Source organism: Peromyscus leucopus, chromosome 2, assembly GCF_004664715.2.
Source record: "Peromyscus leucopus breed LL Stock chromosome 2, UCI_PerLeu_2.1, whole genome shotgun sequence".
NCBI classification, from domain to species: domain Eukaryota; kingdom Metazoa; phylum Chordata; class Mammalia; order Rodentia; family Cricetidae; genus Peromyscus; species Peromyscus leucopus.
In genome coordinates this window covers 147,871,635-147,936,994 of record NC_051064.1, presented here as the reverse complement: position 1 = coordinate 147,936,994, position 65,360 = coordinate 147,871,635, and the positions used below count along the sequence as shown (strand labels likewise).

The following is a 65,360-nucleotide window of genomic DNA, read 5'->3' as shown; positions in this document are numbered from 1 at the left end:
CGCAGCAGACAGCCCCACAGCAAGATGCGCAGGAACGCAAGCCCAGGACTGGACAGGTTGGCCAGCCATGCTTCCTACCCGGGACATGGACCAAGAAGGAGCTGGCAGGAGCTACCCCAGCTCTGTCATCCAGAGCAGACTTGGTCTGTTGTCCCCTTCTTGTGATAAAATACAATGATACAATGTGCGGGCATGCACACCGGGCATACACACCCTTGAGCTGGGGGTGGAACCCCAAGCCTTGAACGTGGCAGGCAAACAGTAGAACCCCCAGTTCGCTGTTGACGTGTTTGTTTTGCTCTTTTTCAAGAGTCTCACCATGCAGCTCACATTGACGCTGAACTTGTGTGTCTCAGACTCACAGACTCACAGACTCACAGTCTTGTCAGGCAGGATGATTCAAGCCTGTCATCCCAGCGACTCAGGGGGCTGAGGTAGGCAAACCACAAGGCTTGCCTAGGCTACACAGTGAGTCCACGACCATGCTGGGCAACTGAGCTAGACCCTGTCCTAAGATCTGGGGATATAGCTCAGTGGTAGAGAGTGCTTGCCTAGCATGTGGAGGTCCCGCAAAACTCTCCTCAAATGCTAGGGTTATAGGAATGGCTCACCAACCTCTCTCTGTCCCTGTTGACCGAGGGGCTTGTGCAAACTGAAGAAACACTGAGCGCCATCCCTAGCCTTCCTCCCTACATTGACTTAAGCATTTTTTTTTTTTTTTGGAGCTGAGGATCGAACCCAGGGCCTTGCTCTACCACTGAGCTAAATCTCCAACCCAACCTAAGCATTTATTGATTGATTAGTTTATTTAGTGTGAGTGTGAGGGCACTGCTACGCTATGAGTGTGGAGCTGGGAGCACACCTTGCCCCAACCAATTTTTTTTGTTTGTTTTTTTGTTTTTTTGAGACAGGGTTTCCTCTGTGTAGCTTTGCATCTTTCCTAGAACTCACTTGGTAGCCCAGGCTGGCCTCGAACTCACAGAGATCCACCTGGCTCTGCCTCTGGAGTGCTGGGATTAAAGGCGTGTGCCACTACCACCCGGCTTGTCAGCCACCATGTGGTTGCTGGGACTTGAACTCAGGACCTTGGAAAGAACAGCCAGTGCTCTTAACCTCTGAGCCATCTCTCCAGCCCTAATTCTTTGTGTTAAGATGGGCTGCTAAGTGCTGGTGGCTTGTGCTTGTAGTTCTAGCACTCAGAAGGTATGCTTTCTCAATCATGAGAATTGCTTTGAGTTCAAAGCCAGCGGCAGCCTGTGCTACAGCAGGACGTCCTGTCTCCAAGAAGAGGGGCAACTGTGAAGAATTCTGTGGAAGACGTAATGATTTTGCACCATTAGTGCAAATGGGGCCGGAAAGATGGCTTAAAATGCTTGTCACTAAACCTGATGACTTTGAGTCCAATCCCCAGAACCCACCGGATAGAAAGCAGGAGAGAACCAACTCCTGCTGGTTATCTTCTGACCTCCATGTATATCGATCCCCACTCAAACAATGAATACAAATATTTTTTAAAGGAATGTTAAAAAAAAAAAAAAAAAAAAAAAAAAAAAAAAAAAAAAAAAAAAAACAACCCCAAACTGTCATTCACTTATTGGTCCCATTTAAGGCGACTCTGTTCTGTTCAAGTTTCTTGCTTACTCCTCTGCAACCCTGTCAAGGTCACCTAAATGCCACCTAGATCTCAGCAGGGGTCTGGCGGCTCTCCCGTTCTGCAGTGCATTCAGACTGCCGAAGTACAAGCTCTCACTTGAGCCGAAACCGGAAGTGACCAGGACGAGAGCATCCAGCTCAGACACTGCAGTCTAGAAAGTGTGTTTTATCATACAGAAGCAAGACACTCTGACTCAGGCAAACGGGCCAATTTCTAGAGAATCGCAGTAGTTCACCTCCACTCAGCTGAAGATCATCAAGGTGTGGGGAAGACAAGGGACCATTTGAGAAGAAACAGGGACCTCTCTGGATGTGAAAGGGAGCTGAGACTCCCAACACAAGCTCCCAAAGACTGAAAGACAGATCCTTGAGGCAGAGGTTGATGGGATAAAAATGATACCAAAGCCCGGGTGGATTCCTGTGGTGCCGTCCAGGTCTGCGCTTGTCTGTCTTTGGTGCTGTTCGGCGAGCCTGGGTTAGACTGAGCCCTGGAGGGGAATCACCAGAAGCTGAGTTCAGAACCTGCTATCGCCACCCTATAGAAAGATAGACCTTCCTTGGGAATATTGCTAAATTTCCAGTAATTGCTGATACAGAAATGACAGGTTGGATCGGCTCTAAGAAATGAGAACAGGCTGTGAAATCCCCACAAATAAGCACTCTGCAAAATTGCACTAAAAAATTATTGCAAAAATAAGAGTGGTGTGGACTCAGAAGATGACACAGATACCAAACTGTTCCGGACAATTCTATGCACACTTCCTGTTCTTATTAATTGGATGAAAATTTTGAAACAATCGTCTGCTTCAACTCACCCGACCATGGGAAACTGAAAACCCCTTTCTTGTAAACCGCTTTGCCGGGCTGGGAGCCGCGGCTCCATTTCCTTCCCATGTCCTTGGGAGCCACCTGCTGGACAAAGTCTGAATTACAGCACTAATAACCAGACAGAGAGCCGCCAGACCCAAGCGGCCCTGATTTTCCAGAATCGCAGAGGAGGAACTATAAAAGCAGCAGAATGGCTTCTCCCCTTGGCGCATTGCCCGGTGACAGTTGTAAACCAGGGGTGCTGCAGAGGCGCTCAAAGGGAGTGAGGCAGAATTGTCTCGTATCCACCGGGCTTTGCCCACGGCCCTTAGGGTCCCAGGCCTGAGTCCCCTCCAGGTCCTTAATGTCTTTACCTTGCCCTATTTCACCATTGGGGCACCTGGTGGGTCCAGCGCTGATGATCTCATTTTTACTCCATATGCCAGGCTGGAACATGTCCTAGGAGATCCCAGGTCAGCCCTGAGCCCTCTGTGTCCTTGGGAAAGTCAGCTCTCCTCTGGGTCTTACTATCTCCAGCTCCAAGCTCAGCTCGGGGCTTGGGTGAGTGATACCCAGAGATCTTCTGGATATTTTGTCTATAGCGTGTCTGCAAAGTTACTGTGCTTTGGGCCTCAGTGCATAAAAGGGGTGACAAGCCCGATTCTTTATCGGATCTGCAGAGAGACAGCGGGACACTGCTGACCACAATGGGGACAAAGCAACACTGGGGTGGGGGAGGGATGCACAGAGGACAGGATGCACTGTTCGGGCCTTGGATCCCACTAGCAGCTTGGTGACCCCTCCTGACTCGCAGCATCTGCACGCTGCTGCCTCTTCACCAGGTAACCTCTCCCAGCATCCCATGGCCGGCTAGCAGGCGACTTCTTGGGACCCTCCCCTAGTCCCTGGAGCGACCACTTGGCTCTGCCTGAAGGGTGCAGCTCTTCTGGAGTAGCCATCTCACCCTGTGTCCTTGGCAGGGAGACACAGCCGCAATGCTGTGCTGTCCTGGGCTGAACAGGAGGGCTCCTGGTGTCAGTTCTTGGGACAGCCACAAGCCTGAGCAGTCCCTAAACCTGATGGCATCAGCAGGGGTAGAGCAGGGTCTGCCGGCCCTGTTCCTCTGGCTATCCCAGCACCTTCTCCCCAACTCCCCTCCTCCCCCAGTGCAATGCAGGCCTCAAGGGCAACCTGTGAGGTGGAGACACTCAGCCCAGAGCAGGAGAAGGCAGCCACAGAGCAGCGGGTCTTTCAGCACTAAGTTCAGGGTTCAGGACAGTGAGAGGCCCCAATCTCTAAAAGTGTCTCACAACTGTGAGCAACCCCACAAAAGCCAGCCGTCCCGTGTGCAGGATGCTATGACTTCCCACATTGGCTGGGAGACCAGACTTTCACCAGGAATGGGCTCCTGGGTGACAATTTTATGCCATTTGCCCCATTGAAAACTTTTCCCACCATCTGCTACTCTGGGTAGAAGATACTGCCTGGACCTCCGAGGTCTCCCTCTCTGTTTCTAGTCCCTTGGTTCCTGCCACTTATGCCCATTCCATTACCCAAGAGGACCAGCAGCTACTGGACCCCACCCACATTCACGGGGTTGCTTTCCCTCTGCGGGGGAAGCTGGACTTCACACCCAAGTTCAACCTTCTGCAAACGACTTCATGCCACAGGGCCAGCGATCCTCTTTCCCCAGCCCTTCCAAGCCTTTCTCACCACAGACTATCCCCAGAAATGCCAAAGGAGAACAGTTAAGGATAGGGTCCCAGTAGGTCCCTTCACCTCACCTATCAGATGCCTGAGTTGGAAACCCCGTTCTTACCCCCCAAAAAGAAGGCAACCTTGTCTTCCAAGCAGGTGTCTCAAAGCAGAAGATCCCAAACCGGTGGCCGGACACAGCTTCCCTGGTATGGTCCCAATCCCTCCTAACCCTTAGGAGGGTCTGTCTTGTTCTCGAATGGAGTTACCTCAAAGCACGCTCAGCACTTGGGTGTGCAGTCCCAAAGCAGCTGTGGAATCAGTCGGTCCGAGGATGCGCAAAAGCCACTGAAGTTAACAGCCACCAGGCGCAGAACTGCTCATTTATCATCCTCCCGTCGCCGGGGAGGGTTGCCTCCTGCCCCCAGCCCTCGACTCTAGTGAAGTATTGTCTTCCAGAAAAGGTGGTCTAAATAAAGCCAGGGACTCACTCGCTGCACCAATCAGCGCCGCCGTCCGGTCGGGTCTACCCGGCGCGGGCTGCGCGCAGCCGCCAAGAGGTGGCCGTCGGGACGCGGGTGCGGGCAGAGCGCTGCGCCCGCCCTGAGCAGTGGTGCAGGGTCTCTGCATCGCCGCCGCCGCTGCAGCCCCGCAGCCGTCAGCACTGCTGACTTGGCCCAGGAGGAGAGGGAGGGGGGAGGGCCTGCAGCAGCCTGGGCTCCAACTGCCCCTGCGCAAGGAGCTTGGGAGAGTCTAGAAGGGCTTGGCTGGCCAAGGCTGGGGTAGAAAGCTGGAGAAAAGGGCCCTGAGTCAGCGCTGGTGCAGTTGAGGTGTCCCAGGAGCCTGTACACAGGATGGATGGCTCCCTCTGACCTGGGACCAGAGTGCACAGCTTTCAGCATCCTACTGAACCCCCCACCTGATTCAGGGAAACTGCTAGTCTCATTTCCCCTCATTAGCATTGCTGTACTATAATTCACTGTTCTGAGGACTCTGGATCATGCAGAGAGAGAGAGAGAGAGGGAGAGAGACTGAGAGACAAACAGAGACACAGACAGAGACAGAGAGAGACACACAGAGAGACACAGAGAGAGGCAGAGAGATGCAGAGACACACAGAGAGAGATACAGACAGAGAGAAACAGAATGAGAGTCAGAGGGACACACAGAGACAGAGAGACACACACACACAGAGAGAGAGGCAGAGAGACAAAGAGTCACAAGGAAGAGAGACAGAGAGAGACACATACACACAGAGAGACACAGAGAGAGACCTTTCCAGTTCTACTCAGTCCCCACCTGAACACTGGGTGAAGCACTGGACCCTGAGATCTGAGACAGCCCCCAAGCCAGTCGGTCCCTCAAAGGGGTTTCCGGGTGGTGTGGAGGTTGTCACCACCTGCACTGTCTGAGAAACCTGGGAGACCCAGAGCTCCGGGGACCAGTTCTCCTCTCAGCAGTGGCTCCCTTGTCCTGCTGCTGAGAGATAAAGGTGCCCCAAGATGCAGGAGCTGAGTAGCCCCCAGCCTTGTCTGTCTCTGAAGATGCTGTGTCACCTCGGCTGTGTCTTCCCTTCAAGCAGGCTGGTGTGGTCACTTCAGCCCTGACACTGTCTGTCCAAGGCAAGGCCCTCTTGCAGTGAGACATTTAGAGAAGCTAGGTGGCTGCCCCATTGTTCATTTCACACCGGCAGTAAGTACTGTTCGGGTTCACGGGCCCTAGCCGCATCAGAATGCTGGGCACCTGCTCCCACTCAGAACTTCTGTCTCATCTGATGTCCCTTTAGGAGGCCACCGGACCCACCGGTGGCATTTGCTCTGCAGCTGATACCTGCAGGCTTCTCCCTTGGCTAATTACCCATAGAAAGGGCACTCATTTGTCATCCATGCTGCGGAAAGGCACAGATTGGAGAACTGTTTGCCTGGGCATACCTGCTCCATTCTCTTGCCGCACTAACCCCCCTCCACCATGGCGCCTGCCATTGGTGAGAGGTCACAGAGATGTTCATCTCACTGATGAGGGGAAATGATCAGTCCAGAGCCAAATGACACGCCCCAACAGCTTCTGGGGCTGTGGGGCGGAGCCAGGATGAGCTAGAATTGGACCTAGTGATATACAAGTGAGGTCCATCTTAGGTACCACAGGATGCTGACCTCAAAAGACCCTGGTGTGGGGGACTCTGATGACATGTGCAGATGTACAGGGCTAGCTCAAAAACAATTGGACCAAAGATATCAGCCTGAAGAATTCAAGTTGTTGATCAATGGACTAAAAGCCCATTACTTTGGAACATACAGGGAACACATTTTGAAAAATGGATCAAGAAAGTGGTCTGTGGAGAGAACAAGGAGTGTACGCAAAGCCCATAGGCAGTTGCCTTCAACCCCCTGATGCTTTTCCAGGCAAGATAAGTATGCAGTCCAACACCCCATAAAATATTTGTCTAGAGGTGCACGTTTCCCTGAAGACTGCAGTGTGTGGTGTGAGCAGGGTGCCTGCCAGCAGCCCCCTGCAGAGGCAGACCCAGAACATCATGCAGGTACCCGTGGAGGTCACTCCCCTCCACCAGCTCAGCAGTTAATGCCCGATTGCTGAGCCTGCCTGGATAATTTATATCTAAGAGGTTTGCTGCATAGCTTTTGAACTGAAGTTTGATGAGACCTAGGATTTTTCCTCTTGGTCAAAAAAGAGGAATCGCAAGGAACTGAGTCCTTCAGTGCCGGACAGATGTCATCGGTTGGCACTTTGTGACATCACCCCCAATGCAGACCTGGATCCAAGTACTATGTGTCTGGGATGCCACACCAGCAGTACCGGCCTGGAACTCTGCCAGCTGGCACCTCCGCTTTGGGGTGGCGCTCTGGCTGGGCGCACAGAAGTCTGGGTACCAGAGACACAGCTCGGGTGCCTCAGGGTGCTTGGACCTTCCCCAGAAAGAGCCTATAACCAGAATGCATTTCATCCCATTTTCTGTGCAGGTGAGTCCATCTCGGCGAACTCTTCATGGGGCCCCCTCCCCCACTCCCCAACACCCACCATTCAGCACTCGCTGCCAACCAAAGGGGTTTTATCCTTTCTTTCACACATAAGCCTCTGCCCCAGGAACAGCAAATCATTCTGTTTGAGTTTCCCTCCAACGCTTCTCTCGGTAAATTCGGGAAAAATAAAACCGGCCCCCTCTGCGAACAGGCCATGAAGGCTGCCTCTGCGTCCCCGAGGTGCAAGCGGGGCTGGAAAAAAAAAAAATCACAACAGCTCGGACCAGCCTGCTCCAGCCCTACTGCACATGTCTTAAAGAGCCAGCGAGCCGCACTAATGCACGAGGCAGCAGAAGACACGCACCCAGGCAGGACTGAGCCCAAACTCATCAGGAAGTCCACAGGGTCCCCGCCCCCAGCGTGTGAGAAAGAAACTAACCGCTTTGGGTTTGCCTGGGGCTGAGTGCATCCCAGGTCAAGGTACCCGACGAGCCGACCCGTCCGAGAGTGGGCACCCCTTTTTCTCCCCCCACCCCACCTCCAGCCACCTCCTCCCACTGCAGCCACTGCTGAGGTTCTGCAGTCACTTGAAGGAGAAAGATTTCGCAGTACGGCATTCTTAAAGCTGCAGTGTCCAAATTCTCCTTCAAACCCCAGCTGTCCCCGACATCAGATTACTTACCCGGGTCCTCTGCAGAGGGTGGGTGGGCAAGGGGACGAGGCTGTTGAGGGGAAGCTTGGAGCAGCCCCGCAGGCGGGGATCAGACGCCCAGACTCTGGCAAGGGTAAAGAGAGAGGAGACTGTACCGAGAGCCTCCGCAGTTAAACCAGGTTGCTGGGACTGCAGCGGAGACTGCAATGGAGTAGTTTTTTTTTTTTTTTTTTTAATCATAAACCCCCATCATGATTTCCTCCACAAACTTACATTTTCTGCAGCTAATTAAAACACAAGATGCACACGTGAAACCCACATGAGAAAGAACACCCCCTGCTTTTTCACCCCAAAGAATTTAAATAGCATTTAAAATTATTTTTAAATTGACTCCCGCGAGCAACTGACTCAGCTTTCTCTATGCTGCTCGGCTGGCAAGTCATGCAGGAAAGAGCCTGGATGGAGTTCACTGGAGCCAGAGTTCCTGCAAAGTGCAGGGAGAGAGGACTCCCAGCTCCTTAGGGGAGAAGGCTTTGTGAAAGCCCAGAGGGACAGAGATGAGCCGGTATAACTACCACCCTGCAACAGACACCCATGCCCGAAAGTTACCTCTCTCTCCGGCTCAGCTGCCGGCTGCTGAGCTGTCCGGATGGCTGGCAAGTTGCAGACTGCTACTGCTGCTGCTGGAGAGGCAGGACCCAAAATCCAAGTGTCAGCTGGGTGCGGGGAGTAAAGTGCTGCAGGCGGGGCTGGCCTCCCTGTCCCTCCCCAGTTTAATTTAAACCCCTGACACTGCAGGATGCCCACTCCCGTAGGCATCTCCAGAGCCTTCTCCTCCCCACTGCCAGGGCCGGCCCTTTTGTTCTACTAGGTTTGCTCACCTGGAGATGATGAAGATGAAGAGGAGGGAGGAGGGGAAGGTGAGGGGCTCTTTGGAATCTTGAAGCTTGAATTTTCAGAAAGGGTGGGACTGGTTTCGGAACTGCAGCTTGATGGCCAGAGCTGAGGCAGGGGAGACATCCGCTGGGCTTCAGACAGGTGCTTTCTCCTGGAGGGCTCGAGGCAGAGCAGTGAGAAAGAGGAAGCCTCCTCTCTGCCCACCAGCAAATTCTCAACAGTTTGGGAAGCACCTGTTTTTGCATTTCTGCTAAAAAGAAAAATTTCAAAACACGAAACGTAGACAGTCCACTAAGTGTTAGTTTTATCCTGAGGTGTCTTCAGGTCCTAAAGTTTGTGCTCCCACCTCTGTGTGAGCGAATATCATCTAAGATTGAGGCAGGGGTTTAATTGAGAAAGTTCCAGGAGAGAACGCACTTTAAATGCAGATATAGTTAAATAGCTCATTCCGCTATAACCCACAGGGGATTGCTCAGAACAGACACACCGAGAGACGGCAGAGGGTGAGGGGGATGTAGGTATTCTCAGGCTTTGAATGTATTATAAACTCAAGAGAAAGGACAGTGTATGAGAAAGGACAGTGAAGGAGAAAGTGCACATGTGTGTCTGTCTGTCTGTGTGCCTGTGCACACATGCACACACATGCATACATGCAGGAAGGTAGAGTAAAACTCCCCCTTTAAATGGCCTGCTCAGTAGGAACAATTGCACCAACTCTGTATCTGCTTCAGTCCCAAGGTGAGAGACCAGGAGGGGCTCCTCTGCAGCCCGCAGCCTGCCGGGACACAGCCATCCTGGTGCAGTGCACCATGGCCAACCCGCATCACCTTGCAGCTTGCAGGCTTTGTACACCATGAGCTGTGCTGGAGGATACAGCCCAGGACCACCCACAACCAGACTGCCCCACCCTCTTCTGCCTCAGTGCACTCCTTCCTGATTGAGGGAAGCTGCCGAGACCCCTGAGATGTCATAGCAGAAGGGACCCAGAAAGCACATAGCCAAATCTTTCCCCTTTGTGGATAGGAAATGTGAGGCTTGAGAATTGACAGGATGCCTACAAGGTCACTTGGCCAGTGACTTGCAGCCTGAATCAGACCCTGTGTCTTCGGGTTCTTGGTTCTGTAAAATTCTTGCTGCTCCAATCATCAGACCCTTGAATGAGCGATCTGCCTTGGCTGTGACCTCAGATGACCTTGACGTTCACCTCTGCTATGCTATGCAGATTTCTCCTGCAAGTGATGTGATCAATGACATGCAAAGAGTCCAAGAAGTCCATCTCTCTGAAAGCAGCAAAGATTCGAGTGGCCAGATGCATGGTGATCCAAAGCCATGTTTCTTTAGTTCCCATCACATGTGAAATGCACAATGTTGTCTACATTTGTTTCTAAAACTGAGTACAGACATGCATACAGCAACAGAAATGTATGACCCGTAGGTGCTGTGGATATGCATCAGTTGTAGAGTGCTTGCCTGACATACAAAAATGTATGATCTCCCATTGCAAGAAGCTAAATTCTGAAATGGAGGGGTGGACGGGGTAGCTTCGTTCAGAGGTCTTGAGTAGACTGAGATCCAGCCTCTCTCCAGCCCAGGGGCCCTCTCCAGCTCGTAGACATAGTCCTCCTGCCTTATCTTCCCTCAGCCTCAAGACAGCGTTTCTCTGTGTAGCCCTGCTCTGTAGACCAGGCTGGCCTTGAACTCACAGAGGTATCTGTCTGCCTCTGCCTCCCAAACGTTGGGATTAAAGGTGTGCGCCACCACCGCCCCCTCCCGCTTATCTGTATCAGTATCACACCCTCTTGTCTGAGCCCCGCCCCTTTCCTTTTATAATAGGAGTTTAAGGCTATCCTAATCCAAGATGATCTCATCTCTAGGTCCCTCACTTTTTTAAAAAAAGTTTTTATTATTTTTATGTGTATGTGCATATCCTTGCATGAGTTTACTTGTACCATGTGCATGCAAGCGCCCCTAGAGGTCAGAAGAGGGAGTCAGATCCCCTGGACCTAGAGCTACAGGCAGATGTGAGCCACCAAGTAGAATCCAGGAACAGAACCCAGTTTCTCTACAAGAGCAGTGAATGATTTTAACCACTGAGCCATCTCTCTGGCCCTTCTCGGTCCTCAATTTAATTATATCTGCAAAGATGCATTTCCCCAGCCAGGACACACTCACGGGTTCTAGCTAGACCTCTCTGCATGAATTTTCTCAGAGAACAGCTGCGGGAGAAGGGATATACCTACCCCGTCACCGTCTTCAGGAGGCAGTGACAGTGGCCCCTTTGGTTAAAGCAGGTGTGGCCCTCCTGTGCTTTGGGGTGTTGACTCCTTTGATTTCTTCAACTGTCTACACAGGTGTTACCATCACCCCACTTTACAGAAAAGGGAACCAAGGCACAAAGAGGTTTGGGTCACACAGGTAATAACAGCAGGCTTGAAGCCATAGGGTTTTACCCACACTTCTGCTTCACCAGGCCCAAGTGCAAATGCTCCTGTCTCTGTTTTTTTTTTTTTTTTTTTTTTTTTTTTTTTTCAAGACAGGGTTTCTCTGTGTAGCTTTGGAGCCTTTCCTGGAACTCACTCTGTAGCCCAGGCTGGCCTCCAACTCACAGAGATCCGCCTGGCTCTGCCTCCCGAGTGCTGGGATTAAAGGCATGCACCACCACCACCCTGCCTCCTGTCTGTTTATGCCATTGCTTTTCAGCTTGCTGTGATGCCCATCTTTCATGGGACATTTTGGGATGTATGCTCTGTGCTGGCCTCACATATGGCTTATTCCTCTGCTGTCCTCAGTGGGCATGGCTTCCGATGCTTTTTTCTATATAGGTCACCACACAGTGCCCAAGGTCATGCTACGACTGAGAATGGAGGAGCACTGTCACTCACACCGAACTTGGTCAGCTGTTATTAAAAAAACCCAGAATCCCACGTGGATGTGTTAACAAAACACTGACTGGGTGGTACTGAACCAGAGGGGACAAACCACGGTGGCCTCTTCTCCTCTTCTTCCTCCTCCCCTTTTCCTCCTCTTCCTCCTCTTTCTCTTCCTCCTTCTGTTCCTCATCTCCCTTTTTCCTCTTCCTTTTCTTCTTCTGGCCCTCATCTTCCTCCTCCCCTCCCCCTCCCTCTTTTGTAATGCTGGCAGAGGAACACAGACGGGGCTTCTCACAACCTAAGCAAGCAGCCTACCACCTGAGCGGTAGCTCCAGCCCCAGTCACTCACTTTGAAATGAAAATGAACAGAAACTTAGTGTCCGTGGCGGTCATTTGGACAGTAGTAAGCTGTACTAGATTTCTCCCTGAGAGCTGCACCTGGTCGCTCCAAATCTTTGAGCTTTACCACAAACACGATTCAGTCAACTTGGACCCCGAGAGGCTGGCAAACCACGTGTGCTATTTCACTCCTGCTTGGGGGTCTAGGGCGGCAGGACGGAAGGCGTGTGCACGCAGGGGCTCAAGGCAGCTGTGGCCAAGCTCCACGTGTGGGGCTGGCAGGCACCCATCCTGCTGTCGCTTCTGTTTTCAGTAACCTTGGGGAAAAAACAGGTTAAAGCTGGAGGAAGTTCTAGTGGGAGGTCACGCTCAAATCACACTCAGGGTTCATGGCTGGGCTCTTCCTTTTAAGGATGAAGCAGGCCCTCACTCTCCAGTAGCCTGGGCTAGTGCCATCGGAAGTCAAGAGTGTCCCTAGATTTGGGAGATTCTCTTGTCATTAAATCATAAAAAGTCCCCTGGCCTGTGGATTACCCCATGTCTGGATTGGGAGTGGAAAAAAATAAAATGGATCACAGCTTTCCCTTCCTGGCGAGTAAAGCCTCGGATGACCTCAACATCCTTAACTTTCCCCACCAACACAAAACCACAGCCACCAATCAGGAAGGGGATACAAGGTGGTCATTCAGCAGACGATGAAGGTTGTCTCATTCTGGGTCTCTTATATCATTTACGTTGATGCCCTCATATGGAGATCCTTCTGCTCCTAGGACACCCAGATGACAAAGCCAAATGCACCACATCCTTGGTGAGACCCCCTCCTACCTAACCACGTGTTCCTGTGTCCCCGGCCATGGATGGCTCTTGATGTGTTTAAACAGAACCAGGCATGTCCAAGGAGCATGCAGGCCAGCTTGCACCCACGTCTCTGGGGCTCCTCGTTTGCTCATTGTTCATACTAAGAATGTGCCATGTGCAGAGCAGAGGAGAAATACAGTTCTGCCCACAAAGAGTCTCTGCTGCTGTCTCCCTCAGTCCAACCCAGCTAGGTTTAGCTTGCACTTCCTCGTGGGTTAAACTGTTTCGCTTGGTGGTTAACTGGCTTCTGGGAGCATCCTCCCCAAGAGAGCTTGTGTCTACCAGAAGAACAAAGACACTTTAACTACAAAAGGAATGCTGGGTGCATCTTCAGGCCCCAGTAGCCAAATGGAAGCTATTTTTATCACAAGGCAGCCTTCCAGGGCCCTTGAGTACCTCCTTGGGCATGTGCCTGTATTTCTTCATCTGCACCAAAACGTCCCCTGAACCTGCCTTTGCTGATAGGTTATCTCACTGTCTCCCTCCACGGGAAAAGTTATGGGATGGTTGTTTCATCCCTGCCGAGCCCCCAGCAATAGCCAGGAGCACAACAGGACCCATTGGGTTTGTGAATAAGTGGAGAAGCCGTCTTCTGGTCTTCTCTATGGGCCTGAGTCAAACTGCTCACTTCCAGGCCAATCTGTGTCCCCCACACACTTGCAAAATTCTCACATTGCGAGTGAAAGTGCTTCTTACAACCCCATGTTACAGCTGCTGGTCACAGACACAGAGGTAGCCCCTGCCCTGTCCTGATGCACAAGCTGGGAGCTCTGTTTCCTGCAGCCTGAACTCTGCAATCCACCTTCCTCCAGAATGGGCCCTCGGCTTAGAACAAAGGCATGCCAAAGCCAAAGGCTACAAGGTGTAGCCTTCACACTCTCAGCTGACAGTTTCTGTACACACACACACACACACACACACACACACACACACACACACACACCTCTTTCCATATCTCTGCTCCTCATGCCTTTTGCCATAGTCCCTGCAGCCTGCCATCGGCTGCTGTCCTGGGTTCCCTGGCTCCCTGGCTCATGCATGGTTCTGTCTTTTCTCAGTGGGATGGTACCCTTGTGTAGACAGAGGCTGTGCAGATTCTTTCCCAGGAAACTGTCTAGTCTGAGAGAGATGCCCCTCAACAAACAACAATGACAACCATAGACTTTTCATGGCTGCTTCCCTGCTGGCCAGCTGCTGGCTTCCCACCACCTCTCTCGATGCCTGTCTGTCTGTTCCTGCTGCTATATCAGCGCATCACAGGCGGGACGGTGGAAACAGCAGAAATCTCTCCTTCTCACAGTTCTGGGGTTTGGCAGTTCCAGAGGAAGGTGTTGGTGGGGCTGTTTCCTCCTGTTGGCCTGAAGGTAAAAATCTCCCCAAGTGCTCTGGTGGCTGTCCCTCTGTCTGCCCTAGTCTCTTTGTTCAAGACTGTGTAAGAAAGCAGTGGGGAGATCAGAGCCTATCCTAAGGATCCCATTTGAACAAATATGTCTCCTGAAAGACGGTCTTTCCCTGTCTGCAGATTGGTCACATGTAGAGGAACTTAAGGTTAGGGCCCCTGTGGGTGAACAGGAACTAATTTCTCTTCCACTTAAAATACCCGGTTGAGGGGCCGGTGAGATGGCTCAGCAATAAAGAGGCGCTTGCAAGCCGGGCGGTGGTGGCGCACGCCTTTAATCCCAGCACTTGGGAGGCAGAGCCAGGAGGATCTCTGTGAGTTCAAGGCCAGCCTGGAGTACCAAGCGAGTTCCAGGAAAGGCGCAAAGCTACACAGAGAAACCCTGTCTCGAAAAACCAAAAAAAAAAAAAAAAAAAAAAAAAAAAAAAAGAGGCGCTTGCAGCCTCATCCCCTGGGACCCACAGAATGTGGAAGGAGAGAACCCACTCCTGCAGGCTGCTCTCCGCCTTCCAGACATGTATCCTCAGCGCATGTGCAGTTCCTGATTATTGGTCCCCAAATAAACACGAAAATTCATTTTTTTTAAACTAAAAAAAAAAAAATATTGTAGAGGTCAAAATGTTTTAACAGTCCTAGGTAGCTATGGTGGCTCCTTTGCGTCACCAGAGACCCTGGCTCCTCCCCGCTTCTCTCTGCCGTCCTTAGCCTGAGACTCCACTCTTAGAGAGGCTGGCAGCCATCTGTCCAATCAACATCTCAAACAAGAAGAGGCAAGAAAAAGAAAACTATGGACAAAAGTCAAATCCTCCTCATGATTCCACTCGATCAATTTTGTTCGCACTCTGGTGGGCAAAACTTAGGCACGTGGTCATATCCAGCTGCAAAAGAAGCTCGGGAATACAGTGGCCCAACTATGAGCATTGCCACACAGAATGGAAACAAGGCTCTGTCACTAGGGAGACGGGGAAGGAGCATTGGGTGGGTGGGTGAGGAACCCCAGTCTCCAGGGGAGGGGTATCAGGACTGTTTTGTTGTTGTTGTTGTTGTTTGGTTTTAACTCAGGCTCTTGGAATGTGCCTGCTTTTGTCTGCTGACTTCTGCACATCACCGTTCTCAGGCACCAAGGGCACAATCACAAAGAGCAGAAGAGTAATAATAATAATAAAAAAAAAAAGCGGATTGAATTTTTTATAACTCGAATCTAATTAAAAGGCTGTTTTTAAAGAGAAGAGCGAGCTCCTGGAAGAGTAAGATTCCTGGTCTCTGTGGACCGCCTCCTCCAGCCTGATCCTAGGAAAAAGAGCTGGCATGGGACCGGGACTAAGGTGGCATGGCTGTCAGTGCTGCACCCGCTCACCCAGAGATGTGTGTGTCCCAGCCTTCGTAACGAGGGCAGGTGAGGAGACCACACGCGTGCTGTGGAGCCCAGAGGCAGGAGGGTGCTGGGGGGGGGGGGAACCTTCAGTATTGCTGGAGGAGAAAGCTTTGGGGCTTGGGGGTGGAGCCTCGCAGTGAATCTGGCTCTTAGTGGTGTCCTTGAGCAGTGCCCTTCCTGGGTTCCATCCCCAGCATGGAATAAACCTGGGGTGGTGGCATATGCCCATAATTCCAGCTTTGGGGAGGAGAGGGCAGGGGAATAAGAAGCTCAAGGTCATCCTTGGCTATATAGTGAGTTTGAGGCCAGCCTGGGCTACATGAGATTCTGTCTGCAAAGGAAAGAAAGAAGAAGGGAAGGGAAGGGAAGGGAAGGGGAGGGGGGAAGGGAGGAGAGGGGAGGGGAGGGAAGGGAGGGGAAGGGGAAGGGGAAGGGGTGAGTGAGGAAGGGAGGAAGAAAGGAAGAAAGAACCCCAACCTAGGCTGAGATCGCTGAAACACTTCCTCCTCTGAACCCGCTCAATAAGCTCACAGGCTGCTTCTCTTCTGACTTGGAGAATTAAGCCCTCCCTGGGTGAGGTCCTATCTGAATCCACTTCTCTGTACTAAGTTCCAGGACACGACCAAGCCAGCTGGCTTCAGGCTCTGCCACTTGATAGAGCTAAGGAGTGCAGGCATTTGGAGCGATCACGCTATCTGCAGAGAGCAGGTAGAGGTGAGGCGGAGAGTGCAAACAGCATCCCTCCTTAGTACCCCGTGCTAATTGTGCTGGCTGCAATGGCGAAATGAGCCCCTGGGAGACATTTCTAAAGCCTTTGCCTGTGGCTGCCACACTGAACAAGTGGAACTCACTGGGTGTAAAAGAAAACAGCCACGTTTTCCCTGGTCCGAAAAAATGGCTCCTGTGCCCCTTGAGAGGTGGCTAAGGCTAGGCCCTGGAATTCTTGGCCCCTTCCCCAGTCCCACAAAGGAACTGCAACCCAAAGTCATGCCCCCCCTGCTGGGGGGTGGTGGCTATTAGTTTAGTGTCTTCCCACCGGTGTCCCCTCCTCCTGGTGGCACTTCTGCCTCCTACTGCGGCCGGGACACAGGAACAGACAACAAACAGGTGTCTAAAGCGTCTCACTTAGGATGCACTGGAGGGACATCAAGGCTCTTTGACAGGACATCCCAGTTTCTCCTCCCTCCCTTCCTCCCTTTCCTCCTCCTCCTGGTCCAAGTGAGCCTAGGACTGTTTGATATTTCTTTGTGGTAGTTATTGCTATCACGGTGCCAGAGGCCTTTATGAATTTTGGATGTTAATTTTTCATCAGAGATGCTGTTTCCAAACATCTCCAATTCTGTCTGTTCATTTTTTTTACAAAATCTTTTGTGCTGGGTGTGGCAGTGTATGCCTTTAATCCCAGATGCAAACAGATCTCTGTAAATGTGAGAACAGCCTGGTCTACACAGTGAGTTCCAAGCTAGGCAGAGTTATGAGCTGTTAAAAAAATCATGCGTGCGTGCGTGCGTGCGTGCGTGCGTGCGTGCGTGCGTGCGTGTGTGTGTGTGTGTGTGTGTGTGTGTTATGCGTGTGTGTTGGGTATGTATGTATGTGTGTGTGTTATGTGTGTGTGTGTGTTATGCGTGTGTGTTGGGTATGTATGTATGTGTGTGTGTTATGTGTGTGTGTTGGGTGTGTGTTGGGTGTGTATGTATGTGTGTTGTGTGTATGTATGTGTGTGTTTTTTTGTTTTTTTTTTGTTTTTTTTTTTGTTTTTTTTGTTTTGGGTTGTATGTATGTGTGTGTGTTATGTGTGTGTGTTGGGTGTGTATGTATGTGTGTGTATATGTGTTTGTGTGTTATGTGTGTGGGTGTGTATGTATGTGTGTGTGTTATGTGTGTGTGTTGGGTGTGTATGTATGTGTGTGTGTATATGTGTTTGTGTGTTTGTGTGTTGGGTGTGTATGTATGTGTGTTGTGTGTATGTGTGTGTGTGTGTGTGTGTTGTGTGCACCATGGCATGTGTGTAGAGGTCAGAGGACAAATCCAGCTGTCGGTCCTCACCTTTCACTTTGCTTGAGGCAGGGCTGGTGTTTGTTGCTGTGCCCTGGACCAGCTCCTCATACCACAGCAGGCGTGCTAGGATTACAGACCCATGCTATGTCCTAAGCTGCTTTACCTGAGTTCTGGGGCCCTGGACCCCAAACTTACTCAGCAAATACTTTACCCACTAAGCCATCTCCCCAGCTCTTTCACTCTCCTGATCTCCCCAAAAACACAACCAAGTGAGAGATTTTTTATACGTGAAAAACAGAAGTTTATCTGACAAAGATCCACCTTGCTAACAACTCTGCTCTGTTAACTAATTCACTCATGTAATCCAACAAACAGGGATAAGAAGAGCCTTTGGGGGGCACTAGGTAAAGCAGAGCCACCAGACACCTTACCTGCAAAGTCTTTACAGTCTGGCTGACAGGAGAAGGCTGCAACCCATTGCTATTATATTTTTGACTGTAAACAGCGAAGCTTGAAGGTGCCACATGGTCACCTCTAACATGTGCATTTGTCAGTTGATGTGACGGGAATGCTCCAGTGTCAAAAAACCCACCTGAGCCCTTCTTCATCTGCCCCAAACCACACAATCCAATTTCTCACCAAGAATCAATATTCCACCCACACGGCAGATGCCGAGTGACATCTAGATCAGCAAGCACTGACGCCAGGTGTTATGACATCCCCGGCTCATTGAGTCTCTTACCAGGTCAAGGTCATTTTCTAGAGGACTCTGCTCTAGTTAGCTTTTCTGTTGCTGTGATAAACACCATGGCAGAGTGACTCAAGGAAAGGAGGGCTCTAATTGGTTTACTCTTCTAGGTCACAGTCCATCACTGAGGGAAGTCAGGGCAGCAGCTGAAGCCGAGCTGAAGCCCAGCTGAAGCGGAAACCAAGCAAGAATGCTGCTTATTGCCCGCCTCATGCTCAGCTCAGCTGGATTTCTTACACAGCCGGGGCCAACTTGCTTAGGGATGGTGCCTCCCCCAGTGGGCTGGGCCCTCCCACAGCAGCTGTCAATCAAGACATTCTCTCTGATCTGAGCAGTTCTTTCATTAAGGTTCTCTCTTCCCAGGAGACTCCAGATTGTGTCAATGGACAGTAAAACCTGACCAGTACAGAATTCCTTATAGCTCTCGGTCATCTGTCCTTCCTTGCAAGGAAGCTGAGCCATCAAAGCCAGAGGACATTTTTTTTTTTTTTAAATTATTGAGCACTTATTTCATGTCATATGGGGACTCTATTTTCCTAATTTTGATTTAAAAAGGAGAATAACAGCTAGGTGGGGTGGTATATACCTGTAATTGCAGCTCCTTCAGAAACTGACATTCACACATTCGAATCTGGCTTGGGCTACATAGTGAGATCCTGCCTCTAAATAAATAAGCAAACAAATAAGAATGACATGCTCAGGTGTGGTACATATCTGTAATCCCAGGATTGTGGGAGGTTTGAGGCCAGCCTGGGCTATATAACTATACTGTGTCTTAAAATAATTGTTATAGGCATATATATATATATAATTAAATTCAATAAAATGAGATTTAATAAAACAAAAAATTAGGAAGCAATTATTTCCACAGTCAGGAGAGTCTGCTGTATGTGTGCTTCTAAATTATTCACTTTACATATGTAGGTGTTCTGGCTGCAGGCATATCTGTCCATGGAGGCCAGAAGAGGGCACTGGATCCTCTGGAACTGGAGTTACAGATGGTTGTGAGCCACCATGTGGGTGCTGGGAATTGAACCCAGGTCCTTTGAAAAAGCAGCCAGTGCTCTTAATCACTGAGCCATCTCTCCAGTCCCCTTAGAAGAAACTTAAAACAAAGTCAAAAACATGGCCAGGGGACTCACTTGCAGGCTTTGGCTTTGGGTTCTCCTCTTTCCTGATAGATGTCTGTCTATCAGTCAGTCCTGCTAATTTCTTCTCGCTAGGGCCATGCCACAGAACCCGGGAGTCCTGTGTGTACTGTGTGTTTCTGGTGTTCTCATATCTGAAGCCCTGCTGACACAGAAGGCCCTGAACCTCAGGTCAAGTTAGTTAGCAGAAGCTGCCAAGAGTTTGCCTGGGAGCTTTTTATATGCAAACTGGGCAGCCTGGAGCCCCACACTGCACTCCTTTCCAAGATCATCAGATCATCGTGATGTCTCTGCCGTCATCACCGAGCTCAGACAGCAGGGGGCAGGCCATGCTACACAAGCATGTGTGTTGGAAGCTTGTGGTGATGTTGGGAGGGAGGTGGGGCCTGCAGGTGCTTGGCCTCTGCCCTCAGAGGGGATTAAGGCAGTTCTCATGGGCTCCTGGTCATTCTTGCTAAGGCAGTTTGTTGTAAAAGGGGAAGTCTGTCCCATGCATTTTCTAACTTCTTGTCTCTCTGGGATCTGTCCCCTGAACACATGATTCTGTTATAATGCTGGCTACCATTTGGTGCTGCCAAAGGAATGCCATGTTCTCTCTCTCTCTCTCTCTCTCTCTCTCTCTTTTTTTTTTTTTTTTTGGCTTTTCGAGACAGAGTTTCTATGTGTAGCTTTGCGCCTTTCCTGGAACTCACTTTAGCCCAGGCTGGCCTCAAACTCACAGAGAATCCGCCTGCCTCTGCCTCCCAAGTGCTGGGATTAAAGGCGTGCGCCACCATCACCCGGCTGGAATGCCAAGTTCTAGATCCTTTGAAAACTATGAACTAACTGGGTATGGGAGACCCCAGCATTTGGGAGGTGGAAGCAGGTGGATCTCTGTGAGTTCAAGTCCAGCTTGGTCTACAAAGTGAGTTCTGGGACAGACAGAACTGTTTCACAGAGAAACCCTGTCCTAAAAAACAAAAACAGAAACAAACGAATGACCCCCCCCCCCAACAACACTATGAACTAAATAAGTCTGTTCTCATTATAAAGGACAGGTCACAAGTTCATTACCGTGGCAGGAAATGGACTAAAGGGGCTTTTCTGCCTAGAGCACCTGTCCGTTCACAGACCTGCTTACCCTGAGCTGTTATTCCTCATCGCAGAGACCGGGCACACTGTGCTCCTGCTTGCTTTACCTCCTGAGCAACCCAGACACTTCCGGGTGCGGTGTCCTCCTTCCTCCTGTTGGGGACTTTGAAAACAATAAGCCATCTTTGCATGTCAGTTGTCTCTGGACCTGTTTTCCCTGCTGTGCTGGAATATGAAGAATCTCCAGCAGCCCTCCTTGTCAATTCTGGAGATCAAAACCCAGGCCTCATACATGCTAGGCAAGTACTCTACTATGGAGTAGTACATCTCTAGCCCCAAACTTAGTTTTGCTTATTTGTTTGTTAGAGAGAGGGTCTCTCTATGCAGTTTTGGCTGGCCTGGAACTCACTATGTAGGCCAGGCTGGCCCCAAACTCTGAGAGGCCCCTGCCTCTGCCTCCTCAGGTGCTAGGATTAAAGGCGTGTGCCACCATGCCCAACCAATGCACCTTGGAGCTGTGCAGCTAGCCTGAATCGCCTACTATGAGTTCTACCCAACATGCTTCTCTGTAATCCAAGAGCCTAAAACATCTTGCTTCTTCTTATTATTTATTTGTGATACAGGATCCCACAAAGCACAGACTGACCTCAGGTAGCCAAAGATGACAGTGAACTTCTGGTCTCCCTGCAGCCACCTTCCCAGTGCTGGCTTTACAGGTATGTGCCACCACACCTGGCTTATGAGGTACTGAGGAGTCAAACCCAGGGCTTCCTGCATGCTAGGCCAACACTCCAGCAATTGAACTACATCCCTAGCCCTTATTCATTCACTTGTTTTGAGACAGAGCCTGAGCTCTGTCTTACTCCAGGTTCACATTGTAGCCCAGGCTGGCCTTGAACTCTGCATTCTCCTATCTCCACCAAGTCCCAGCTACGAAAGACTTCTAACATGAAAACCAGTTGAGCCTTTCTCTCACTTAAAATCCCACAGAGCCTTCTGTTGGCAACTGGTTCAGTCCCACGTGTCTCAGTGTGGTTTCCCAGGTCCTGTGCATCTCGGACCCTGCCCTCAGGAAGCCTCTGCTCAGGGACCAGATGGTGCTAGCCACCTTTTGGCTCTTTGTGGGGCCAAGCTGATCCTAGCTTGGGCCTTTGTATGTGTTCTTCCCGGGACATTTTCCCCCAGCTTTTGTTCGCCAGCCCCTGTCCTTCAATGTCACCTCCGGATCTCATCTCGAAGCACCCAGTGAGACCCAACCCATTACTCAGTCGTATTTCCTTCCTGGCACAGGCCACACTCTGATTCCCTGTTTGATTTCTGTCTGTTCCTCATGCAGACAGAGAACAGACTGCAGGCTGCTTGAGAACAGGGCCCTTGCCTATGCCCCGAGCCTGCAGAGCTTGGCAGGCGCTACTGGCCGAATGGATGAGGGGTGCCTTACCTGCATTTCCAGCACCAGAGGAATGCAAGGAGCCTTTGAGTGTGGACCTGTCTCCCGCTGTGACCCTGTAGCCACTTGGGAACTGCTGGCTCACCAGAGACTTCCAAACTCTTGGCCCCGGACCAGGCCACTGCAGTGGCAGGCTGGGGAAAGGCAGACAGAGCCTGCTTCCTGGAGAAGCCGCTGTCGCATGAGGTCCTGCTGACCATCACATTTCCCCTACAAGGATGCCTTGTCCTTCCCGCAGGACCCTAGGCTTGCCAGCTGCTTGGCCATAGCTGGGCTGTGCCTTCTCTTGGCCCGCGGGCTACGCTGCAGCTCTTGCTGGTGCAGTGATGTCTGGAGCAGCGCCAGCACTTTCATCCTCCTGTGGCGTCTGCCAGCTGAGAGCTCGTCCTGCTCCCCCCTTGAAGCTCAAGGCAAGGGGTGGCAGTCTTGAGGGCAGGTGCTTCTCTTTTCTAATCCAAGGTCCCGCCCTGGCTCGCACTAAGGCCAACTGCTCCTGATCTCTCTCTCTCCGCTTTTCCCTTTGCCCCCCACTCCTAGGAAGCCTCAAATGAAGTTTAGGAGTCTACCCCCTCCGTCTGGCTCCAGCAAGAGTCGCATTGCTCTCGTGCCCCTTCTGTCCAAACGTATTGCAGTGCTCCTCAGACAAACATCCTCCCAGTCATCTCGGCCATGTGCAGAGCGAAGGGACCCCCGCTCCCCAGCACCTGGGCTTGGTGTCTGTGGCCCTCACTCTGTGGACAGTTGTCATGAGGGTCTTTTATTTGTCAGGTACTGGTTTCCTGGGTCAGTCGCACGGGGTGGGATAAGCGTTTTGGTCACGCGTGCGTTGTGTGTCTGTGAGCAAGTGTAGAGGTTTACCATGTGAGTCCTGAGACAGGCAGATGTCCACATGCCACAGAAGTTAACTAAGAATGATCTGAAATGTATGTTGGGCTAGGGGGTAGCTCGGTGTTAGATTGCTTTTGTCATAGGCTCAACGTCCTGGGTTTTATACTCAGTAATGAAAAAGACAAAAACAGCAAACAAACCTAAATATAGAAGCCTTAAGGATTTACTTCTAGGACAGACTGCAAAGCACACATTTCCCTGGCAAGACTGTGGTGTGGCTCAGTGGTGTGGCTCTGTGGTGTGGCTCAGTGATTTGGCTCAGTGGTGTGGCTCTATGGTGTGGCTCTGTGGTGTGGCTCTGTGGTGTGGCTCAGTGATTTGACTCTGTGGTGTGGCTCAGTGATTTGGCTCTGTGGTGTGGCTCAGTGATTTGGCTCTGTGGTGTGGCTTGGTGGTGTGGCTCTGTGCTGTGGCTCAGTGATTTGGCTCTGTGGTGTGGCTCTGTGGTGTGGCTCTGTGGTGTGGCTTGGTGGTGTGGCTCTGTGCTGTGGCTCAGTGATTTGGCTCTGTGGTGTGGCTCTGGTGGTGTGTGGCTCTGTGGTGTGGCTCTGTGGTGTGGCTCAGTGATTTGGCTCTGTGGTGTGGCTCTGTGGTGTGGCTCTGTGGTGTGGCTCTGTGGTGTGGCTCTGTGGTCTGTGGCTCTGTGGTGTGGTGTGGCTCTGTGGTGTGGCTCTGTGGTGTGGCTCTAGTGGTGTGGCTCTGTGGTGTGGCTCTGTTGTGTGTGGCTCTGTGGTGTGGCTCGTGTGGGTGTGGCTCTGTGGTGTGGCTCTGTGGTGTGGCTCTGTGGTGTGGCTCAGTGATTTGGCTCTGTGGTGTGGCTCTGTGGTGTGGCTCTGTGGTGTGGCTCAGTGATTGGTGTGGCTCTGTGGTGTGGACTCTGTGGTGTGGCTCTGATGGGTGGCTGTGGGCTCAGTGTGGCTCTGTGGTGTGGCTCTGTAGTGTGGCTCTGTGGTGTGGCTCTGTGGTGTGGCTCTGTGGTCGTGGCTCAGTGATTTGGCTCTGTGGTGTGGCTCAGTGGTGTGGCTCTGTGGTGTGGCTCTGTGGTGTGGCTCTGTGGTGTGGCTCTGTGGTGTGGCTCTGTGGTGTAGGCTCAGTGATTTGGCTCTGTGGCGTGGCTCAGTGATTTGGCTCTGTGGTGTGCTCTGTGGCAGAATACTTGCTCTGGATTTCATCCACAGTACCATACACAGAAAAATCTTTATGACATTGGGTTAGCCAATATGCCTTCTTAGAGAGGACATTAAGAGCAAAGACAGCAAAAGCAAAAATAGATAAACTGGACATCATCAGAATTAAAAGCTTTCATGTCTTAAAGGACATCATCAGGAAAATGAAGAGAGAGCTAACAAAATGAGGGAGAAGATTTGTAATCAGGGCTGGGGGGTGGTGCAGCTCAGTTGATACAGAGCTTCCCTAGCGTTCACAAGGCCCTGGGTTCAGTCTCCAGTCTTCATAAACTAGACCTGATGGTGCACATCTATAATCCCAGTATTCAGAGATGGAGGCAGGAGGATCAGAAGTTCAAAGTCATCCTCAGCTACATAGTAAGTTGGGGCCAGCCTGGGCTATATGAGGCCCTGTGTGCTGGTTGGCTTTTTTTGTCAACTTGGTACAAGCTAGAGTCATTTGGAAAGAAGGACCCTCAAATGTAAAAATGCCTCCATCTGATTGGCCTGTAGGCAAGTCTGTGGGAACATTTTCTTGATTCATGATTGATGTGGGAGGGCCCAGCTCACTGTAGGTGGTGCTTACTGTCTCTGGACAGGTTGTCCCGTCTCCGGGCAGGTTGTCCTGAGTTGTATAAAAAAAAAAAAAATCAGGCTGAGCAAGGCCTGGAGAAGCCAGTGAGAGGCTTCTCTTCATGGTTTCCGATTCAGTTCCTGCCTCCAGGTTCCTGCTCTGAGTTTCTGCCAACTTTCTCAGTCTTGGACTAGAAGATGTACGCTAAAATAATCCTCCTCCTCCCAAAGTTGTTTTTGGTCACGGTCTTTATCAGAGCAGTAGAAGGCAAACTAAGACACCAGGTCTCAACAAAACAAAACAAAACAAAAAATGAACAACAACAAGAAAAACCAAAAAACCAAAACCCAAATAACTTAGCGGATGAGGAATTTGTACTGGGAGTGTTTTGAGAACTGGGACTGGAGAGACGGCCCAGCAGTTCAGGTTTCATGCGGCTCCTCTAGAGGACCTGAGCTCCATTCCTGGCACCCACACCAGATGGCTCACACTAACCTGTAACTTTAGCTCCATGGGATCTAAAGCGTCTGGCTTCTCCTCAAGCACCCACACACAGACACACAAGACCAAAATGGGCGAAGAACCTAACCAGACATTTCCCCAGAAAACAGCGATGATAAATCAGACAGGCAGTGGTCATCAGCATCATCAGGTGCTAGAGAAAATGCAAATAAAAATGACAAGCAGACCCCCTTCGCAGCCTCGAGAATGGCTACAATCAAGAGCCAGACAACCACAAGTGTTGGTGCATTTCAGGTTCAAGCCCACCCCCACAGTGACACACTTCCTCCAACAAGGCCACACCCACTCCAACAAAGCCACACCTCCTAATAGTGCCACTTCCTAAGAGATTATGGGGGCCGATTACATCCAAACCACCACAGTTGGGAACCAAACTCCAGTCTACTTCAGGAGTGAGCACAAGCTCCCTTGACCACTGAACCATTTCTTCAGTCCCCAATAAAAAATGTTTAATTGCTTGCGTGTGCCTTGTTTTGTTGATGCCATCACGGTTACATGGATATCTGGATTATTTCTACTTTTTGGCTCTTGAAAATTATGCAGTTATGAACATGTATATGCATGTTTTAATGTGAATACAAACTTTTGCTTTCCTTGGCTGTGTATACTCATGGCGGAACAGCAAGGTCACAGGGTAGTTCTGTGTTTGACCTTTGAAGACCTGCTCCACTGTTTTCCAAAATGGGGTGTGTGTCGTCGCTGAGGGGGTGGGCTTTGAGGTTTGCTTTGCTCAGGATACTGCTCCGAGTCTCAGTCGACTTCCTGTTCCCTGAAAGATGTAGGGCTCTCAGCTGTTACTCCAGTACCACATCTGCCTTCACATGACCATGCTTCCAGCCATGATGATAATGGTCTGAACCTCTGAAACTGTAAGCGAGCCACCCCAATTAAATTTTTTCCTTTATAAGAGTTTCCATGGTCATGGTGTCTCTTCACAACACTAAAAAACCTAACTAAGACATCAGCACACACATTGGTGGCCCACACAGCCTGTGACTCCAGTTCCAGGGGGTCCTATGCTCTCTTCTAGCCTCTTCAGGCACTGAACACACATGTATATACACATATACACACATACGTAAAAATAATCTTAAAAATACTTTTGGGGGCCTGGCAGTGGTGGCGCACGCCTTTAATCCCAGCACTCAGGAGGCAGAGGCAGGCAGATCTCTGAGAGTTCGAGAGTGAGTTCTAGGACAGGCTCCAACAGCTACACAGAGAAACCCTGTCTCACAAAACAAAAAAACAAAAACAAAAACTTTGGGGGGACTAGAGAGATGGCCCAGTGGTTAAGAGCACTGTCTGCTTTTTTAGAGAATCCAGGTTTGATTCCCAACACCACATGGCTCACAACCATCTGTAACTCCAGTCCCAGGGGTTCTGATGGCCTCTTCTAGCCTCTAAGGGCACCAAGCATGCATGTGGTGCACAGACATCAAACAGGCAAAACACCCATGCACATAAAACTAATAATTAAAAAATGTATTTGGGGCCAGGCATGGTGGCATACAACTTTAATCCCATTACTTGAAGAGGCAGAGGCAGGCAGATCTCTGTGAGTTCAAGGCCAGCCTGGTCTACACAGAGAGTTCCAACCCCCCCCCATATGGAGTCTAAAATGAGAAATATTATAATTTGGAATTATCATGTGTCCCTCCCCAGTCTAATATCACGGGCTCTTAAAGCAAACACCCTGTCCTGGCTGAGTCAGAATCTGCAACTCGATAAGAGCAAGAGAAATTCTCAACTCTCAACTTTCATCCAAGCCTTGAAGATAAGGGGCTCCAGGCAAGGAACTTTCAAGCTAAGAACAGTCCTCAGTAAAAGTCAGAGGGACACTAGGAATTCCTTAGATCACAGGCATTGAGCTGTGCCATGAGCAGAAGACGGATGAAGCAAGACAGAGCCAGAAAATGGCTTCTCTACACCAGAGCTCAGCCTTGACCCTAAAGCCCGGCCAGACCAGAGCCAGCGAGCAGCAAGATGACAGATCTAGGCTGTTTAGATGTGGTACCCTATTATGGCAGCGGAAGAGAATGAAATAATCGCTACTTTAAAACATAACGAGTAATTTGGAGGTTTCTCATCTGAGAATGAAAATGTCTACCCATGGCTGAAAAACATAAGACACCTGTTCCCTCCCTCCCCTGCGAGAAGCAAGGAGCCAGCAAGCAGAGCCGACTTGGGGCATGGTGCCTGAAAATAGAAACTGCAACGTGATTTTCTTTCTAACCCCGTAGACATCTCTGTGAGTCATTCATCTCCCCGGGTTTCACTTTCCATGTCTGCAAGGCAGGCTGAATTAGCCCGACCTCTGCTTACCCAGTGTGCTGTGTGATGACTAGGAAGCAAAGTCTCACCAATGTGCTTCATAAATGAGCCCTGGTGTCTTCCTCACCCAGGGCAAGATAAGCCGGATGCAATCTGATCACAGAACCCTTCCCCCAAGAGGCACTTTCCTCCCGGCCCCACCTTCCTCCACAGAGCTCCCAGAGCACACCTTGTGATACGGTTTGGAGTGGGTAGTAGCAGCTAGCACGGAAATAAGAAACTCGGGGCAGGCAGAGGCCCTGGAACCAATCCCACAGTCCCCACAGACAAGGTTTCCGGAACTGATTTGAGGGAGGCAGTGCTCTTATACCTAGACTATTGGGGTTTAACATAACTGGATTGTTTCTCTGGAGAAAGTCAAGAAATTGTTCAGAGCAAAGCAGAAGCCACAGGGGTAGGACGGGAGGAGACTGAGGCGAAGGTGAGAGGTGGGTCTGTGGGCACAGTGACTGCTGTGCTGGTGGGGGACCCAGGTTTGGATCCGGAGCACCCACATGAAAAAGCCAGGCACAGTGAAATATATCCTGAAATCCAAGCCCTGGAGATGGAACAGCCCAAACAGCAAGCTCCAGGTTCAGTGAGAGACCCTGACTAAAAAAAAAAATAAAAAAAAAATAATAATAAAGGGGGGGGGGGGGGGGGGGGGGGGGGTGGAGACTGGAGAGACAGCCTGGCAGTCAAGAGCACTGCTGCTCTCACAGAAGACCCGGTTCAGTTTCCAGCACCCACATGGTGGCTTATAACCATGCCGTAACTCCAAATTCTTGGGATCTGATGCCCTCTTCTGACATCTACCAGCACCAAGCACACATGCAGTGCACATAAATACATGCGGTGCACATAAATACATGCAAGCAAAACAGTCATGCACGCAAAAAAAATAAATACATATTTTTAAAAAACGCGTAGAAAGATAAAGGAAGGCACCTGATCGATGACCTCTGACCTACACGTGTGCACACACAGACACAGATGAGGGGGGAGGGTGGAGAAACGAAGCACCTTAGAACAACGTGGGAGCAACGGTCCAGCGGAGGTGTATGATGACAGGCTCATTCCTTCCCCAGCTCCGTCCTCACCACATAGGGGACACACAAGTGCTTCTTATCAAGCTGGTCACGGCTAAATTGGTTTGGGGATGTTTTAAAAGATGTCTTCAAAGCAGGCAGAGATGACACTCTATGATGGCCACACAGAGGTCTGGGAAGTACCCTGCTCATCTCAACCTCTGGATATCTGTCCACTCCCATCTGTACTTTCCCTGGTCCTGGCTGTGTCTCACAGGACCAGGGAATGTGGGGAGGGCTCTAGGCTAAGACTCTTGACTTCAGCTGAGTTCAGTGTGGCTGACCCCTGCCTTAGACACTCACTTCCAGTTCTAGAGGTGGCCCAGAGGCCTGGCACTTTGCCCCATGTCCCACCTCAGACTGCACTCAATGTGACCTCAATCCTTGCTGAGGATCAACAGTCTTTTCTTCAGGCCTCCTGGTGGCCCTGGGTGTGGTGACCGTGGGCCCCAGCTTCCCTTAGCTCCCCAGCCTTCCTGGAACCTTCTTGCCCAACATCCCATGTGGTAATCAGGCCTGTTGGTTTTTCTGGTCCTGATAAATTCCCCCTGCTAGTGCTACTTGGAGAGCAACCATCGTGAGAGAGAGGGCTGGTTCATGGTTCCTCTCACACCAGAGTCCCCTCTCCAGGTGGGAGGCTCGGGTTAACCATGCAGCCTTTCATGCCGTCAGTGGGGTGTCTGGGAGGAGCCTCTGAGGAAGGAACAGAGCTGTGATGCTCCAAGAGGAAAGATGGGCACCCTCATCTCGGAGGTGGCCAAGGGCATCCTGCCGTGAGTGCCGCACCATCCCTGCCTCCCTTCGCCCAAAGTGGCTCGAGTTCTGCGAGATTAAGGGCCACAGAGGAAGAAGCAGCTTCATCTTCAGTGTCGGGGGTCATGGGGGACACTGTAGGGCCAGAATTGAAATGGGCATGAGGTTGAGAACAGGGCACCAAAATGGATAGGGGTGGGATGGAGCCAAGAGCTGTCTTTTAAACACTTGCTGCTCTCTGCCTAAAGCATGGTTTTATTTCCTGTCTTACTTAAAGCCACACAGGCACAAGCTAACGCTCATCATCTGACAGTTAAATTTTGGCCCACATTCTCACTACCTTCATTTACAGAAGAACACAGAGACAGTCCCAAGACCCTGTAAATTAGGGGGTGTCCGAGATCTGGAGCTGACTGGCGAAGGTGTAGCAAGAGTGTGCACTCCCAGCGTTTAACTCACTCCTCTGGGTACAGAATGCCTAGTGGATCAAGCTATTCACTCTACAGATGGGGGACCATGAAGCCTGCCTGGGGAAGGTTCCAGACGACAAGCCAGAGACACTGCTCATCCTCTGAATCTTCTCAATGACACATCCGCTATCTCCATCCCTAGCATCTTCAGGGGCACACGCGCGTCTCCGCGCAGCAGGGCAGCCCTGCCACTGACAGTATGACCCAGGTAAGAGAAAAGACCACCGACGTGAGCATATAGCCGCAGGACGCCAGGAAGCACTCGGAGGCCCCGCCTCCGCCACCGCGCCCGCGCGATAGGGGGCGTGCCCAGGCCCGAGGCCCCGCCTCCTCCGCGCGCTTCGCTCTAGGCCCCGCTGCGCGCGCTCCTGGCTCCCGGGTGAGCGCAGCGCGGGGCCGCGGTGGCCTGAGGCCTGCCCGCTGGGCCCTGTCGCTACGCAGCCTGAAATACTGCGGCATCCCTGGCTGAACTTGGCCTCGCGCCCGGGCGCTCTCGGAGCACCGAGGCGCGGCCCCGCGTGAAGCGCGCACCTGCCGAAGACGAAGCACGGGCAGGGGGTCCCAGGTCCCCCCAACGCCCCAGCCGCCTGTCCTGTTAGCCAGCCCGGGCCACTTCCCGGAGGAGCGAGATGAAGTAAGCTGCACCCCCCTGCTTGCTCTGGGCTGCGCACTTCTTGCACCCGAAGGCACGCCAGTCAGCTGGCCACGGGGGTGGCTCGGGTCCCACGGTGCTCGCCCGAGTCACCGATCATCCACCCGCACGCCCCTCCTTCCGCGGAATAAAGGCGTCGTCACCCCACCCCACCCCACCCTATCCCTGCAGGGCCTGGGGATGCGGTGCAGTTAGGTGGCGGGCCAGTAGGAGGCGGCCAGGTCCCTTCCCTGGCAGCCCTGGGGACCCAGCGCGCCCTTGTCCCTAGGCTTCCCGGAACGTGCCGCAGAGAGCGAGCTGGTGATTTCCCAATGCTTAAACTTTGGCAGCTGCTATCGCATGAGCGTTCTCTAAATACCGACCCCGCAAATTCTTTTCCAGAGGCACGGAGCCTCTGAAAGTCGGCTTTCCCAGCCTGAATGCTTAGCCGGAAGGAAGCAAAGAACTGAAAGTTCCATACAGCAATTTAGTAGGTAGTCCACCCCTTCCTTCGTGGCCCTTGAAAGGTAACCAGTTGGAAAACCAGGACCCCTAAAGTCGACCGTGAAGCATGGCTGACCGACTCTTGAGTTGATGAGGCTAATCTTTATTTTGAGATCACATCACAGAAAAGCGCCTGTTTAAGAAGGGCGGAGTGGTGTACACCATTAATCCCAGCACTTGGAGGGAGAGGAGCAGAGGCAGGAGGCAGAGGCAGGAAGATCTCTGAGCACTCTAGGCTAGTCACACAATGAGACCCTACCTTAAAAAAATGTTGTGTTTGACTTGAGCACGGCTCATTTTAAAAGAGTTTTGGATTTAACAACAACAATTAAAAAAAAAAAAAAAGACGATTTAACCGAAAACAACAGATTACTATTGGCTGTTTGGGTAGATCAGGGACCATTTAAAAAGGAAAGGAAAGATGGGCTGGTAGGGCCCACCCATTATCCCAGCATTTCTGAGCCTGAAGCAGAAGAACATTGAGCCAGGCCAGCCTGGGCTACCTAGCCACACTCTTTTCTCCAAATAAAACAAAACCTAAAAGGAGACTTATGAAGATTGCTTTAGCATCTGTGGCCCAGTCCTCCAGACCTGCTAGAGCAGCGGTCCTGGTTTGTAAAGTCAGGAAGATCTCTTACATCATGTCCTCACAAAGCATGTTTTGTTCCTGATCTGCTATCTTCTGGCCAGCTATTAAAATGAGGTTGTTTGTTTCCATTTTACAGCCAGGGAAAATAATCTAGAATTGAGCCAGGGGGTTAGGGCCACACACTTACAGCTTTACCCTTTTTTTTTTTTTTGAGACAGGGTTTCTTTGTGTAGCTTTGCGCCTTTCCTGGAACTCACTTTGTAGACCAGGCTGGCCTCGAACTCAGAGATCTGCCTACCTCTGCCTCCTGAGTGCTGGGATTAAAGGCGTGCGCCACCACTGCCCGGCCAGCTTTACTCTTTTTACTCTTTGGTGTCATTTATTTTTTTCCCACCTAGGACATCATCCATGCTAGGCAAGCCCCAAACCTGTGAGCTACAGCCCAGTTTTTATTTCTTTTCAAATAATGTGTTATTTTTTAAAGATTAAAAAAAATATGAGTATGAGTATTTTGCCTGCATGCCAGTATGCGGTGTGTGCAGTGTTTACTGAGTCTAGAAGAGGGTTTGAGAACTCCTGGAACTGGAGTTATAGATGGTTATGAGCTACCGTGTGGACATGGGGAATCAAACCTGAGTCCTCTGCAAGAGCAGCATGTGTTCTTAACCACTGAGCCATCTCTCCAGCCCCATTTATTTTATTTGAATGTGCATGTGTACGTGTGTGCATGCCTACGGAGAACAGAAGAGGGAGCTGGAGCCCACGGAGCTGGAGTTACCAACGTGAACTGTCACGTTGGTGCTAAGAACTGAACCTAGGTCTCTACAACAACAGCAAATGCTACTAACTGCTGAGCAAATTCTCTAGTCCTCCCCTCCCCCACCCCATTTGTTTTGTTTTAATTTTATTTATTTATTTTATATGTGTGGTTGGGTGTTTTATTTCCGTGCATATCTGTGTACCACATGTATGCCTGGAACCCTTGGAGGCCAGGCGACGGCTGGAGTTACAGATGGTTGTGAGCTGCCATGTACATGCTGGGAATCGAACCCAGGTCCTCTGCAAGAGCAGCAGGCAGCCGTAACTGCTGAGTCATCTCTCCAGCCCTGCTGTGGTTTTTTGGGACAAGGTCTTGTTTTGTATCCTAGGCTGGTCTCAAGTTCTCAATCCTTCTCCCTCAGCTTCTTGACTTAGGGGATTACAGACATAACCCGGCTGTCATACTCTTCTTCTGGCCAGATGGTTGATTTCTCAAGATCTACGAAGGGGCCATCCCAGCCCTGCAGCTCTTCAGTCAGCCTGATCAGAGGAGCCAGCTGAGCCCTTAGGAGCCGTGCCTTGCAGTTTTCCTGTAGCAAGATGGTTAATTGTATTTGAGGCATTGTGGGAAGTGCCTTCATGATGCTGATGTTCAGTGGGAGAAGCTAGCATTTCATGAGAGCCTACGGCTTGCCAAGCATTGCAGTGCCTTACACGGATCGTCTTCGCGTGTGCTTATAATGGACTTGCTTTTCTGTTCTGTGGTTGAGGAACAAAGAAGTTAAATCCCGTCTCGGGTCACCCCGCTGCAGGGAGGCACAGAGTTGAATTCCAGATTGTGTACTCAGTGTCTTAGCCCACAGGGCCGTTCAGGTTTTACTAGGATATCGACTCCCTGACTTCCTAATATCGGAAGGAGGGCATACAAGTCACTATTAGGCAAGTGGAGACAGGGCCTTAGCAGAGACCAGTGAGAGGCCATTAGTGGTCGGGGTAACGTGGCAACCTCCAGCAGTGCCTGGCCCGCTGGCTTGTGTGAGCCGCCACTGTGAGGAAAACCAGTGACGCTACACCAAGCTGTGGGCCACGTTGTTGTTTGGGGGATATAACCACACATTTTCTTTCTTCTCGCTCTCTCTTTTTAAAAAAGGTTTATTTTTTTTTATTTTTATTTCTGTGTAGGAGTTTTTGTCTGCATGTATGCATGAGCGCCACATGTGTGCACTGCCTGCAGAGACCAAAAGAGGTTGCTGAGTCCTCTTACAGGTAGTTATAAGCCGCCGTTGTGTGGGTGCTGGGAACTGAACCTGAGTCCTCTGCTCTGGACTGCCGAGCCGTCTTCCCAGCCTTTAGCCACACTTTGATAGTGGCATTGGAGGTTAGTACTACAACCATTGCTCTGAGTTGTCTGGCCTTCAGCAACGTAGGTGACCTTTCTGTGGCTTAGTTCTCTGCTACAGAAACGGTTGATGATGGTACCTACCTCACAGAATTGTGGCAAGAGTGAAAGAGTCCGTCACTTGTCATACGCTAGGCCTAGCATTTGCCATATGGCGTATGCGCCATAAATAGCTCACACTGCTAATAGTCTTGGTATAACAAGAAGCAGCTGCTGGTGGGTTGCAGTGTCACAGGGCCTGAAGTGGCCGTTACAACATTTTGTTTTCATGCCGTCACTCAGCCCTAGGCATCTTGACTGTAACATGAGGTTACAGTGATCCTGTGCAAATGGTATTTCTTTAGCAGACGTCACTGGAGCTTGCTGACTGCTTGGCCCTGTCTGGGATGCTGGAGATGCTGCAGTGAAATGAACGTACCTCTCCTGTTCAGGCTGGACTTGATTTCTCGGGAGAAAGTGTGGCAGGCAGTAAGCAAGCTCCATGTAATCATCATACAGGGTCCTCGGAAGTGTTAGAGACACAGGGCTGGGGATGTGGCTCAGTTGGTGGAATGTTTGCCTAGCGTGTGCTACACATCCAACACTGCATAAAACTAAACCTGGTGACACTTGCCTGTCACCCTAGCATTCAGGAGATGGGGGTGGGGGTGGGGAGCAGAAGTTCATAGGACAGGAGAGATGGCTCAGCAGTTAAGAGCACTGGCTGCTCTCCCAGAGGACCTGGGTTCAATTCCCAGCACCCACATGGCAGCTCACACCTGTCTATAACTCCCATTCCAGGGCACCCCAAGCCCTATTCTGGCCTCTGCAGGCCCCAGGCATGTGTGTGGCACACAAACACACAAAACACACACACACAAAATAATTTCAGGGAAGTTCAAGGTCATCCGCAGCCACATAGCAAGTTTGAGGATAGCCTAGGATCCATGAAGCCAGGAAGGAAGGGAGGAGGGAGGGAGGAGAGGAGAGCAGGAGGCAGGGAGGGAGGGAGGAGAGGGAGGAGAGGAGGAGGAGGCAGGCAGGAGGAGGGAGGGAGGGAGGAGGCATGAAGCGGAGTAGCAGTTCTAGTCTTTTGTGCAGTGGTCTGAGAGAGCCCGACTGAGTGAATGGTCTTTGCTGCAGTTAGTGAAGGAATGCACCATGTGGGCACCTGTGGGGGAAAGTAGGTCAGACAGAGACCAGAGCCAGTACAAAGGCTGGAGGCAGGAGGATGGGCAGAGTAGTGCAAGAGGTCATAGAAGTGATAGTGAGAAGCTAGACTGTGTCGCCCCTCCAGACAGACCTGTGAACAGAGCACTGGCATGCTACCAACCCTGGGAGGGTCACTCTGGCCCCTGGGCCGCCTCAACTCTGCAGGGGACAGAGGAAGCCGCAGGAGGAGGAAGGGCCTTCTGTAGGGATGCAGGCGGAGGTGATAGCAGAACAGAGATGGTGAGGAGCACTGTGCTCCAAACCTCTGTAACTTTTATTGTGTTTGTGTGTGCGCGTGCGCGTACGTGGGTACACATGTGTGTGCATACGTGTGTATACATGTGGAGGTCAAAGGACAGGTACTGGAGTTGGATCTCTCCTTCCATCCTGTGAGCTGAACTCAGGTTATCAGGCCTGGTGACAGAGGCCTATAGCTGTCCCCAAATAGAACCTGAAATGTTTTCCAACAGACCAGACACCTCTAAGGTTTATGATCTGAACATGTGTACGTTTACCAGGGCTTGTGGAAACTGCACTTGAAGCAGGTTGAGAGGTGTGGTGGTACATACCTGTAATCCCTGTGCCAGGGAGGATGAGACTGGAGGATGGCAAGTGGAGGCCAGCCTGGGCTACGTAGAGATGCTTTGTCTCAAAAACAAAGAAACACAAACCTGAAGGGAAGGAGAGACAGGAAGAGGAGAGAAGGGGAGAGAAGGGGAGGGGAGGGGAGAGAGGGGAGGGAGGGGAGAAAGAAGCTAGATTTGGGGTAAATAAACCAGTTGGATTTTGATGTGGTTAAGCCTAGTCAGCATTCAACTAATGTGACCAGAGGATCAGAGTGTGGGTTGATTGACCGCTCTAGAGGTGAGGTGGGAGAGTCCAAACTGGAAATACAGGTTTGGCCATACAGATAGCAACTGGCTGGTCAACTTTGAACAGCTACTATGTAGGAGGTGTATTGACCTTTGTTCTTAATAGAATTCAGTTGGTTATTCATTCATATAACTTTGATTTGGTAATGGTTATGCTTGACAACCAGCTTGGAAAATACCTGGAAATCTAGCAATGAAATCTTGCAAACAGGTACAAAGGGTCTTTGGGTGCCCTCACTGCTTCCAGCTGCCATCTGAGGAGGCCAGGGAAAGGGCTCTTTGAGTGTAGAGAAGAGCTTGATCTGGAAGCCAGGTCCCCAGATTGGCCGCAGAGGACCAAATGCAGATCAAGGTTGATTGACACTCTTGTTTGCCTGCACTGGTGAGTCTGACATCGGACCGCAGAACTAGAGGGGAAATTTGGCTGGTAGGGATGGTTTTATAAATGTTCTTTCATTTCAATTCTTGCTTCCTTCCCAGTTCTTTTAGAAAGTCCAGATTTCTGGGCTGTGATTTGAGGAACAGTCCTTCTTCTAGCCCGTCCCCAGGGGTCAGCTTTGTCAAGGCATCTGTGGGAGCTAGGAAAGGGTGTGTGTGTGTGTGTGTGTGTGTGTGTGTGTGTGTGTGTGTGTGTGTGTTGTGTGTAAAATGACCCCTGATTTTCCCTCTCACTGCTGTGGCTAGCCAGCCCCATGCTTCTCCCTCTGCCGGCCTGGGCAGAGACAGCTGCAGGCTGGCTGGCCATGTCCCCCTCTCCTGTGAGAGTAAATGGAAGATGGCTCTGGACTCTTCTGTTCACCATGGCTGGCCAAGTCAGTCTTTCACCTTTTGGAATGTTAGCAGGGCCTTTCTTAGTTGGGAGTTGGAGAGCCAAGGGTATTGAAATAAGATCCTGTGTGCACACTCAGTCCTAATTCTAAATTGAGCCTGTCAGAGCAATGCATTGTCACCCAGAGGAGGCCCACCTGTCTTCCTGCTTGCTGACTCCACCTCTTTTTTACTTATTTTATTTTGTGTGTAAGAGTATTTTGCCTGCACGTTCATATGAGCACCATGTGATGCTTGGTGTAGGTTTCCCTGGAACTGGATTAAGGATGGTTGTGAGCTACCGTGTGGGTGCTGGGAATGGGTCCTCCGCAAGAGCAGCAAATGCCCTAAACTTCTGAGTCTTCTCTCCAGCCTCCAGCCTCTCTCTTATTTTTCCTTGCCTTTCTTTCTTTTGATTTGGGGTTGCTGTGTAGCCCAAGCTAACCCTGAACTCAGAATCCTCCTGACTCTCAAGGGCTGAGATTGTAGGCTTGAGTCACCGTGTCCTGTTCCATCTGATTCTTGAACACAATTTGTTATATATGAAATTGTATCCTCCACACTCTTTTTAGCTTGTTTGGTTTTCTGAGACAGGCTTTCTCTGTGTATCCCTGGCTGTCCTGGAACTCACTCTGTAGACTAGGTTGTAGACTTGGCTTTATATTTCTCAGCCCTGTGACCCACAGAGGTCTCTGTCTCCCCTAGCACTTCCCTGCCTATATAGATAGGTGGTGCCGTCTCCTTGATAGTAGGGTGGGGACCTCCCTGGAAAAGCATGGGACCAAGGGCCAGTAAACTACCTGGACATACTTAGTTTACTTCCCAGGCGAGGAAGCTGCGGCCTTGGCAGATTAAATGCCTTCTTCAAGGTTGTGTGGTTATGTAGGATAAGGGTAAGAGTATGGCTGAGCATGATGTTTTCCAGTGTCCATGTTGACATCTCTGTCCTTCTCTCCAGCTTCTCGGACTGTTTAGCAATGGTTTCCTGACTGATCGCTTAATTAGACAAAGAAGAAAGCAAGGGAGAAGAAAATTCCTAAGTGGGCATTTGGTTTCCTGCCTCTCGACCAACATCCAGCATCGTGTGCGCAGCTCTGGTAGGTTATTTCATAGCCCCTTCCTCTCAGTCAGTGCGGAAACCCCTCAAAGGTAGCCTCTGCAGCAGCCGAGGTGCAGCCGCAGGGCGGAGAGCCGAGCCCAGCTCTCACTGTCCTCATCCTGGGAGGCTGAGCTGGCTGTGAGATTGGTAACCAGCTTTGCTCACCAGAGCGCTTGGTGGGCTGGCTCTGTAGCCCAGAGGAATGGCCAGTGTCTCAGCAGTGGTGTTGTGCCACTCTGGGGTGGGCGATCACTTTATATTTAATTAAATTTCTTTTCTCCCCCTCCCCCCTGAGACAGGCCTCCAACTACTTATATTTGAGGCTGACTCTGAATTTCTGACCTCCCTAATTTCACCTCCCAGGTGCTGGGTTACAGGGGCACATCGCCATACCTGGCCTATTTGAGTCGTCTAATTAGCTTAACATTTGTCTAGTATTCATTTTAAAGACTTTTTGTTACTCTTATTTAGTGTGTGTTACATGCATGCATACCCATTTACATGCCATGGCATGCATGTGGGGGTCAAGGAACAAATTCATGGAGTCAAATTTCCTTCTATCATGCTGGTTCCAGGGACTGCAGTTGGGTCACCATGCTGCTCAGTAGCAAGAAGTGCCTTTATCCACTGAGTCATCTCATCCACCTGGGGGTGGGGAGTGAGAGAGAGGGAGAAAGAGAGGGTGGGAGGAAGGGGAGAGAGAGAGAGAGTGAGTGAGAGAGAGAGAGTGTGTGTGTTTGTGTGTGTGATATGTGTGTGTTATTGTTATTGTTTTTTGCTTTGGAGACAGTCTTACTATATAGCCGAGGCTGGGCTTGAACTTTTAGTAATTTTGTCTTAGAGTTCTGACTGCTGGGATGACAGGCATGTGACCTCATACATGGTTGTGCATGTTTTTGTTTTGCTTTGGTTTGGGTCACATACCTCATCTCTACTCATCTTTACAACACTTCCCTCTTTCAGGTCAGCAGAATCTGTCAGGATTTTTTTTAAATGTACTAGAGACTGGACCCAGGCCTCACTCACAATAGACAAATGCTCTACCACTGACTGGGAACTTCAGCCTTTTTTTCATTCTTAATTTTGAGACAGGGTCTAAGTTATCCAGACTGACCTTGGACTCCATTTGTAGCCCAAGCTGGCTTGAACTTTTGACTCTCTTGCTTCAACCTCCCAAGTGCTAAGATCATAGGCATGAGTCACCATGCCTGGTTTCTGCCATGTTTTATAGATGAAGAAGTCAGGACCCAAATGGATTAACTATTTTCCAAAGGTCCTGCAGCTAGAAGGAGGGTTAAGCCCAGTGCTTCGGACCCCCTCGCCCACCCCCTACTCCGGGTCATGATTGACTAAGAAAGAGGGTTTAGCATGGTGACTAGAGCTTTTTGGCTTCATAATTCATTCCTCCTCCTAGTCTCCTCAACTGTGTTGGGGAATATTATTTTTAGGTGTGTTGCTTTTGTTTATGTTGCATTTGTTTAACTCTGTGAAGCTGTGTTACTGTGCCTGTCTAATGCACCTGATGGTCTAATAAAAAGCTGAACAGTCAATAGCGAGGCAGGAGAAAGGATAGGTGGGGCTGGCAGGCAGAGAGAAAAAAAATAGAAGGAGAAATCTGGGAAGAGAGATTGAGAAGGAGGAAGACATCAGGGGCCAGCCACCCAGCTACACAGCAAGCCACAGAGTAAGAGTAAGATTTACAGAAGTAAGAGAATGGGAAAAGTCCTGAGGCCAAAGGCAGATGGGATCAGTTAAGTTAAGGAAAGCTGGCAAGAAACAAGCCGAGCTAAGGCTTATTAAGAATAAGCCTCTGTGTGTGATTTGTTTGGGAGCTGGGTGGTGGGCCCCCCAGAAAAGAGCAAAAACAAACAACAACCTACAACACAGCTGTCTTATGAGAATCTGGTCAGAACCAGCGGGGCCAGGCAGCACAGCCGAGTCAGCTCGTTCATGTTGGCTGCCACAGTCAATAAGGGCTTACTGGGAGCCATTTGTGACAAGGGGAAGGTGAACTAAAGCGTCGGAGGGAAGCTCCAGCAGGATTGTTCTGACCTGGTGATGGAAGCAGGAGGCCAGGCCGGTGTGTGCATGCTTTATTTTTTCCCTTGGTGTGTATGGGTGTTTTGCATGCACCTTATGCACGCCTGGTATCTACAGAGGCCAGAAGAGGGCATTGGATCCCCTGGGACTGGAGTTACAAACAGTTGTGAGCTGCCATGTAGGTGTTGGGAATCTAACTCTGGGAGCAACTAGTGCTTTTAGCCACGGAGTTGACTTCTGTGCTCAGTATTCTGGAACCTGGCAACTCGAAGTACGCTCCTTGGGCCCAGCCGTCAGCTTTGGCCTCTCCTTTTTCTTCTCCATAAGAATCTGCATTTTAAACAGTTCCCCAGGGAACTCAAGCACACAGTACAGTTTGAGCTATGCTGTTAAGGTTAAAAAACAGGATCATAATGAAAAACAAGTAACACATTCTCCCCTCCCTGCATCAACACCTGAGACAGATAGGAGAACTGGCCCTGAGATCCTAAGAGCAAGAGACCTGACCCTGCCCCTCACCAGCTGCAACACTCTGGGAGAGCAGACCCTGCCCCTCACCAGCTGCAGCACTCGGGAGAGCTGACCCTGCCCCTCACCAGCTGCAGTACTCAGGAGAGCTGACCCTGCCCCTCACCAGCTGCAGCACTCAGGAGAGTGGCCCCTACACCTTGACTGGGCAGCACAGTAGAGCTGGCCCAGGAGGTGTGGATGTGGGAGAACCAACCCTGAGGATGTGAAAGTGGGAGAACTGGCCCCGCCCCTTGCTCATCACTGCAAAGGGTGAACTAGCCAGGGCCATGCTGGAGAGCTCACCCTAGTGGTGAACACAAGGGAGAGCTGGCGGGCTGACCAACCCTGCAACTACCCAGGCCCAGAACCTCCTCCTCCAGGCTGTTCTCTGTGTTGACCCACCCCAACATCCACCCTATCTGTGATCTGATGGAGCATGAGGGTGAGGGGTGGGGGTGGGATGGGGTTGATCCATGGACCCAAGGCTGCAGGATCTCTAAGACACAGGGCAGCAACAGAGTGTCCAGGGAGAGTCCCAGTGAGGGTCTGGCATTGATGGTGTAGCAGAGACCAGGGGTCTTGAACCAGACCAGTGATTCTTTGTGATAAATGCCTGCTTGTAAAAATGTGTGGATAAAGGGGTTTACTGATAAAGAAAAAATATTTCTCAAAATTTTATTTTGTTTTATTCTGGAGGTGGGGGGTGGGAGGGAGATGGGTGGGATTGGGAGGCATGATGTGAAAGACACAAAGAATAAATAAAAAGAAAGTTAGAAAAAAATGTATGCCACCCACGCTGACTTCAGAAAGAGTAGTTACGGTAGGTGTTTAGTAATCACACTGTAAACAGTTCTGTTGAAATTCCCAATGCTGCTTGCTTCAGGAGTTCTGGGAATGCAAGAGAGAAGACTGGTTTACTTGGGCACTAGGTCCAGAACACACACGTTGTCCAAGGAAAACAGTGTGGTAGAGGACCAGAAGGCAGTGTGGGTCAGGTGCCATCCAACCTCGTCCTCAGAGAGGTGGCCTTGGGATCCCCCACCTGACAGCCCCTGTGAGACTCCCAGCCTCTCTCTGTACCAGCACATCCCGAGCCCTGGCTCCCGGGCCGGGTCAGGAGTTTGGGGTGCACCTTGCCAGCTGGCACCTCCTCCTTCTCCAGGCTGTTCTCTGGGCTTCAGATTTCTCCTGCACTGACCTTGCAGCTTTTCCTCCCGCGGGGCAGAGCTGGTGCCAGCGAGAAAGGCAGGCTCAGGTGCCAAGGACGGGAATTGGGAGGCAGAGGAAAGCGGAATGCCCTGGAGTCCGTCTGTGCATTTGAGAACAGAGATGCAGGGTGGGCAGGAGAGGAAGGCTGGGGCCTCTCAGGTCCTTTGAATGGAGGGAGGTGTGATGTGTCCTGTGGATGCTGCACAGACACTGTGTTTGGCCTTTGTCCTACTTGGGTGTCACTAGATCTGTCTTGGTGGTGGGTCCCCAGAGAGATGAAGAAGAAAGGCTAGGACCAGGTCAAAGTGGGTGCATGGCTCACACCTGCAACTCCAGCACTTCAGAGGCTGAGGCAGGAGGATTGCCATGAGTGTGAGGCCAGCCTGGGCTACAGAGTAAGACCCTGTTTCATACAATAACAATAACAGCAACAATTAAACAAACAGGCAAATTTAATCCCAACAGAACAGTGCTGGTAGGCTGGTCAACTCTGTGGGGCCTGTCACGCTCGATGATCTCATAACCCCAGTTTCCCCCTGTGTGGTCATATTTATTCTGTCCACGCTGTCTGGTTTATGAACGGTGTTCCGCCAGCTTCTGTGGTTCCCTCTTCACCTTCCCACCTCCATACTGCCCCTATTTCCGCCTTTACTTCCCTTAGCTGTGGTTCCTGCCCTCTCCGCTTCCTTTGACCCTTTCCCAAAGCCGGGCTTCATGGAGAGCTGGAGGACTATGATGATAGACACACAGCCCTGGGCTAGAACAGAGAACCAGCCCAGTAAATACTCAGGTGCTTGTGACTCGCCTCAGGCCTCTTTCCTCCCAGATGTACCAGCTGCCACAAGTCGGGCTGACAAAGCTAGCCAGGCAGGCATGTTTGCCTGTGGAAGGCCAAGTGATTGCCAGGACCCAGCTGCCACTCTGTCACTGTGGAAGCTTCATTCCACAGCACCTCAGCCTTCCCATGCGCAAGGGGACCGTAGTTAAACTGTCCTGTGTGCGTCGTCAGGGCTCCAGTCTGGATCCACCAAGTACTTTCTTTTTTTTCCTTCTGGTGTTGGGAATGGGACCCAGTGTCCTCGTTCTACTGAACAGTTTACTACTGAGCCACACACACTCTACCCCCAAGTCTGTGCTTTCTCCATCACATTTATCTGTGCGTGTGCACACATGCATGCATGTATACATGGAGGAGCTCAGAGGACAGCTTGCAGGCGCTGATTCTCTCCTCCCACCCTGTGGGTCCCAGGGATTATTCTCAGGTTGTCAGGTTGGGGCAGGTGTATTTTCACACAGAACCACTTGCTGACCTCCACATCCTCGATTAGCTGTGATTTTGTGTGTGGAGTCCAGTAGACATGGGAAAAGTCTGAGCAATGGGTGAGAGAAGGTGGCCATTGGCTGAAGGGCACCTGCTGCTGTTCCTGGGTTAGCCTTCCCCTGCTGTCCAGCTAGCCTGTGCTCATGGCTGAGGCTAGCTGTGGCTGTGAAGTGGCTCTCTCAGCACTGTGGGCCTCCCTGGTGATTTGTGCCGCACTCTGGTGCTCCTAGCAGCAGAATGCCCTGGATCCATCCAATGGCCTAGGACTCTCCCGGGCCCAATTCCTGCTTACAGAGCAAGCTCCCTACACACCGACTTCCTGGCACGGAAGCCAGTCTGCTCAGGAGGGAGGGGAATGCTGAGTGACTATAACATTTCCCCAAGAAACATGTGGCTGTGTCTTGCCAGGCAGGAAATGTCTGATGCTCTGGCTGTGTTTCTTCCACATCATAACCTCCTGAGCCATGTCTGAAGCTTCCTCCTTCCTTGTCTCTTCTTCCCAGGCACCCAGACGTTTGGAAGATGCTCATAGCGGCAATGTGCTTAGCCCTTCTGGGCTGCCTGCAGGCCCAGGAACTCAAGGGACATGTTTCCATAATCCTGCTGGGAGCAACCGGGGACCTAGCTAAGAAGTACCTGTGGCAGGGACTGTTTCAGCTTTACTTGGATGAGGCTGGGAAGGGCCACAGTTTCAGCTTCCATGGGGCTGCCCTGACAGACCCCGAGCAGGGCCAGGAGCTCATGGACAAGGCCTTGGAATCCCTCTCCTGCCCCAAGGACTTGGCACCCAGTCACTGTGATGAACTCAAGGGTCAGTTTCTGCAGCTGAGCCAATACCGCCAACTGAAGACGGCCGAGGACTATCAGACCCTGAACAAGGACATTGAGACCCAGGTCCGGCAGGATGGGCTCTGGGAAGCTGGCAGGATCTTCTACTTCTCTGTGCCACCCTTCGCCTATGCAGACATCGCCCGCAACATCAATAGCAGCTGCCGACCACACCCAGGTGCCTGGCTGCGGGTTGTTCTTGAAAAACCCTTTGGCCATGACCACTCTTCAGCCCAGCAGCTGGCTTCAGAACTTGGCAGCTTTTTCCAGGAAGAGGAGATGTATCGGGTAGACCATTACCTGGGCAAGCAGGTGAGCTGCAGCTTGGAGTCCGGCATGACTGTGCCATGTGGGGTACCATGGATCTATCATCAAGGACTTACTACCAAATGTAGAACTGGGCTAGAGAGTGTTGGGAACCCTCAGGATCTGTGGTCTTCCTGAAGGCAGACAGGAGATGTGGAAGCAGGAGAGACCAGTGAATAGCAGGAAGGACCATTTTCTATCTCCTTGTCTTGGCTTTCCAGAGAAGGTGTACATCCTGATTCCCCCATGTGGACCTGCCTTCTCCACAGAAGTGGTCCAGGGACTCTGATATCTGGATCATTTTTCATTTGGAAATGCTGTGGGAATTAGAATTAGCTTTTTAAATCCCTCACCCATCTGCCTTTTTAAAATAAAAATCTTGGTCATCTTGAATACTGTCTTGAGGCAAAAGGATGATAACAACTTAGAACTGAGTGAGGGAGTGGACCCCTGAATCCAAGTGGTTCAGTGAAACCTAGAAACAGGAGCTGGGAGCGATCTGGAAGGTACAGGTCAGCGGCCAGTTCACTCTGCACAGGCCTCAGAACTCTGGGATCATCAAGAGCTAGCATTCCCAGCATAGAGTGCACTGTGCCTCTGCCCTTTGGTACCCAGACTGCTGAGCTGGGCCACATACTGGGCAGGGAACCAGCTCACAGGCAGGTGCTTCCCTTCCCCTCTGACCCTCTGTGTCTGTCATGGTCTCAAACTGTCCTCCCCAGACCAGGGCCAGTCTTGATAAGGGATCATTGTACTGCAGATTAAACCTGGGGTCTCAGGCATGTGAGGCCAGCATTCTACCACTGGCCACAGGAAGACAGTCAATTTTAAACATGTTCTTTCGTGGCTGGAAACTGTTTAAGTCATTTAGTTTTAAGTATCTCCATTGAGCTGTGAGACCTGAGGTCTAGGACCTGGTGCCCACAGACGGTTTCTCCCTTAAGCGAAGAGGTCTGGAGCTCGGGAGCCAGGGTTCTTCCTTCACCCAAGAACCTGGGATGACCAGTCTTCCTCCCCGACAGGTCGTGGCTCAGATCCTGCCCTTCCGAGATCAGAACCGTAAGGCCTTGGATGGCCTCTGGAACAGGCACCACGTGGAACGCGTGGAGATCATCATGAAGGAGACCGTGGACGCAAAAGGTACGTGGGTCTGGCGCCCCTGGGTCTGGCGCCCCGCGGCTCCTCAGCCTTGCCTGCCTGGGCTTTGGTGGCGCTCCAGGCTGCAATCTGGAGCGCCAGCCAGGCCTTTGCACCATGGCCAGCTCAGCTCGGAGGGAGGGAGGAGTCCTGTTGGTGTGTAGCCTCCTGCTGTGTGCTGCATTCTTCACTGAGCTGACCTGCAGGGTGCCTGCCTGGTGGCAAAGCCCAAGTTGTCACTGATGCCTTAGGAGGCATTTGGTCCAGTGACAGGCACCTGGTGCAGGCCCTAGAAACAGCTGACAAGAAGTCAGTGCTGGAGGTTACTCCAGGCATGTTTTCATGTGTGTGTCTGTATGTATGTATGCATGTATTTTTTTGAGACAGGGTTTCATAGCCCAGGCTGGCCTCAAAATTACTACGTAGCCAGGAATGACCTTGAACTTGTGATCCTCCAGCCGCTGCCTCCCTGGTGCTGGGACTCCAGGTGTGTGCTGCCACACTCCCATACTCCGCTAATGTGGGTTTTACACTAGTGTGATGTGGGTCATTGCAGTTGTGAGGGTTTGTGCTTGTATTAGTGATGCCTGGGACGTGGCAGCCTCTCCTGTGCCCTCCTCCCTCTAGCATCTTGCTCTTCCTGTGAGAGGCCTTTGCGGTCACTCCCTTCGGAAGCCACAGACTGCCATTGCTCTCTGTGGGGCTGCTCTTGTCCTGTGCTGGCCTCACTGTCTCTCTCACGTGATTGTAGGTGCCAGGAGGTCACCGTCCTACAGAGCACTGTGTGAATGGTGCCAGTCCGGGTGGGGAGACAGCGTGTTACACTTGTCTCTGCCCCTAGTGTGGTGACTTCAGGGTGTCACTGTTATATCTCTGGCAAGAGTAGGTTTTGCAGGTGATGACGGATAAGGTTACTTTGAGCTCTGGCGTTCTGCCGTGTTACTACAAAACTTTTAGAAGTGCTGTACTTGTGTGTGCATGTGCATGCACACATGTGTCATGTGATCTTGTGGAGGTAGAGGACAGTCTTTGGAGTCAGTTCTTTTCTACCATGTGGTTCCTAGATATTGAACTCAGATCACCAGGCTTGGGGTGGCAAGCACATCTGCTCACCCAGCCACCTTTCTGGTCCTGTTATTATATTTAAAACTATTTTTATCTTTATTTTATTACTTCATGTGTATTAGTGTTTTGCCTGAACGTGTATGCATACCACATGCATGCCTAGTGCCCAGGGAGGTCAGAAGAGGATGCTGGATCCCTGGGACTGGAGTCACAGACAGTTGTGAGTCACCATGTGGGTGCTGGGAAATGAATGCAGATCCTCTGTGAGAGCATAAGCGTTTTTAACCTTAACTAAGCCCAGTGATTAAAATCTCTCCAGCCTTGTCACTAAAATTTTTGGTCACTACATTTACAATATTGGTTCCTACATCATCATCATCTAATAACTGTATAATAATAATGGCTTAAAAAGCTAACTATCTCCCCAGAAGCATATGAGGTGGGGACAATTACTGGCCTTCTCTACAGGCAGTGGTGTGGTACTCTGTCCAGGGGCCTTGGCTGGAGTGAAGGAGTCTGTCTGCTTCTAGGCCAGCACTGTGGCCCTAGCTCTCACACTTGGCACCACTGCACACTGCCACCACCCCACACAGCTGTATACCTACCTTCTGTAGCTGCAGGAATTCCCTGGGGCCACCCCCTCATACCCCAAAATGTGACCTGACCTGAGGAGAGAGCTCCAAGCTCCTGGACCAAAGAGCAGCTAGAAGTCTGTCCTTCCTCTCTTCCATCTGTCCTTTTTGCTTTGTCTCTCTCTTCCCCTTGGTAACTCTGCTTCTCTCTCTCTCTTGGTGTGTGTTGTTAGTGCTGGAAACTCTGGGCTGGGTGGTAGGTTCTCAGACGCGATCCAGCCTCTGGGAGGCTGGGGCTGGGGTGAGAAACTCCAGTATGAGGCCACAGGCAGACTGGTAGGCAGGTGAGGAGTGAGGGGCAGGAGGCTAGACAGAGCTCCCCAGCCAGGCCTAGACAGGCATCTCTCCATCAGGAGGCACTGGGTCTCCCTCCTCCAGATCACAGCAGAGAACAGGTACCAGCCCCTATGGTGACTTCACCTGGGTCTCAGGACGTCTGCAGAGCCCTTCTGAGGTCCAAGCAGGAGTGTGTGCTGCACCTGTCCTTGCTTCGTCTGCAGGGCTGAGCTGCAGATCTGGGACTGAGAACATGGGTCCAGTGAGAGGTGCAGTGGCCACTCTGGAGCCAACCAGCAGTTTCTGCTGTCTGGACTTGGTCTGTTCCTGCCGCAGCTGGGAGGCAGGGTCTCGCTCCCTCTGCCTGGCGAATTCCCTGTGCTCACCACAGGCCAGGCCGTGGAAGAGTCTGTGTGTAGAGCCGGCTCTGGTCCCTCACCTCTACATTCTGCCCTTCTCCTGCCCATGTCCTCCATGTACTGCACACCCGCTAGGGACTCTTGGTAGGGTCTCTGTGGAGACAGGGGCCAGGCAGGCTATGGCAAAGGTGCCTTTGAAACTTAGAAAATGGAAGCCGAGGAGCCGGCAGAAAGCCTGGGCAGGTGGACGCTTGGGCGGGTGGACTTGCTGGTTGAGCCTGTGGGTCTGAGCAGCAGCTGGTACCCGGGTGGCTGGCCCAGGGAACGGTCATGGGCTCTGGCTACAAGGCTGCTGTAGCAGGTAGACTTAACTGCGCCTGAGCCTCCAGCACATACTCTCCCACTCAGTGGGAGGCCAAGCGGCCAGGCTCCCCCTTGTTCCGAGGGCCTACACCTAGTAACAGATAAGGGCTGTTGTGTGGGACTGGTCAGCTAGCTGCATGTGCTTCCTTTTAACAATTGCTTTGTTTCGTTTTGTTTCATTGAAGACAGTCTCTCTCAAGGTAGCCTAGGCTGGCCTCCATCTTACAATATAGCTCAGGCTGGCCAGGAGCTCATAGAAATCCTCCTGCCTCAGGCTCCCAAGTGCTGGGATTACAGACACATGCTACCACTTCCCTCTTCTAGAATCTGTTTTTGTCGCACTGGCCAGCGGGACTGCTGCTCTGCTGGGTCTTTCTGGTCTAGGTACAACAATAATGGGAAATTCTGCTATCAAGCCCCAAGCCCAGGAGGAGGGCTCTGTCCTGGGCCACTTTGGCAATAGAATGAACACGTCAGTGCTGGGAGGACAAGTCTTATACAGTCCTAAGGAGTCACCTACAGAAGCTCTGGTGACCCAGGCACGGTCCCCCTCTCCTACCTTCCGGACAGGAACTGTAGCTCTGCCCAGGTGCCAACATCTGGGTGACAGTGGTGGGCTCGGATGAGTGATGCTCTGGATGGCCTCTGTGTGGGCTGAATGTTTCCAAGGCTTGATTCTGAGCCCTTTAGTTTGAATTTTAAGCAAAAGACCAAGGTCACAAGGCATTCCTTGTCCACTGCCCTCCCTCCCCTTCCCTCTGTACCCTCCCCTCCCCCACATACCACTCATGCCTTACTCCTTCCTAGGAGTAGACGCTGGGGGAGTCTGGTAGGGGAGGGGCTCCCATCCTGGCCTGTTGTTCCCCTGCCCCTCCCCTGCTTTGCAGCAGCCATGGGAAAGGGACTTTTGAACTACAAGGTCACTTGGCTCTTCCTCCCACCCCCATCCACCTGGGCGGCAGCAGTTCCTCAGCTCTCTCCCTCTCTTCCTCCCTCCCTCCCTCGGCAGAAGCTGCCGCAGCCTCTGGCTCAGTGGAGCTTGCTGCAGAGGCTGCCGCACAGACTGGGGCACCCTGGATGAGGAAGCAAGAGCCATCCATCAGGCCAGTAGTAACCCCGCAGTGTCCGACCTGGGTTCAACCCACAGGAGGCCCTGCCCCACGTCACATACGCCCTAGGGCCCTCCGTGGGGTCTCCTGATGCAGCAGCGTGGGCTATGGGTGTGACCTTGGTTAGGTCACCTGCTGCAGTGCAGCGGTGACTCCAAATGGCTGTGCAGAGGAATCAGGTCTTTAATGACCGAGGTTCAGTAGTCTGTGTTGTGGGATCTGAACCCAGCCTCTGGATCATCAGAACGCAAACTTTTAACCATTGTGTTCCTCATCCTCTCAGTGCCCAGCCTCAGGAGTTGGCCTTCCTCACTACCTTGTACTCAGAGGCTCTCTCCACTAACCTACTTTCCCTCTGCACAGAAGCCTTTGGAAGGGGTGGGTGGGTGGGGGCACACTTCCCGAGGCTGTCCGTGCTGGGCAGTGTCTCTGTCCAGGCCCCAGGGAAAGGAGTGTGATGTGTGAGTTAGAGTGACTGCCCTGTGCCTCTCACCGGGGACCTGGCGGGCAGTACCAGCTGCCCTGCTCCTTCCACCATGTGACATACGGTGGCGCTGGGCACTTGCTCAGCAGAGCAGTGTCCCTTCCGACCCATCTGCCGCGCTGTCTGCAGGCTGAGCTGGGGTAGCTGCAGCCTCGTGCCCAGAGCGAGGCCAGGGAGAAGGGGCGGAGCCAGCCATCAGTCTCTGCTCTGCCCTCACAGGCCTTATTTTTAGCGATCCCCGAAGACATTGGGAGGGACTGCAGCTGGCTTTTAGTAGTTTTTCCTTTGTTTCATTAAAACAATCTGTTTTTGCTGGGAAGCCCCGCTCTCACACAACACGGAGGCTGTGGAAGGGGTTACTGTTCACTTCTGGAGACGTGACGCTCAGCTCAACGTTAACGTGCTGAAATCCACGGCAGTGTTCTCTGGGTGATTTCGGCATTAAACTAGGTGACGACTAGGTGTACTTAACAAATAGAGACGCTCTCCAAGTTTACCGGGAGAGGAACAGTCTTAAGATGCCTATTCCAGCCAACGTTGGCTTAGTATGTGGCAACCTGTAATCGGTCTGTAATACTTGTCCTTTCTTACTCAGCCCCCACCTACATTTCCATATATTGACAATCTGCATAATATATTTTTAACAGCTCTATATTTTTGTTCAGTTCTATTTATATCACAGAATATGCAGTATAAATTCTATAAGTAGGCATTTTGGCTGTTTCCAGTTTTTGCTATTTTAAATAGTACTTTCTGAAATTTTTTTCTGAGATCAAATTCGCATTCTGTAAAATTCACAACTTAAAGTTTGTGACTCAGTGTGTTTTAGTTCTTTGCAATATTGTGCAGCCAGTCTCTACTTCCAGAACATTTGTGATCGTTAACTCTTTCCCCTCCAGTATATTTCTACAGCAGAGTCACTGGGCCAGAGATGGCAAGCAGTTTCGAGCTGTCTTCCATTCCTTAGACTGGCAGGATGACGGAGGGCAAAGCCGTGATCCACCCTGGACTCGCAGTTAGCAGCTGAGTCCAGGGGCTTTCTTTGAGTTGGCCATACTGCTTGTACTTTCTCTTTCCAATAATACAGATTTTAGCCGGCAACCTTTAACCTAGGAACGGATGTGCAAAGCCAGTACAGACCCCCTTTAGGGACAACAATGGACTCCTGACAGCTGGCAGTTCCTGGACTAAGTCAGCACACTGAGTACCGAGGGAGCGCCAGCGCCTGGCTTCCCACCTGCCGCTCGGCTGCTGAGCCTCGTGCATAGTCCCTTTTTCCTTCACGTGTGGCCCAGGCCACAGCCCCGGTCCTTCATAGCTGGCCAGGTTGAGGGCAGAGACCAGAAATCCACGGGTTGTGCTAAACACAGGCACCACCACCCCCACACCCCCTGAGCCTGGAATGAAGAAATAAAGACAGCTCTCTTCCACTCAGCAGGTAGTAAACCCCAGGCACACAATCTCCCCAGAATCAAGAAGCCGGTGGATAAAAATAGGAAAGGGGCCACTCGGGGATTTAGGAAATTAATGAATAGTAAGCAGATAGCGGGCTTTTAAGGACTCTGGTGCTCTCTCTCCATCAAAAATTCATCTGTTCTTAAAGCCGTAACCGTCCTCTCTTTGCTTAAATCTGCTCTAATTCATTGATTTTTATCAGCTATGGGTTTTCATGTTTGAGTGTCCCTGAAGCTGGCTTTGCCATCGACGGTGCCAGGCTGAGCCAGCACCCAGCTTCTTCCTGTGGCTATAATTAGCCAGGTTCGAATCTCAGCCTTGGTGAAGTACATGTTGCCTCACCTTGTACCTCCAGTGACCTTTCAGGGATGACCACCAGATGTCATGTCTGCGCTCTTCAGATCAGCAGGTTTTACATGGTGTCCTTGCACCTTTCTCATGAAATGCCAACTACCGTTTTAAAACAAGCATTTGTTTCTATTTCATGTGTATAAGCATCTTGCTTGAATGTATGCCTGTGCATCACACCAGTGCCTGCCGCCTGTGGGTGTCAGAAGAGGGTGTAAGATCCCCTGAAACTGGAATTAGGGATGGTGTGAGCCACCATGTGGGTACTGGGAACTGAATCCTGGTCCTCTGTAAGAACAACAAATGCTGAGCCATCTCCAGCTCCCTACCATTTTTAAAAATATATATCTTTTTAAAGGACTCTATTTTTATTTTTTGGGTTTTTTTTTTTCTTTCTTTTGAGACAGGGTCTCACTATGTAGTACTGGCTGTCCTGGAACTCACTATGTAGACCAGGCTGGCCTCAAGATCACAGAAGTTTGCCTTCCAAATGTTGGAATTAAAGGTGTGGGCCACCACTGCTTGTCTCTATTTTTGCTTTTAATTATGTGTGTGTGCATGTGCGTGTGTGTGTGTGTGTGTGTGTGTGTGTGTGTGTGTGTGTGTGTGTCCATGTCCATGTGTCCATGCGTGTCCATGCAGTACCTGTGGAGCCCAGAAGAGGGCATCAAATTCCCTGGAGCTGGAGTTCAGGTAGTTGAGGGTGTTGGGAACTGAACTCAGTTCTTCTGGAAAAGTGGCAAGTAATCTTAACCACTGACCCATCTCTCTAGCCGCACCCCCCCAACTGCCTTTTACATTTTATTATTTCCATGTTACCATGTCTCTCCAGCAGGGCAGGTTCTGAAGACTCAGGGTGCCTGCTCAGAACATGCTCAGCTTCACAAGTCTAAGCCAGGGTTGCCTCCCCTTTACCTGTTTGGATTAAATATTAACTAGATTCCAGGAAAAATAGTGTTTAGAAAACACATGCAAGGTGAATATAACTGTGTAATAAGAAATGCAAACAGGTTTTAATTTAACTTTTTTATTTTGCCCCCCTGGGAATGAGCCCAGAGCCTAATAAATAAACATTCTACCACTGCCCCACATCCAAGCGCCTTCCAGTTTTTTACTTCAAAAACCCTTTAGTGCACTTATTTACTCATTATTGATGTGTATGTAAGGGCGTGTGCACCATGGCACACAGTGGAGGTCGGATGATAGCCGGTGGGAGCCGGTTCCTCTTTCCATCTGTGGGACCTACGGGTTCCAGCCATCAGCCTTGTTTGCAGACACCTCTGCCCATGGTCTTCCTCGTCCCCTCTGCAGTTATTAAAGCACCTGAAGAGCTCTGTGTGTGTCTCCTTGGACTCTGTCCTGTTTCTTACCCTCTGTTGTTCTCAATTTGAGCGTGCTTACTTCTGTGTGTATGTTTGTGCACTTTTGTATGTACGTGTGTGCACATATGTGTGCTTGTGGGGATCCAGGTGTCTTCCTCAGTCATCCTCCACACTGTTTATTTTGACTTAGGGTCTCTTTGTGGCCAGCCAGCTATTCCTGGGGCTCCCCCTGTCTCCACCTCCTCAGGGCTGGGGTTGCAGATGTGCACCACCACACCCAGCTTCTTACACGGTGCCAGGACTCTGATCTGAGAGCTTCATGTGCACAGGACAGGAACGTGGCTGACTGGGTCGTCTCAGCCACGCCTGGTTCTCTTTACTCCTGTCGAATATGCCTGTGTCCTTAAAGAATGGTTGTTAAACTTTAGTGAGGAGCCACACACTGTACAGCAGCTTTTGCTTGGCCTGTTTCTTTTTTTGTGGTGCTGAGGTTGGAGCCCAGAGCCACATGTGTGCTAGGTGAGGCTTTGCTGCTCTACCAGCCTTCCTCTCTCACCTCGTCAGCTGCCTCCCCTGCAAGCCTCAGGGGTCTTTTCTACTCTGACTCCCCCAGTGCCTTCTGATCTGTAACTACCCCTACTGAATTGCCAACTTCAGTGATGATTACTAATTGAAATCCAGTTTCTAGCCTATTTATTTGTTTATTATTTATTATGACTTTACTTTTCTTTGTGTGTGTGCATGTGTTCGCACTCACATCTTTGTTAGCACATGTGTGTGCTGGTACCCTCAGAGGCCAGAAGAGGGTGCCAGATCCCCTGGAGCTGGAGTCACAGGCAGTTGTGAGCTGACTGATGCAGACGTCAGGAACTGAACTCTGGTCCTCTGTAAGAGCAGGAAGTACTCTTAACTACTGACCCATCTTTTCAGCCCCTGTATCCTCCTCAAATAAGTTCCTACTTGATCCAAGCAGTTCTGTCTCCTTGTGATGTCATGTGCCAGGATGTGTGTGCCAGGGGGTGTGTGCATTCGTTCCTTCTGCTGCCTATGGTGTGGAAATAGCAGTACCTTAAGTAGCAAGTCCGCACCGTGGGCCTCACGTTACAGACCTGGATGGCCAGCATCGAGTGGGCTGGAGAAGGCAGGCCTGCAGTATTGGAGGCCCACGCCCCTAGGTGCTCAGAATGCATAGGGATCAGTTAGCTACACAGCAGTGTGGGCGGCAAAGCATTTGGTAAGCGATCGCCCTCTGTGCCAGGCTCTCAGGTTTGCTCTGTGAGTGAGGTGGTGATGGATTGGGTGTTGGCAAGCTGGGACACCCAAGGCTGTGACGAGGGTAGCGGTAGATCTGAATCCCACGCTTCGATGCTTGTGTCTGTGTTGAAGTCAGGGGTAATCAGAACTCACATGCCTTAGTCTAGGAAGGAGGGCTCCCCTGGCCCTGGTCACATGATTCCTTCCCATGTAGAGCAGGGTAAGTATGTACTTGCCACGTGGGACTTTGTAGTCCAAGAGTGACGTGTTGGGTGTTTGGTACCAGGTCACAGGTGGCAAGCTTTGGGCTCCGTGTTCTAGGCACGACCCCTGACCTTCACAGCGGCCCTTCCCACCTGTCGGCCAGCCGTCTGTCTCCACCTGATGCCGACACAAGAGACAGGTGCATGGTTTCCTTCCCGTTTGTCCCTGTCCTGCCTCCCTCTCTGTGAGTGTTACCGCCCCCGCCGGCCACCCTGTTGCTCAGGCCCAGGTTGAGGATCCGCCTTTGCCTGCTCCACTTCAGTCACACTGCCCTCTTCGGTGGCAAGTCCAGTCAGTTCCAGACAGAAATGACTCTCACTCCTCGGCCACTGCTCTAGCGGGAGCCTGGCTACCTCTTCCATCTCTTCCTGCTTCCACAGCCTCGCCACACAGCAGGCCAGGGCCCCGCTCGCGGTGTGCCTCAGGGCTGCTCCAATGGGGCCATCAGGGCTTCCCTCGGAGTCCAGAGCACTGTACCATTACCTCATCCCACAGGACCGCAACTCCCCTCCATCCTTGTCTCCACTGTCTCCTCGCTGCTTCTGTCTCTCCTGCCCCAGGGCTGTGCACATCAGGGTTCCTTCACCTAAGTGCTCTGGTCTCGGAGGAGCCTCCCATGACCCTCTGTCAGAGCTCACAGTTTTATTTCTTTCTCTCCTTCCCCCTTTCTCTCCTTCCCATTTCCGTGTACCCTGGCTAAGTGTGCTCATGCAGTGGTGTGTGTGTGTGTGTGTGTGTGTGTGTGTGTTTGGTTCTGTCTAGTGGTCGGATACACAAACCAGTCAGCTAAGCAGCTCGCAGCAGGAGGTGGCTGTCAGAGTCAACACCTAGTCCTTTCTCGGCCATCCTCCCTCCTCTCGCCCTGGCTAGGTTACCGCACCCCTCACCCCCACCCCCGCCCGGCCAGTGTCCAGGGAAGGAGGGCAGGCAAGGAGGCCAGCCAAGCTCCCCAGATGTTTCTGCCTAGCCCTGAGACTAGAGCCTTCCCAAGACAATTCCTGAACAGGCCCGGTGGGATGATGATCCCTCCTCCTAGAGTAGTTCTTGATGGAGGGAGGCTGCCCCGACGTCCCCTTTCCTGTCTCATGTCGAGGTTTGCCGTGACACTCCTGGTCATGGGTTCTCTGGATGAAGGATAAGGATGCCAGGACAAGTGATGGGTAGTGTCTTACCGCCTCGGGGACCCTTCTGACAGCCCTCCTGTCGCCCAGGCCGAGCCAGTTTCTATGAGAAGTACGGCGTCATCCGTGACATACTGCAGAACCACCTGACGGAGATCCTCACGCTGGTGGCCATGGAGCTGCCCCAGAACATCAGCAGCTCGGCTGCTGTGCTGCAGCACAAGCTCCAGACCTTCCAGGCCCTGCGGGGGCTGCAGAAGACCAGTGCCATCCTGGGCCAGTACCAGGCCTATAGTGGGCAGGTGCGTCAAGAGCTGCAGAAGCCGGATGGATTCCAGAGCCTGACACCAACCTTTGCAGGTAGGCACCAGAGCCGGCAGCTGTGGGGCCACCGGCAGCTGGAAGCAGCTGTTCCAGCCCGTGCCCTTTGGAGCGTGGTAGCTTGGACTCCAAAGAATCTTTACAAGAGGGCTCAGTATGTTGTGATCACCACCCCCTAGGCCTTCTGCCATTTTAAAGCTGCAGGCCACCTACAGCAGCCTCCATTCAGTTCCAGAAAGGTCTCCTGAGGGTGTGCCTGTAGGATTCAGATAGGTGCCACCTTCGTGGGCTGTGTATATGACTTTCATAATATGGCAAACCTCAGTCCAGCCACAGCCAAGGAATGTCCCTGTGGACAGACACCACGTTGGCCAGCAGATAGTTGCTAGATCCACCTGGAAAGTTCCAGAAGCCTTTGGGGAGAGCAGCTGGATCCTAGCAGGTAGAGACCGTGACTGTGAGACAGCCCTGCAGATAAAGGCCATTTGATGTGCTGAGCAGTGGATTACCTCCTCTCAGTCCGTCCTCACACACCCACAGGCAGGTGCAGTTATTGTCCTTGTTGGTGAGGATACAAGGTGAAAAGGCAGGATCTCAGCTAGGCTTGAACTGGAGTGTAGTATGTCAGCGCCTGGAGTCTATGACTGTGGCTGGCACACACATGCACACATTCTTCCTACTCCACAGACTCCTGTTCGCCTACCCCCACCCACCTGGCTTCCACTCATGCTTGGCTTTGTTTTGGCTGCCTCGGGACACTGCCCTTATCCATCAGGATCCAACATGTCTCTTACCCCTTTGGCCCCACGAGATCCTTCCATGGCAGACTCCAGACCCAGTTAGACCAGGGTCTCTCAGAGGGACCTCAGAGTGCTGCTGTTATGGCCCTAGAGTTCACCCTGCTAGCTGTTTCCATCCCCGCCTGGGAAGAAGAAAGAGCAGAAGGCACAGCGAGACGGGCCGGGCGGGGCCCCGGGTGCAGGGCGGGGCCCGGGGTGCAGGGCGGGGCCCGGGGTGCAGGGCGGGGCCGGGGTGCAGGGCGGGGCCGGGTGCAGGGCGGGGCCGGGGTGCAGGGCGGGGCCCGGGGTGCAGGGCGGGGCCGGGGTGCAGGGCGGCTGCAGAGCCGGCTCGCAGGCTGTGGTGTCGCTGTCTGTTCCTTCTCCACCTTAGGTGTCCTTGTCCACATCGACAGCCTGCGCTGGGAGGGCGTCCCCTTCATCCTGATGTCTGGCAAGGCCTTGGACGAAAGAGTGGGCTACGTTCGGATCTTGTTTAAGAACCGGGCGTACTGCACCCAGAGCGAGAGACACTGGGCGTCGGCGCAGAGCCGGTGCCTGCCCCAGCAGATCGTCTTCCACATTGGACATGGTGAGCTGGGCCACCCCGCCATCCTGGTCAGCCGGAACCTGTTCAAGCCCTACGTGCCTACCCAGAGCTGGACGGAGGTGCAGGACCAGCCTGGGCTCCGCCTTTTTGGTCGTCCTCTGTCTGATTACTATGCCTATAAACCTGTGCGGAAGAAAGGCGCCTACTCCACCCTCTTGTCTCACATCTTCCACTGCCGGAAGGAGTCCTTCATCACCACAGAGAATCTGTTGGCCTCCTGGGTCTTCTGGACCCCCTTACTGGACATTCTGGCCTCCGAAGTTCCACGCCGTTACCCAGGGGGGGCAGAGAATGGCCATCTGCTGGATTTTGAGTTCCGTGGTGGTCAGCTGTCCTTCTCCCAGCAGCAGCTCGAGGTGTTGATGCCAGAGCTGGGGTCAGTCCCAAAGCCCAGTGACTTCCAGGTCCTCAAGGCCCAGTACAGAGAGAGCCCGCTGATCACTGCCTGGCCGGAGGAGCTGATCTCTAAGCTAGCCGGTGACATTGAAGCCACCGCGGTGCAGTCCGTACGACGCTTTGGCAAGTTCCACCTGGCACTGTCAGGGGGTTCAAGCCCCATAGCCCTCTTCCAGCAGCTGGCCACAGGGCATTACGGCTTCCCTTGGGCCCACACACACCTTTGGCTGGTGGATGAGCGCTGCGTCCCTCTCTCAGATCCCGAGTCCAACTTCCAGGGCCTGCAGGTTCACCTGCTGCAGCACGTCAGGGTACCCTACTACAACATTCACCCCATGCCGGTACACCTGCACCAGCGGCTCTGTGCTGAAGAGGACCAGGGGGCCCAGACCTACGCCAGCGAGATCTCAGCCCTGGTGGCCAACAGCAGCTTTGACCTGGTGCTGCTGGGCATGGGCACTGATGGGCACACAGCCTCCCTGTTCCCACAGTCACCCACGGGCCTGGATGGAGATCAGCTGGTGGTGCTGACAGAGAGCCCTTTCAGGCCATACCAGCGCATGAGCCTCAGCCTGCCCCTCATCAACCGTGCCAAGAAGGTAGCTGTCCTGGTCATGGGGCGGACAAAGCGTGAGATCACCATGCTGGTGAGCCGGGTGGGCCATGAGCCCAAGAAGTGGCCCATCTCCGGCGTGCTGCCCCTTTCTGGGCAGCTGGTTTGGTACATGGATTACGAGGCCTTTCTGGGATGACAGGAGCACCCTGGTCTCAGTCACTATCGAACTTTCTGTCGCCCGCTCAATGTGCCCCAGCTGTCCTGAGCCTAGTACCATTGTCAGGCCCCAGAGAAGGGAGGATGAAATTCTGCCCTGCTTCCTGGGCCCACTGGTTCTGTGTAATTATGGTGCCTGGACACAAAACAAGGCAGAACTCGGACCTCTGCTTTGGAGATGCCTCGAAACCCAGACAAGAGAGAAACTCTGAGGCCTCTATCAGTTACTCGTCAGTATCTACAACACAGAATAAGACAGGGAGAAGGCTGGACATTAAAGAACCAGTGTGGTGTGCGAAGACTGGCCGGTGGTCCTTGGACCGGTTTCTGTAGGAAGAGGGGCCGGAGTTGGTGGAGAGAAGGATGCAGACTCCTGGTGAAGGGACCAGGCAAGAAGAGTAGACACGATCCTGGGATTGCACTGGGAGCCTGCCTCTCTGGAGTCCCGTCATCCCTCTGCGCTGACGTCAGTTTCCTCGGCAGCTCACCTGTCAGTGCCTCAGCCTCTGCATTCCCAGGGCCCTCAGCCTCTCCCTGTATACAAAGGAGAGATGGATACAGACACTGCCATGTCAACCCACCCCCCAATCTAAAGACCTGGGCTCCCCTTTCCCCACTGAGATCTGTTCTGCCCTCACGGGGCCATCATCAGGTGCCTCTGATCTATTAGATAGGGTGCTTTGTCTGCTCCTGGGGGGTGACTACAGCTCACAGCCTCTTTCTGGAGTGTATGTGGCCAATTCCCAGCACTAGGGGGCAGGCTGCAGCTAGCCCTCGTCACACTACCTCTCTAGGGGCTCCCAGCCTGGCAGCTGACTCTGCCGGTGTCTCCACCTCTCTCTACCACTAACCTGGTACCACCGGGACCACGGCTCCCAACTGCAGCCTCCTCCAGGGCCTCTGCATTTTTATTTTTTAAAAGAAAGCCGACAGCATAAAGCAAACTTCTCAGGGCACGTGCAGCTTTTGTTTTGGTCTCCTGCTTAGTCACGTGGACAAGGAAGGGCCTAGAAGGGTTACCATGGCCCCTGCCTCCCAGTCACGCTCTGTCGGTCACACAGAGTCTCAGTGTCTTTCGGAATTTAACTTTCATTTGGTGAGGAGCATCAGGAAATCTGTTTCTCTACTTTTGACTGATTGTACTTTCTCCCAGGCAGTGCATGCGTTGAACCCTTGCTTTCACTAGAGATGTGTGCACAGTGTAGCCTGAGCTGGGGCTCTGTGTGAAAGGCACTCTTGTTAAAATGCTTCTTACTCTGGCCTCCAGTGACCCAGACTGACAGAAAACCTCTATTGCGAGAGAGCTACCCTGGGCAGAAAGGACGTGCCCTGGGGCGCTCTTCTGGCTGGTGTTGCTCACTTTGGTGGCTGGCCCGCAGGTAGTTGCAGGTGAGGTTCCACCTTTGGCCATGTGGGGGAGCTCACGTGCCACCACTCACATTCCACCCAAGAGGCAAGTTTAGTGCCAAACATCATCTCTTTGTTTTATGCTCTGCCTCTCTGGCTTCTTAGCGTTCTCATCTGTTCTTTAAGGACTCAGTCCTCTGAAGTTTCAAAATCAGAGAGGAAGGGGCCTTGCATGCCCCGGGAGAGAGGGTGAACAGGCTTTGTGTCAGCATGCTGAATAACAGTGAGTCACTGCCCAGCCTGAGCTTAGAATGTCCTGTTCTTACCCAGAAGAATGACTCGCCTCTATCTGTGGGGAGTTGCACAGGGGAGGCCAGTGTGGGGAAATACCAAAGATTTCCTTTCCGGAAGCAAGCACTAATAAAACCGCGTTGGAAAGGTTGGCGGGAGACATTGTCAGCGTTCTTGGCGTGCACCTGTGTGTGCCCTTTCCCCTTCTGCCCCAGGGTTAGGAAGGAGTGATGCTCAGAGTCAGGACCACCGAGGCTGCTGCTCTTCAGACCCTGTGGTCCATCATCCACGGCAAGCAGTCACATAATCTGTGTCTTGAGTCTCAGGAAGGAGTTCTCAGCCTTAGAACCTGGGATACCCTCAATTTTCTATTTTTCATTAAAAAAAATTGTTGCTTGCAAACCACTTATGTTGAGTTGATAACAGTGTGAAGAACACAGCCTCTGCCAGCTTCCTGCCTGTCAGGAAGTGGGGATCTGAGGCTGGGAAGAGGGGATGGGTGTCCAGGTCCCTGGGGAGAGGGGGGTGGATGGTCACTTGTGTCTGGGACACAGCCTTCCTTCCCTGAAGTCCACTTCCATGCATGCTTCCCCAGTGAAGCGAGGTCCCCGCAGTTGTGGGAACCTCTGGCCTTGCAAGCATTCGCCCTGTGCTGGCTCAGAGCCCCGGTGGATGCTGCTGACTGCATCCCCACCCCTCCCTTAGGGAACTGTGGAAGCAGAGGCCTGCCCCTTGATCAGGTGGCTCTTGTGTGTCCTGTGCTGACGATAGCACACCTTGTCCTGTTGACAGGCCAGGTTGCTGTCGGTGGGACCTCAGTGACTGATGATTTGAAACTGGAGTCCAGTGGCAGCCAGAAACTCTGTTAGGTTCTGGAGCCTGTTCCCAGCACCCACAAGGGCCTCACGTGGCAGTCAGGTTCCCTGAATGGGCCCATGATTCCTCTGTGGGAAGAATGTAGGGCATGTGAATGGCAGAAGGAGCCCCTGGGGTGACATGCCCGTTAACATCTCCAGCACAAACATTGCAGCTGGGTGTCACAAGCTAGATCTGACTTCCAGTCCTGGGCAAGTGTTCTTGCTAATGAATTGTGCACTAAATGGTCCCATCTTCTTAATTTCTGCTTCTTTTTCTTATGATTAATTTTTTTAGTTTTATGTGCATTGATGTTTTGCCTGCATATGTGTCTATGTGAGGGAGTCAGATCCCCTGGAACTGGAGTTACAGACAGTCGCGAGCTGCCATGTGGGTGTTGGGAATTGAACCTGGGTCCTCTAGAAGAGCTGATAGTGCTCTTAACCACTGAGCATCTCTCCAGCCCATATTCCCTGCTTCTTATTGCTCTACAAAAATACTCTCTTTTCACTTTGGCCCCCAAGTTATCAGTGTACTCAGAGCTCCCTGCCACTTCACCGACACCTTAGACCTTTTCCTCAAGGGCCTTCTCCCAGAAACGAAACCAGGCTTCATCCCCCAGTTCTCCTTGTTGCCCAGTTTCCCTCTTCCCCCATCCTGACAGAGAGCCAGGGGCATGTGATGGAAAAGGGAATGAAGAAGCTTCCAGAAAGCCTAAATGGGCAAATTCTTGGAATTTAATTTTCAGGAACTTTGTGTTTTGTTTCCTACAAAGTGTGTACAGCCCCCCAGAGTGGCCCTGCAGCGGATCCCCAGAGTGGCCTGCATCAGATCCCCAGAATGGCCCTGCATCAGATCCCCAGAATGGCCCTGCATCAGATCCCCAGAGTGGCCCTGCATCAGATCCCCAGAGTGGCCCTGCATCAGATCCCCAGAGTGGCCCAGCAGCGGGTTCCCAGAGCAGCCCAGCAGCAGGTCCCCAGAGCAGCTCTGCAGCAGATCCCCAGAGTGGCCCTGCATCAGATCCCCAGAGCAGCCTGCAGCAGGTCCCAGAGCAGCCCGCAGCAGGTCCCCAGGCAGCTCTGCAGCAGATCCCCAGAGTGGCCCTGCATCAGATCCCCAGAGCAGCCCTGCAGCAGGTCCCCAGAGCAGCCCTGCAGCAGATCCCCAGAGTGGCCCTGCATCAGATCCCCAGAGCAGCCCAGCAGCGGGTCCCCAGAGCGGCTCTGCAACAGATCCCCAGCTGTATTTTTATCTTAAACAGCTGGGGCTCCCTCAGTCTACTGGTAGAAAAACCACCTGGCAATATCCCAGTGTCAGAGAATGAGCCACAGGTGGCGGAGGGAAGTCACATTGGTTGGCCAAAGTGCTCAGCATATGCCTGCCCTGGGAATGACCGCTCCAGATGAACCAAGGGTCTGAACGGGCTGCTGTCCCCAGGTGTCACAGACTGCACAGGTCATGAGGCTTTCTGCTGGCCACACTGGAGGAAGCAGGCCCTTTCTGCTCCCCGCTTCCTCTCCCCAGCTCCCAGCTCTCCTGCGGCAGTTCTGCACCAGTGTCTCAGCCTCCAAGGGCGTGCTGTGTGTGGCCCAGGGACCTTGAAGACATGCTCATGCCTTGGCTTGGCAGCATATCGATGGGAGGAAGGATTGCACTCAGGAATTAGTCAGAACGCAACCCCAACCAGCAGTCGGGGTGGGTCTGCACTGCTCTGTCTGGGCCCGTATTAATTGCAGTGCTGGGATGCCCAGGTGAAGATGAGATCCGTTCCTGACTCGGCCCTGCCTGCACTTACCTTGAGCCCATCAGAGCTGGCATTAGCTGCACCGTCGTTCAGTTGGTTGCACGTATGTCTTTTGTTTGCCTTATGCTGCAGCCCATGTGGGCTCTAGACACAAGGCTGCCCTGCCTCCAGCCCTTCCCGCTCCACAGCAGAACTGACCCTCCAGGTATCTAGGGAGTCCTTGCAAGAGTGTGGCCTCTGGGAAGGGGAGCAGAGATCAAACCAGAATGTGTTCCTGGAAGGTGCAAGGGGCAGATGTCTTCCAGGAACACCAAATCCTGCCTTCTGCAGGCTAGTAGCACCTTCTACAGGTTCTTCACACCTCCTGCAGGCTCCTCACACCCAGAGATGGGTGTGAGGAACCCTGAGAATCCTTCAGCTCCTAGCTGAGCAAGGTGTCAATTCATCACTGCTGTCACCAGCACAAGACCTCCTGGCAAATGATCTGAGGATGAGGATGCATCACTGTGATCTAGCAAGCCATGGGTACGGCAATGGCTTGGATGTATTGTCCCTCCAGCCATCCCACATTGGGAGTATATTTATTTGCATCCCAGGGGATGTCCATGTCTCGTGTGTGACCATGGACAGGGGCTCAAATTAATGACACTCTGTTCATTCTTTGACCTCCAGGGGTGAGCTTCGTTAAAGCTCCGTGTTGCTTCAGTGGCTGGTGTTTTCAAGGAAGTCCGTGTGTCTTTTCTGTCCCTTTCTGTCGAGTGGCAAATGATCTGCATTTGCCAAGCACTGTTGAGTTCATGAACAGCTGGGAGCTGGCATTGAGAGCACAGGTGCACACCGTGTGTGTGTGTGTGTGTGTGTGTGTGTGTGTGTGTGTGTGTGTGTGTGTATGGTCTCTGGCTGTGCCTCACAGAGGGCTCGTTATGATGCATTATGCTCAACTGATAGAGCACTTGCTTAACATGCAAAAAGCCCTGGGTTCCATTCCCTGTGCACATAAACTGGGAATGATGCTATACACCTGAAATCCTAGGAGAGGATCAGGTATTTGGCTACATAGCAGGTAGACACCTGGCATAGATGAGATCTCTCAAAAAGCATGTGCCGGCGGTGGTGGCGCACACCTTTAATCCCAGCACTCAGGAGGCAGAAACAGGCGGATCGCTGTGAGTTCGAGGCCAGCCTGGGCTACCAAGTGAGCTCCAGGAAAGGCGCAAAACTACGTAGAGAAACCCTGTTTCGAAAAAAAAAAAAAAAAAAAAAAAGCATTGTGAATGAAAAGGTAAGGACTAGGTTAGCTGGGAGTGAGAACACCCAAGTTGTTTCCCTCAGTGTCTCTGGGGGTCTGGTCCAGTTGACTCTTCCTGTGTCTGTCCACGTGGGAGAGCCGGGTGAGTGGACTCCAGCAGTTACCAGGGCCGCTCCTGCCCACCCGTGCCTGCGTGAGGAGCCTGAGTCCCCAGAGACCGTTGGACTCCTGAGTCACCCTGACGAACACCAAAGGAGGAAGGATTTATTTTGACTCATGGGTCATTTTAGCCCAAGGTCACTTGACTGTGTTGTTTGTGGGCCAGAACTGAGGCAGGACGTCATGGTGCGAGCGTAGTGACCCAGAAGTGGATAGAAGAGCAGGGAAGGGGCAAGGGACAGCATGTCCTTCACAAGCACACTGGCGGGGACTTGCTTTCTCCAGCGAAGGCTGACCTCCGGTCACCTCTGAGAATGCTCTCACAAAGTCAGCAGGGGATTAATGCATCCGTGACGTTGGCATCTTCAGGACAGTTCTCCAAAGACCACCAGCTGCAGGCCAGCTCCCCATGCATGAGTCTGCAGACAGATTCCAGGTGTTCACAGAAGGTCGCTACCGTGCTGAGGGCCTGGGGCGGGGTTGTGACCTGGGTTGTGCCCTTACTCTGCTGGATAGAAGGGAATTGGGGGTCTGGGCCTTTGTCAGGTCGGACTGGCAGTGGGCAGTGGCATAGGTGGGGATGTCTGGGAGCAAGAATGTGGGTTTTATTCCCCCCATAAGGGAAACTCCCCAAGCTTAGGGAGACTGGCACCTGCCGCAGAGAATGAGAGGCATTCAGAATAAGTGCCTTTTAAAACTTTCTGAGACTCTTTGTTTTTCTGTATATCAAATGTAACATTGATTTTTTTTTTAAATAAACTTGTTTATTTGCAAAAATCAAAGTTTCTTCCTTTGGGGGATGGAGTGAAGTGGGTTGTGAGCCTGGCTAATGTGACAGAGAAGGGGACATGGAACAGTGTTAGTGCTTGTCAACCTGACACAGGTTAGAGTCACCTGGGAAGAGAGAGACCCTCTTTTGGTTCCCTAGGGCACCTCCACACACAGAGAGATTTGCATACACACACACATGCATGTATGCATACACAGACACGCACAATGCACACACATACACACACTCATATACATAATTTTTTTTTTTTTCTGAGAGGGTTTAGCCCTGGCTGTCCTGGAACTCACTCTGTAGACCAGGCTGGCCTTGAACTCAGAGATTCTCCTGCCTCTGCCTCCTGAGTGCTAGGATTAAAGGCATGCACCACCACTGCCTGGCCATAAATAAATTATTAAAAATTTTTATTCTTTTGGAATGCAAAATGCTACTCAGAACACAATTGAATTTATATATCCACCATGAAAAACAACTGAAACTTAAAAAAAAAAAAGAATGATTCTCTCTCATGACTCATGTATCCTTTGGCCTATATTTCATCCTTCCTTATCACCTAATATTATTCTCTCAATCTCCTTTTTAAATTTTAGACTATATATACTGACTCCTGTTACATATGCACACAAATACATTATATGTTATTATAAAGTAAACAGAGGCTTTTCTCTGTCCTGCCCCTTCCCACAGCCACTTCCAAATAATCACTCAGAGGCTTATATTAATTATAAATGCTCAGCCTAGTAGCTCAGGCTTATTACCGACCAGCTAGTACACTTAAATTAACCCATAATTCTTATCTATGTTTAGCCACATGGCTTAGTACCTTTTCTCAGGTACTCAAGGTGACATCTCACCTTACTTTCTCTGCATCTGGCTGGCAACCCTCTAACTCCGCCTTTTCTTCCCCTCCTTAGTTTGTTTTTTCTACCTAACCTTATTCTGCCTGGCTATTGGCTGAACAGCTTGTTTATTAAACCAATCACAGTGACAAATCTTCACAGTGTACAGAAGGCTCAGCCCACAGTAGGCTATGATTGAAATATGACAGGGAACATGTGTTTTGGGTTGGATCATTTTGTATATTGGTG

At 51.7% G+C, this 65,360-nt stretch overlaps 1 protein-coding gene across 2 annotated transcripts; it reads left to right on the top strand.

Annotated features, from left to right (window-relative positions):
• The first annotated feature begins 30,066 nt into the window (after positions 1-30,066).
• On the top strand, positions 30,067-58,302 carry H6pd (hexose-6-phosphate dehydrogenase/glucose 1-dehydrogenase). 2 transcript variants are annotated; one of them, XM_028858457.2, is made up of 6 exons: positions 30,067-30,342; positions 37,419-37,557; positions 43,143-43,779; positions 44,796-44,913; positions 55,053-55,322; positions 56,454-58,302. In XM_028858457.2, exons 3-6 carry the CDS (start codon positions 43,162-43,164, stop codon positions 57,815-57,817), a joined length of 2,370 nt encoding a protein of 789 aa, XP_028714290.1. In that variant the 5' UTR covers positions 30,067-30,342; positions 37,419-37,557; positions 43,143-43,161; the 3' UTR covers positions 57,818-58,302. The 2 variants fall into 2 exon arrangements, with proteins under 2 accessions (XP_028714290.1, XP_037059090.1); XM_037203195.1 differs by lacking the exon at positions 30,067-30,342 and adding an exon at positions 35,802-36,035.
• The last annotated feature ends 7,058 nt before the right edge of the window (positions 58,303-65,360 follow it).

Coding starts and splice junctions, on each gene's coding strand:
- H6pd (XM_028858457.2), top strand. CDS start 43,162: ATGCTCATAGCGGCAATGTGCTTAGCCCTTCTGGGCTGCCTGCAGGCC. Junction 43,780..44,795: donor ACCATTACCTGGGCAAGCAG/GTGAGCTGCAGC, acceptor CCTCCCCGACAG/GTCGTGGCTCAGATCCTGCC. Junction 44,914..55,052: donor GGAGACCGTGGACGCAAAAG/GTACGTGGGTCT, acceptor CCTGTCGCCCAG/GCCGAGCCAGTTTCTATGAG.